Here is a 72,089-nt window from a genome sequence, read left to right as displayed (position 1 = left end):
TTTGCTCCAATAATTGCCATTAACAGTGTGAACTCATCATCTTTTTGTCTTGCAATATTCTTCAACTTCTTATGGATCGTTCTTGTTGGCACGACATTCACGAGCAAAATGTCTAAGCTTTTGGAAGTTATAACATTGGACGTTGCTCTTGTCATGTCCCCATCTTCCCCCTCTTCCTCTACTATTGCCATTTTTATAATTGTTTGATCCACCACCTTTATGTTTGTTGATTTCACCCATTTTGAATGTTGAGTTGTTGGAATTTTGAGAGTCCCCCATTGTTGTGGTACCTCCACTCGTGGACCACTTTCCGTTCACTTTTTTTTCCTTTCTAATTAATCGAGCTTGCAAAGCAACTTCATCCTTTGCTTCGTCAACATTCCTCTCCTTCATTCTCCGCTCACGAGCCTCAGGAAAACTTTACAACTCTTCTTTGCTTATAGTTAAAAGATCCTTGGACTCATCAATGGGAACCACAACGTTATCGAATCTTGACATCAACGCTCTCAAGATTTTGCCAACCACATACTGCTTGGTGATTGTCTCTCCGCAAGCTTTCACTTCATCCACCAATCTTTTGATTATTGTAATAAACTCACTAATAGTTTCCTTCTTTTCCATTTAAATTAACTCCACCTACCTCTTCTCAGTTTGTAACCTCACAACCTTTGCCTTATCAGCTCCTGCATAAATTCTCTCCAAGATTTCACAAGTTTCCTTTGAGGATGTGCAATCACCAACCTTCTCTAAATTATCAACATCAACACATTGTTGAATGAGATACAAAGCTTTGAAATCTTTCATTTTCTTTTCCTCGGGCGTAGTCTTCAGTGCAATTGTTGCACCTTCTACAAGTGGATTAAGCCCATTCTTAATCACTTCAAGAACATTTTGTGAACCGGACAACACCTTCTTTTGTTTTCACCACTTATCATAATTCTTCGCATCCTGAATTGAAAGAGTGACAAGGGTACGCTCATTGGAGATGGAAAACATTTTCGCACACTAAATGTTCGATTAAAAAACCAGACTTTTAATATCAAATGTTAGATCAAAACTCAATCACAAGATGAAAGATAAACAATAGAATAATGGGGTGAGTGAGAGAATTAGAGAGTAATTATTAAGGGTGAAAAATAATTAATTTTTTTGATATTAAGAGAGAAGAGTTTTATTTACAAAGTTTGTAACTAGTCTTACAAACTTTATAACTAACCTTACAAAATTTATAATTAATCTTATCATTTTTATAACCACAAAATTTATAGCTAATCTTACAAACTAACTACTTAAATTACATTTCTTCAACAATTTTTTCTTATTTTTGATCTTTTCAGTTAAAAAATCTTGCTATTTATTTTTTCAGCCTTAAAACTTTTCACCGAACATCATTTAAAATAGTGGTTGAATGTGGTTTGAAGTGGTGATGTGGTAGCATGTTAAATATTAAAAAGAATTGCATTTTATTAGTCTTAAAAGTTAATTGAATTTTTTAAACATTTACGTAATTAAAAAATTATAATTATATTTTGATCAGAATACAATTATTTTTACATCTTAAAACCAACACGATTTTAGTATCATTAAAAAAAAGGTGACAAAAACTTCATTGATAAGATATGAACTTCAATTATATTATTGGACTAACGAGATCAAATTTTGTCTTGGAAATTGGGTGCATAGGTTAGTTAATAGTTATATATTTTAATTTCAATCAAATCTAAGAAAAAAAAAGTAAGTGGTGTACTTAGTAAAACAACCGGTATGAAAACTAACTTTTCTTATATATTGAGGTTCAAACGGATTGATCTTGTATCGAAGCAACAGGTCTACCTCGTATCCCTACTATTATCCCTCTACCCCTACATCTTTTAAAATATTTCAATTCTATCCTTTAAATTTAAAAAATAATTTTATTATTTAATATTTATCATTTCACACCCCTACCAAAATGCATCAGATAACTTGCAGTCAAGTTATCCGGTTTGTAATTTTTTTTCACCGGATAACTTGCAGTCAAGTTATCTGGTTTGTAATTTTTCTTCACCGAATAACTTGCAGTCAAGTTATCCGGTTTGTAATTTTTCTTCACCGGATAACTTGCAGTCAAGTTATCCGGTTTGTAATATTATAGATAGCAATTTTATTTACTTTTGACCACGGTTTTTCCTTGTTGCCAAAACTTTTTTATTTTTTATTTTATTTACTTTTGGCCACGGTTGTTCCTTGTTGCCTAAATTTTTTATTTATTTTTTAATTTTCGAGTTAGTTAAAAACTATGCACCATCATCATTTTTAAATGGTTTTAGATTTTTTTTCCTAACAACCCTTTCATGTTTCCATCATATTTTGACTTCATCAAGATTAAATGTAGTGTCTGCAACGCCCCAAACTACTTTCAGGATTACCGACTAACCCCACAAACCAACACAAGTCTTTTCATCATACGTTTTCGTCACTCACACGTTGTGGGATCAGTCAGTAATCTTGAAAGTAGTTTGGGACGTTACAGACACTACATTTAATCTTGATGGAGTCAAAATATGATGGAAACATGAAATAGTTGTTAGGAAAAAATTTAAAACCATTTAAAAATGATGATGGCGCATAGTTTTTAACTAATCCGAAAATAAAAAAAAAAGTTTAGGAAACAAGGAACAACCGTGGCCAACATTAAATAAAAAAAAAAAAGATTAGGCAACAAGGAAAAACCGTGGTAAAAAATAAATAAAATCGTTATCTACAATATTACAAACCGGATAACTTGACTGCAAGTTATCCGGTGAAGAAAAATTACAAATCGGATAACTTGACTTTTTTAAATTAAAAGGATAGAATTGGAATATTTTAAAAAATGTAGGGGTAGAGGGGATAATGGTAAGGGTACGAGGTATAATTTTCCTCTTTTAGTTGTTTTAATTGCATGGGCTAAACTTTTTCTAGGGCCTGTACTTTTTGAGAATTTCTTACTGCACCCGCTTATTTTTTATTTTAATTTGGCATCCAGTTTTTCTTAATACCAAAAATATTGGTGTATTTTACTATTATTTTTTTAATAAGCAGTGTATTTTATTCATTAATAATTTTGTGTAAAAAAATTTGATAGTAATAACAAATTTGATATGAATCGAGAATGAATTTTTAAAAAAAAATTGGTGCATGGCAAAATTTACTAGTTTTATTGAGATAAAGCATGTTAATGGCAAAATTTACTAGTTTTTTGGTAGAGTTAATTTATTCTTTTTTTTCTTTCAAAAATTAGATAAAGCATGTTAATTTCTAAAATTTAAAAATTACCATAGTTTATATCTGATAGACTAATAAAAAAATGCAATTAATACTATCGGATATATCAATCTTTTTCCAATAATTCCACAAATTTATACCAATTTTTTGTATATTTTTTAAAAATCAAATATAAAGACATAGAGTGTCAACTATTAATTGTTTTTAAATACGATATAAAAATATATATTTTATAATTTTTTTAAAATACGATATAAAACATGTTAATTTTTTTAAAATAAAATATTAATTATAAAAAACAGTTATTTAAGAATATTATGACAAAAATGTAATTAATAGAGTGTCAGCTAAAATAAAGAGGAAGCAAAAAAAATTGTAGTTTTGTAGAAATAGAGATGTACTCTAATAGATTATTGAAGAACTTACTTCATAACCCTATATTTATTTCTACTTCTACAATTTGTAAAAATATCAATTCTAATTTTTTGTTGTAATTTTACTATTTAGTTTTATTATAAATAATTTGAAATAATCAAATAATTCCCAAAGTAGTTTTCCAATACATAAAAGTTTCTAGGCGTGGTTAATAATTTCGGTATATTTGAGCAAAGTTTACCATAATAAATTGTTTAATAGGTAAACTCGACGTAAGTTTTTCAGAATATTTTTTATGTAATGACACGTTATTATTGCTAGGCCAATTACTTCAACTTATTAATAAATTCATACAATATTTTGAATGATCAACAAATCAAAAATTTATATTAGAGTTAATTTGGATTATTTGAGTTTTTTTTTTTTTTTTTTAATTTTCATCCTCAACTTCCTTTTATTTTCATGGTGTAAGAGGAATAATACCAATTAGATTCCTCCTAAGGTTCATTGCATGAGGAAGACTATGGATAACATTAACTCTAATAGAGATCCTTGATTTGTTAATCATTCAATACCTTTTTTTTTCTTTCAATCTTTTATTTGGATTTGGGTTTTTTTATTTTCATCTTTAACCTCCTTTTATTTTCATGGTGAAAGTTTTTATTTCCATTGCATTAATGTTTGGTGATGGACTCTACAATTTTATAAAAATTACTCTCTCCGTCCCAAAATAAGTGTCACATTTAAAAAAATTATTTGTTCTAAGATATTTGTCACTTTAGGTTACCAATGCAATTTCAATTTTCATCTTTCAATTGTATCCTCTAATTAATACTCTTAGTTTTTTTTCACTTTGCTAATTCGAAAGCACCAATAATTAAAAAGGATAATTTGGTAAAATTATTATTCATTCTCTTTTATTTATTACATTTTTTTAATCTAAAGTGTCAAATATGACATATATTTTGGGACAGAGAGAGTATATATTTTAGTGCCTTAAATTTTATAGTCTGTTTGAAAAGGAGGAATCACATAACAGTTTCAATTACAGATGATAACTAGAACGGGATTCCAGACAATCTTACCTGCGATGAATTCTTTATAAAGAAAAGTGTTCCAGTATGGTAAGCATGTGCAACAATGTAGTACTCACCATAATCTCCATCAATGTTATTCCTTTGTGGTAGGCTATGAAGTTGTACTTTGTGGTAGTAGCTTATCTATTACCACTAATTCTTGGGTTATGCAATGCTTATGATATTGGCTTATTTATTATGGGTTTTTTTTTTTTGCATTTGTTGTGTTGATTAACTTTACTGGAGAATGAACCCTAAAAGTATTGGGAAATGGGTCCCCTTCCTATGGTAATGGTTATGCCTTTTGTTGTGATTATTTTGCAGTTGACATGTATGTGGGGAGTTTAGTAGTGTTTATTTAGAGTAAGATGAAAACAAAGGAAGCAAATTTGATGGGTCTAATTGTTGCTTCTGGTTTGATATGTGAAGATGAGACATGGGTTCTTCCTTCTACTGGTCTTGCTTTGTTTCGGCCGTTGCTTATAGTAAAAGGAGGTTAAGGATGAAAATAAAAAACTCAAATCCGAATTAACTTTAATATAGAGTTATTAATAAGTTGAAGTAGTTGGTCTAGTGGTAAGGTGTCATTGTATGAGGAAGACTATAGTCCTGGATTAAAAAACTATTAGTACCATTTTTCATGTTTTTTCAATGTTTTATATCCAAAATAAGAAAAGTATTTTACCCCTGCAATGTTAGCGAATTTCTATTTTCCCCCTCATAATAAAAAGATATTATTTTTTAAAAATTCCAGGTAAATTTTAAAAAATAAATAAAATTAAAAGAAAAGCCACGTGGACATGCCACGTTAGCAAAAATAAAAATTTCATGTCATTTGGTCAACTGAGGATGAAAGACACAAAATCTTAACATTACAAGGGGGAATTCAAAATAATAATATTATAAGGGGATAAATCAAATCTTGCTAAGATTGTTGGAGGTATTGTATATTTAACCCATAATGTTTTGACAAAAACAAAATATTAAAAATGAAGATAAGATAAAGAAGAACATTTAAGCAGGAGGTAGAAGCTATTATGAACTTAAAAATAAAATAAGAGTTTGACTCAAACTTTTGTAATTTTATAGTAAGTGCATGTTTGGTTTGGCTTTTAGAAGGGCCAAAAGCACTTCTACAAATGTAGAATTGATTTTGAGTGATTTTAAGATGTTTATTTAGATCAAAGTAGAATTGATTCTGTCTCCAGAATTGATTCTACTTGAAGCTATAATTTATAGCTTCTGCCTCTAGAATTGATTCTGGATGTTTTTTACACTGAAATTTATTATTCAACTCACTTTTACATAAACATATCCAAATATAAATCAATTCTGCTAAACTCAATTCTGATAGAATCAATTATACCAAACTCAATTCTACTAAAATCAATTCTGTCCACCATCAATTCAAACACACTAAGCTATGTTTCTTCCAATGCAATAATGAAACTATTTTAATGACATATTTATATACTTATAATGTGCATTATATGCATTGATTATATACACTTTGAATGAATATCGATGGAATGATGGTTTATATCAGGTATATAAAATATTTTAAACACAAACTATTTTTATGAGTTGTGTTTGATTGAATATTGATAATTATTTATGAAAATATTTATTTATTTAAAACTGTTACTACTTTTATCGCAATCTGTTAATAATAAAAATATCTTTTTATTTTTGAATTAAGTGGATACAATAAAATTTAATAAATAATATTCATGCATATGTGTATTGAAAGAATTAGTATAAGACTAAAATATCATTTGATATTAAATTTATTTAGAATTTTTTGATTAATTAAACTTAAATGATAAAATATTTTTTTTATTTGAAATTATTAATAAAATTATAAAATCAAGATAAAATAGAGTTAATAAATGTTGTGGTTAGTTAATTTTTTTATAAAAATATATTGAAATTTCAATCTCTATAAGTCTAAATTATTTTATATCATTTTATAAATTTTACAATTATATTTATGTTACATTTATTTTGTATGCCTATTTACAAATTTTAGAAAATTTAATAAATAGATAACAAAATAAAAACGTAAATATAATTTTCTAGGCAACTTAGAAATAAATAGACATTAAAAATGGTAATAATTGAAATTTATAAAAAAGTTTAAAAAAAACGTTTAATGATTTAATTGTTTAAAAATATAATTATATTTTATTACATTGACTTTTAAATTTTTTCCTAATTGTAAATTTATTTGTGATAATCTTTTCATATTATTTTACTACTGTTATTAATTCAAAGTAAATTTAAATAATTAAAATTGTTTGTTATTGATATGACGGTTTAAGAATACTCCGATTTTTTATTTTATATTTATAAAAACTTCAATTTACCTTTCCAAAAAAAAACATAAATTTAAGTTTTAAAGCAAGCATAAAAAGGTAAATTTAAATTTTACAACAAAATAAAAACGTAAATTTGACTCTTTTAGTCAACTTACAATTAATTAGATATTTTAATAATAATAATAATAATAATAGTAATAATAATAATAATAATAATAATAATAATAATAATAATAATAATAATAAACATTTATAAACACTAAACAAAAAATTAAAATAGTACTGTAGTTGTTAATGATTTATTATTTATGTTTTAAACTAAGATAAAATTATATAAGAAATAATATTGGTAGAAAATACCTTTAAAAATGTAAATTTTAGTATAAAAATTTAATATTTTAGTATATTTTTATTAAAAAATTCTTAAAATCCTCCTATTTTAAAAACCACTATTTTGGTCCTTTTTTAAGTTTTGTGATGAATTTTGGTCCTCCTTCAAGATATTTTTTAATGAGTTGGCGCTATTTTTGCTTATGTGTCATTTTCTCTTTCACAAAATTAATTCCTTGTCATTTTTTATTTATTTAATATAAAATTATTTCTAATGAGTTGGCGCTATTTTTGCTTTGGGTTAATACTACTTTACCCCCTGCCATATAAGCGAGATTCGGTTTACCCCCTCTAAAAAAAAACTTATTGGACAAACCTTGCAAAATAAAGATTCCATCAATATTGACCCTGATTAGTTTTTTTGGCCAAGATTCTTAGAATCTTGCCTACGTGGCATTTTTGGTAGTGCTGACTGTACAACACATAAGCAATGTGACACAGTCAGCACTGCCACGTAGAATTTATTTTTTTTTGAATTTTTTTTTTAAAATTAATATTTTTTTTTTAAAATTAATATTTTTTTTTAATTAATATTTTTTTAAAAAAAAATTAATATTTTTTTTAAAAAAAATTTAATATTTTTTTACGTTTTTAAAAAATATTTGACAGTACCTGCGGATTTACGTACGGATTTAAAAATACCTGCGGATTCACCAACGGATTTGACAATACCTGCGGATTTACCTACGAATTTGACAATACCTGGGGATTTACCTGCGAATTTACCTGCGGATTTACCTACGAATTTGACAATACCTGCGGATTTACCTACGGATTTAAAAATACCTGCGGATTTACCTACGGATTTGACAATACCTGCGGATTTAACTACGAATTTAAAATTACCTGCGGATTTACCTTTAAAAATACATGCGGATTTACCTGCGAATTTGACAATACCTGTGGATTTACCTACGGATTTGAAAATACCTGCGAATTTATATATAATAAAAATAAATTTTAAAAATAATAAAAAGAACAGTAAAACAATTTTGGAAAAAAAAATTTAAAAAAAATTAATAAAAACTTAATTTTTTTATAATTTATATAAAATAAAAACGTAAAAAAAATATTAATTTTTTTAAAAAAAAAAATTAAAAAAATCAACAAAATTAATAAAAAAATTTAAAAAAATATTAAATTTTTATTAAAAAAAATTAATAAAAAAATTATTCAAAAAAAAAATTAAAAAAATAAATAAATTCCACGTGGCAGTGCTGACTGTGCCACATAAGCAATGTGCTGTACAGTCAGCACTACCAAAAATGCCACGTAGGCAAGATTCTAAGAATCTTGGCCAAAAAAACTGATCAGGGTCAAATTTGATGGAATCTTTATTTTGCAAGGTTTGTCCAATAAGTTTTTTTTAGAGGGGGTAAACCGAATCTCGCTTATATGACAGGGGGTAAAATAGTATTAACCCTTTTGCTTATATGTCATTTTCTCTTTCACAAATCACAAAATTAATTCCATGTCATTTTTTATGTATTTAATATTTAATTATAAATCAATTATTATGTTATTTATTGAATATTTTTTATAAATGTTTGTTTTGAGATTACTTAATTCAATACAATTTTTAAAGAAATATTTTAGATTCTAGGCCCAAATTCTCTCAATACCCTTCGGCCCATAAATATTCAGGTTACATAGTGTTTTTAAAGTTATATAAAGACTAAAATAATTTATAGAGAAAACAATGCGGAACTTTAATAGTCTCTTTTGTTCCTCATGTTCAAATATTCTGCTTTAGGCCTACAAACAAAAAGAAATTGTATGGTCTCACTAAATCAATCACTAAATAATTTAGTGCATCATCACCACATACTAAATCAATCACTAAATGATTTAGTGCATCATCACCACATATTAAATCTCAGTCATAAGAACTAAAAGAAAACATACCCAAAAAATAATTGTAGAAACAACATCAAGGAATCCTAGAGATGCTTAGCTACCTAATTCAAAATTAAAGCAATGTCAGTAAATCAAAACAGAGACAAACTAGCCGGTCCACAGCGAACGGGCACATAACACGCACAAGTTTTCTTCAAGCTCTAATTCAACAACTTCTTATTACATAAAATCGTGAATATTTTCTAAACCAAATTCTAAGAAATCCTAGTATTAAAGATGCCAAATAATACAAACTATTTTACTGTATTAAATTTCACATGGCACTCATTGATTAATCAATGGTTATTATCATGATAAAATTCACACACACAAACATGACAATAAAAAGTTTTCATTCAGTTTTCTCCAAAATACACCTCATGCTACAGAGTATTCAAATTCAAATTAATAACCAGTTGTAATTAACTCATATTTTTTTACAATTACCAATGCAACTAAACAAAAACAATTCAATTTTCATAGAACACATTGAATTTTCTAAAAGTATTATCAAACAGTTTGATTGATAATACATTGTGAAAGCCAAGCGTAGTTGCAGCTCGGAATGGAAAGCATAGAGGTCATGAGCGCAGAAGTAGTGACCGTGTGGTAAGGCATCATGGATTCCACGCAAAAACTCAATTGAAGAGGGGACCTAATCACACACCCGAAACTATTGTCATTAATAGATAGTGAAATTGGAAAGTAATTGGAAAATGATGGGGAAGAAAGAAGACCATTAAAGTCCCACATTGGTTTCTCTATAAATAATTTAGTCTTAATATAGTTTTAAAAAACATTGTAATTTATGTATATACTAGTACTTTACCCCGTGCGATGCACGTGTTTAGGCGGGATTTTGGTCTAAAGTTGGCGCCTAAACATGTATTCTGTTTTAATATATTAAAGATGGGGTGAAGAGTGTTGAAAGAATTTGTGCCTAGAGTTCAAAGTATTTCTTTTAAAATTATTTTATATTAAATTAAATAATTTCAAAATAAAAATTTATAAAAAATATTTAATAAATAACTTAATAATTGATTTATTATTAAACTTAATGAAATAATTTAATATTAAATAAATAAAAAATGACATGGAAATAATATTGTGAAAGAAAAAATGACACATACTCAAAAAGAGTGCCAACTCATTAAAAATACCTTCAAATTTAAAGGGGACGAAAATTCATCACAAAACTTAAAAAAAAGACTAAAATAGTAATTTTTAAAATCGGAGGATCAAAATCAAGAAAATGATTAAATAGAAGGACCAAAGTTGCAATTAAACCTTAAATTTAATTCAACCCCTCCAACAATAATTTTTACTATTCTAAAATAAAACCAAACATGCATTTAATAATGTTGCTAAAATAAGGAATTACATATAAAGAAACCAAAAAGTTTCATAAACCATACTATTATTTACAAAATAACATCAGAAGCTACACCCATCAACCTCGTCTCTTTCTCTCCATTCATTCATAAATAAATTCCCCACTCATAAATTAATATTTTTTCAAGAAACTCTCCATCCATATTTAGTTCAACACTCACTAGTCACCATAACACCAAACATCTATATATACCAAAAACGTTTTCAACCAACAAGGTCAAAGTCACATATAGAACCCAGCCATTAATTCTTCAATGACATTGATGTGAATCATAGACAAGACTTCAATCGAGGTACATATATACATACACACTACACATCCATCAATTTTTATATTATCCTCAACAAGTAGCAACTCATACATACTCATAAGTCATAACAAATTTATACAATCAACCTTGAGACTTTCTCATTTATCTTTTTTGTCAAACATAAATAAGGTAACAAAAAAATATTATTTTTATAGCTACATAATACTATAGTATAACCTAGTACTTATGATACAAAAAATGCATGCTACGGCACGTCCATATAATAATAGAAACAACTGCAACATCGACTATATAACCTAAGAAAGTAGAATCTATGTTTGGAATTTGATTCAAGAATTTTATTGGCTTTTGAGTCTTTTAATGAATCATGGTTAAATTTAGAAGGATCTTTTGGCTATCTAGCCTTTACTGAACAAACTTACCGTTAACTAGATTTGAGACAAGGACTAGGAAGGAACCATGTTGTCAAAGGTATCTTAACTAGTCTTTCCTTATTTCTTTGTCAGAGTAATGTTACTAGTAGTTCATATAACTATATTCTGTCAATGTATAGTAACAAAAATGGTTTCATAAATGCAAAAGTTGAGAAGTGAATAGTGTTTATTTGTTTAGTATGTCAAAGGTTGTCCAAATTTTGGATATTGATGTTTTGTTGATGTGTCTTTTGTTGGATAAAAGACTGTTGAAATTGAAGTATCAATAGGTTGTACATAATTATTTTACCTTGATTGATAAAATACTCAAATTTTATGGTAAGATGCTATTGAGTCTTTTGTAAAGTTGTGGTTCGCCAATTAAGTTTTGGCATTTTTGTTGTTGAAAGGATAAATAAAATTATAAATAGAAAAAATATAGACATTAGTAAAATGGGGTTCTCTTGGGAAATATTTGAGAAACAATTGCGATTTGAAGCTAAGGCTTGTTGGGAAACTAAAAATGTTCCGCAACCAACTAGAACATAAAATATATTTCAATGAAAAAAATTATAAGCAAAAGATTGTATATAATTGAGTATAAAGGGTACTCAACCCTTATACAAAGGTAAAAGAACTTTTATCCAGTTCTAAAGTGTTGAAAAATAATGATTGTTTATATTACTAAAAATCAGTGTAAACACTAACCCAATCCAATTCAACAATTGAACCCAAATATTTCCTGCTATTGGACACGAAATGAAAAAGTGAAGATGGTTTTCTTTTGGAAAATTTCTTTATCAACCCACATGTCTTCTTGGTCACCTCTGGTGAAAAACCCAAACTACTCCTTACTTTGGAAATGCATTTCCGAAATGCAAAAAAATGCTGTTTTCGGAGATACATCTCCGAAAACGCCTTTTTTTTTCAAAATTTGTCTTATTTCGGAAATGCATTTCCGAAAACAGCATTTCGAAAGTGCATTTCCGAAATACTGCGCGTTTTGCAGATTAAGCAAAACAGCCGCCCTCCCCCATTTATTTTACCCTAAATCATCTTCAAACTTTCTCTCTTCAAGATTTTTGCAAAAAGCAAGTGTGTAGTCTACAGTTAAGCATTCCAAAAGCTACTCAATCTCAACCTAAATCATCTCAATCTCTTCAATTGGTAAGTTTTTCAATTTTTAGATCTATGATTCAAATCTCTATTAGGGTGTTTAAAAATTGCAAAAATGATATAGGGGTAGGTTGTTACTGCTATTTAGGTTGTTTAGAATGATTAAAAGTAGTTTTGATGTTGGATTTTGGGGTCTGCCATGGAAGGTGCAGAAGTTGCTTTGCAGGGGTGTTTCGGAAGTTCATTTCCGAAAACACCTCCATTCACAGTTTCGGAAATGAACTTCCGAAGTGGTCCAAAATTGATTTTTTTTTCAATTGTTTCGCATTCTTATTGATTTCAATTGTTTTCAGGAACATGACAGGCAACCCATCACGCATCAGACAGGGGAGAGAGACCCAGACAGCGTCGGCTAGACGCGAGCGGGCGGCGCTGCTAGCGTCGATGCAGAGACGGGGTCATCGTGTGCGAGTACCCGTGCAGATGGACGAGGGTACATCCTCATCTGGATCCAGGAGTCGTCTGCCTCGGGTCTCTTCTTCCCGCCAGCAGGAGGAGGAGGAGGAGGCAGTTACATACCACGAGGCGGAGGAGGTACCAGATGTTGACCCTCCACACGGGGAGGAGGAGCAGGAGGAGGGCTACCCGGGAGGGCCCAGTGACACGACGTTGCTGATTACCTACCACGAGCACGTCGCTCGGCGTATATGGGGGGAGAGGTATTTTTTATAATTTACCCGACTTTATTATTTAACCATTTTTAATTTAGCTGTTTATTCAACATTTTCTTAACGGTCTAATTAACAATGTTTTAATTTGTTTTTTTTGTAACTGGAGAGACAGACTTTGAAACAGGTGAACCACACCCGGAAGATTTTCAATCTCTTTAAACCAGAGGCGCAGTGGTTTAACGACGCGGTGACAACTTCAGGGCTAGGTGGACTGTGCATGACGGGGTATACCACCATCAGCCACGACATGTAGGGGGCCTTTGTGGAGAGGTGGCACAGAGAGACGTCTTCTTTCCACTTACCGGTTGGGGAGATGACGATCACCTTGCACGATGTGCAGTGTCTTCTCCACTTGCCGATTAGAGGGAGGCTGCTGGACCATTCCCGGATCCAGAGGATCGAAGCCATTGAGTGAATGACGCCCTATCTGGGTATGGAGCCAGATATGGCTGACTATGAGTGCCAGACGACAAATGGGCCTCATATCCAGTTCACCACACTGAGCGCTTATTTCGAGAACCACCTGGTGGCGGCGGCCAAATCCGAGGAGGCGGAGAACGCCATATTTGTGGAGTATCACCGTGCCTGCGCTCTCCGGTGCTGGTTCATGTTTGTGGTAGGCGCTGCAATCTTGGTGGACAAGAGTGCAAGATATTTCGACGTGACCTACCTCCGCTACTTCATGGACTTGACTACCGTTCACCAGTGTAGCTGGGGGTCAGCTATTCTGGTATACATATACCAGAAGCTGAATGAGGCCTCCAACTGGAGGACCAGGCAATTGACCGGATCCTGCACACTACTGACGGTACGTTTCATTTTAATTGTTTCACATTTATTTATGTTTCGTATTTATTTTTAATACATTATCGTGTTTGTGTTTCAGAGCTGGATCATCTCCTACTTCCCCCCGCATCCACGGCTTCCGCGTTGATCCTGAGTACGAGGACGTCATGCCCAGGGCCGCCCGATACGTTCTCCAGAGGGGGGAACAATGCAGTGGGACCATACCGTGGGTACCTCGACTGCACGATGCACGATGCACGATGACATCAGTTGGAGGCCATTCAGCGACTACACTGATGTTGTTGCCTTTGACAGCATCTCATTATATTCTGGCTGGTTGGCATGCGGGACCAACACCATGGTGCGGTATCTCCCTGAGCGGTGCATGCGACAATTTGGATTTGTGCAGATGATACCCAGGTCACCTTTTGAGGCTGCTCCCGACACAGTGACCCAAGTGCAGCTCACTGGCATATTTGAGGATTGGGAGCGTCATGTGGTCCCAGAGGAGTATCTTCGCATGCAAGTCACCCAGGACTGGCACAGTGTGGAGGGGTATGTCACATGGTTCTATCGGGTGTCACATCCTCTGATGACATCCGACTTTCCGAGCGCTCCTAGGCCAGCATACGAAGAGATCCTGGAGAACCAGCAGGCCGAGGATGACCATGCCATTGATCTCCTGCCGATCTGCCAGCGGATAGAGATGCTTGGGCGGGACGCGTTGAATCGCGGTATCGTTGATCAGGGCGGTCCAGAGGCAGTCGCCGTGATGGAGAGGATCGTCGGTGATGCGGGCCGTGCGGCGGCATATAGGCGGCAGAGGAGGTCCCAAGGAGAGAGGGTTAGGCATACCTAGTAGGGGTTCGGGTTTATTTTTTTTGTATTCGGATTATATATTTCGCACACTATGACTTCGTCTGTATATATTATTTGAATTTTATTTATTATATTAGTATTTTACGTTGATATGTCGTTTGTTTTGTTCGGCTTTTTCGTTTTGTATATATTATACGTTTTGTATATATTTCGTACGAGACTATTAGAAAAAGCATAAAAAAAAGAGACTTCTGCATAATTCGAAAGTGCACTTCCGAAACACCCTAAAATCTGAAAAAAGGTGTTTTCAGAAGTGCATCTCCGAAAACACCCCCATTTTGGTGTTTTCGGAGATGCACTTCCGAAGTCTGGGAAAATTTAGAAAAAAAATACTTCGGAAATGCATTTCCGAAGCAGGGGTAAAGTGAGGTTTTCGCTGGGGGTGACCCCCATAGGGAGGTGGATAAAGAAAAAAACCTTCTTTTGGACCTAAGCACATAAGGAATACAAGATTATGCTATCCACTTAGAATCTCTCTCTTTGCTAATTGATCGCACATTTGCAGCATGTTGAGCAGGAGCCTCCGGCGAAAACTTTAATGTTGCTAGGTACATTTGATTTCCATAATAGCTTAAGAAATGGTTCCAACAAAATGTCAATATGAGAACCTGACGAAGCTAAAGATTGTAATTTGAACGAAGCGGTTTTGACAAAAAAACTCCCTGCATCACGCCATAAAATGAAGGAATTGAACAATATTATAAATATCAATATTATAAACTCTATAAGATCTAAATGATGCTTTTAGAATAATATAAATTTTTTCTCAAAAAGCATTTAAGTATGGAAATTTGTAATGAAAATTAGGTAAAGAGTTTTGTAGAATTTGGATTGAAAGAGGTGTTATGAAAACTAATGTGTTTTGCCTTAAATATATCCTAAGAAACCTCTATCAATTAATGCAAAAGTTTGAGACATTTTCATGAAGATTTGCAATAATTTAGAATGACAATGTTTCATGAAAAAACATGATTTTGAATTTTGTACAGGATTTCTTATGTCGGTTTAAACGGTCACCTGATTTAACAAGTTTGCAACGTTTTTCAAATTTCAATTACTGTTTCAGACCGGTGCGAATCGTGGTGGTTTTTAGGTGATATTACGACAATTTAAAATGCAACAATTTACCAAAAATAGAATGTTTGAAAAAAATTGAAAAATTGTCTAAGTATTTGAACCAACCTTATGCAACATTTATTGATTTATCCAAGTCAATAAATTATATTTGAAAGTGATTTAACATGGTTCAAACATAAAAAAATAAATTTTCTAATGCATGATAAAAAATATTTTAAGCACTAAGGTATATGATATGGAATTCATATACCTAACATGATGAACAAAATCTTGTGAACCATGTCATATCTTCATATAGATATTTTTCTTCTTCTTTGATAAGGTAGTATTGAGTTTGTCTTCGTCAAAACATGTTGGAAACTTGTCTTCTCAACGGTTTCAGTGAAGTTCTTAAGTCAAATATAGTATGGTAAGGATCCAAAAGCTTCAAAGTTGTAAAAGAGAGAAAGTGTAAAAGGTATAACACTAACTCTCGTCTATACTAATGATAAACAACACGAACTTTCAACCTTTTGAAAATCCTCACTTCTTTTTATTAAAATCACCAAAAAAATGTTTTATTGCCTAACCAATTGGCTAAAAACTCACAAAGTTATTTATGAAGGTGTTAGCTGGAGATTTCGATTGTTAAAAATGCCTTTTCGAAGACGTAATGTTCAAAAATAAAATGGCTTTCGATGGCCATTTCTAAAGATGCTATTTATGATGAAGATTCCTAAAGAAAAACGAAGCTGAATCGAGATAGGCTATCTTCAAAACTTAAATGGTTTTTTTAAATACAAGAGTACTGAAACTCGAAGTATTTTGCTGCATTCTCACGTTGCCACGTATCGAAATAAGATTCAGGCGGGAGGTTTTGAATTTCGAATAGTCTGATTAAACCAACGAGGACAGATGGCGCTCCAGGGATTCGAAACATATGCATGTGAGCAACGTGGCATTTCGTTAGCGTAGGACCGTTAGGGTCGAATTAGTATAAATAGGGGTCTTAGTATCAGGATCCAGTGTATTCATTTTGTACAAATCACTCACAAATTACTCAAGTATCAAGTGTTAAGAGAAAGAGTTCGCTGAGAAATGTACGTATGACACCAACACTTTAAATGTATTTTTGTTTCTATTTCAGAATCGAAATGTCTTTTAATTTCCTTTACTTTATTGCATAGTCTTTCTTTTTTTATTCAAAGTATCTTTATTTCTTTCGTCAAGTTGTTACATTCTTGCACTTTACATTTCTGAAATTTACATTCTTTTACATCTTCGTCAAAGTTCTATTTACGTTTATAACAAGTTTATTTTCAGTTGTGTACTTTGTTAGTTTATTTCGCAAGTTATTTATACGTTCATACCATAACCAAGTTTTCGAAGCGAAACAAAGGATCAAAGAATATGAACCAAATTATCTCGAAAGACAACTCTTTGACTATGTCCTAGGATCAATCTAGTCGATCCTGCGAGTAACCAAAGTATATTTATAGTTTGGAGGACTAGCGGTTGTTTATCGGAAATCACCGTAAACAGAAGGCTCTTTACATTGTATAATCAATTATCCCTTATGCATAATTGATTATTTCTTTTTTAACTCTTCATTATCAACTATTATGTTTAATAGTTGATTAGTAATAACTCTATTGAAAATTTTCCATTTTTGCTCTTCATAAGTGATTATCATTGATCTAACAATTTTAATTGATCATTTAATCTAATTATTTTGGAAAATATTTTTCTACATAAAAATTTAATTAAAGCCGTTAGATTAATGATAATCAATTGTTAAGATTTGGAGTAAGTCTTCTACACATACTCTTGGAGTAAATATATTCCTCCTATATATATATATATATATATATATATATATATATATATATATATATATATATATATATATATATATATATATCACACACAAACACACACACACACACTCTCTCTCTCTCTCTCTATTTTTCTCACATTTGCCTAAGTGCTTTTAAGAGTGAAATCTTTATATCGGTGAGGTAGTTTCTGGGTTGGTGTAAGGGCAAAATTATAAAATCTTATTCGGAGAAATTTTGTTTTGGTTTAAAGCTAAACCAAGTGAAAAGCTCTTTTTTTGTTGTTGAGGTAAACCAAGTAAAAACATCTATTTGCTTAGGGAGGTATGTGTAGTTAAAACTCTCAGTCAATTTCTGAGCTTAACATGTTGTTAAAAGCTCCCAGTTTTATGTGGAGGTCTCAATAGTTATATACTTATTGTTGGTTGGGAAGTTAGCCATTGTAAAACTTCAATCCTTGTATAAGGAGGTTCGTGGGAAAAGACAATCAAAAGCTCTCATCATAGTTGAAACTCTTAATAAGAAACTCATGGGGAGAGAAGTAGGCCACTTCATTAGACTGAACCTCTATAAATCGCTGGCACTTTTCTCTCTTCTTTTAACTCTTTACTTTCCAATTATTTATTTTCGCTGCATTTGCATTTTCTTTTTATGCGAATTTGACTCTGTTTGTTTTGAAAAATCTTTATAAACTATGATTTTGAAATTTTTATTTGAAAATTGTTTTTAAAACCCACACAATTTACCCCCCCCCCCCCCTCCCCTCTTGTATTTAGAGTCACTTGACCAACAATTGTGAATGTTTGTTCAAAGGTGAGGTTTATGAGGATGAAATGGTGTATTGGTTGGAAGAGAGGTCGAGATATAATACTTATTATAAGCATTTTTGTCTTTGAATAAAGCAAAAATATGGGAAAGAATGCGCCCTGACTTACGCTAGAACTACCTCATGATGTTGATTAATGTCCCTGGGTGGATGAAGAAGTCTTGGGAATCCATTCTTTTTATACTAGTGAAGATAAATGTAGTATGTTCATCTGGATATGGGATTGCTTTCATACTGGCAAGTGACATTCCGGATGACCGCTTCACACTTATCAAGGTTTGCTTCTATACCTTTCTCCGTAAAATAAAAACTCAAAAATTTGTTAGTTCTAACCCTAAAGTTACACTTCTCTGGACTAAGCCTCATATTGTATTATCGGACTCTTTGGAACACACGGGTGAGATATTTTTTTGTAAAGCTCCTCTTTACTAGATTCAAAAATCATGTCATTCATGTATACCTCAAGTGTTTTGCCTATTTTTTTCTTGAAGACCTTGTTCATCATTCTTTGGTATGTCGCTTCTGCATTCTTCAGGCCAAAAGGCATCAGCCTGTATTGGTATTCGACTTGCTCAGTAATGAAAATTATTTTTTTTCTTATTCGGCTCATACACAGGTATCTGGTTGTAGCCGAAATATGTGTCCATAAATTAAAAAAATTTGTACCCATTCAAATTGCCTACAACTTATCTATATTCAGAAGCGAATACAAATCTTTAAGGGCACGCATGGTTGAAGTCCGTGTAATTAACACCCATCCTCCTTTCCCCAAAGGCAGCTTAACTAACACGAAATTAGAGATTCATTATGTATATCTCTCTTCAGAGATAAAGTTAGCATTGAGCAAGCTCTTGACCATTATCATGGTCGATTTTGGCTTTTTCAAGGGAATACTGCCTCTTCACTAGGATACATATCAAGCAGAAGGATCAATGTTTAATTGGCGACATTTATTACTCAGGTCTATGTCTGGCATTGAGTTGAACAACTTCAAACTCCCCATTTGGAATCGGCCTTATGGTCTCCGTCTTGACCTTGGTCGATGTGCTTAGTTCACTGTCTTATAGGACTTTATCCTTCCGTACGTCGAGATCAACTATGTTGTTTACTTCATAGTACTTATTCCTTATTTTCTCATAGGAGACAATAATTTTTTGGTGATTAATCAATATTGTCTCATGTATAAGGCGAGCTCAACATAGGCCATCGATAACAAAGACCTATTTACCTAAATCATTGTGGTATTTCATCTTCAAATGGATCGTAAAGGCCACTGCGTCTAACGTCTCCAAAAATGATCTTTCAAAAATACCAATGTAAATGCTTTCAAAAGGAACTATGAGGAAATACACGTTCATGGACCTTCTATTATTCCCAAGGAAACTGGTAGATCTACAGCTCCACGTGGCTAAGTTGAAGAATCATTGAATGCTAAAAGGCTTCTGCCTTTGCACGACTTTAAATCTTGCCTGCATAACCCTAACATCATGAAGACTCTGATGTACATCATGTCGCATGAGCTTCCGTCACTAGTGAAGATACTTGATACTAAATGATTTGCTATAATGGGGGTTATGACCAGCGGGTGTCTTGCGTTAGGAATTTTGTTCACCTTTTCATGGTCTCGAAACCCTATAACGACCTATCATTCCCCCACTATTTGATTTGCATTTGTTGATTTGAGAGAGCTCTATGGTGGAGGCTTTCTCTCGCTAGGAATTTTCCACCGATCGAATCGACGACGAAGATCAAAGATGATCTGGAGTTGAAAGAATCTAAGGTGCTCTCGAAAATAATATCGAGATTTGCTTTCTTTATCTTAGTGTAACTACTACAACGATTGTGACTTGAATCAGACAAATCTGATTATAGAAATTCAGAGAAATCAGAAGTCGATTCCCATAAACAACACCGTTGTTCCGCTTGGGGCCGGATTTGGTGCGACAGAGAGGGGGCTGATCTTCAAGGCTGGCCTTCTTATGCCAAGTCAATGAGAGAATAAGAAGTAGTGTGAGAATAAAAACAAATTTGATTCATATTTTTTCTTCCCATGAGGCACCTTATATATGAAAGTTGGTTAAGGTGTCTCTTTCTTCACGACTTAGAATGTAGGAGACCGTTTAATGATATCCAATAGTGATTAGTGGTCCATGGCTTGTATCAGATGTGAGACTCCGTGGCATAGTTGGATTATTCATCCCACGTATTGGCATAATGATCTTGAATTAATAATTGAATTTTTCTCTTTTGGGGACCTTTGTCCGATCCATAACATATATTCTCATCTTTGAATCTAAGAGAGTTATGTCAATGATATCAGCATTAAAATTTACTGATTTCATTTGAAATTGTATAACCCAATGAGATTTAATGGTGAAATCATTAACATAACCTCTTCATATCATACTTAATTATGAGAGGATCCAAATCCCTAAATTACATAATTGTTTTACCTTGTTCTTAATAAAATAATAAAACTTGTTCTTTACATTTTACAAAAAGCAAAAGCAAAATTTGATAGCTTATGCTCATTAGCTTATGGAATGCACTTATTATTTCTCTATCAAAAGAATCTCAACTGTTAGAGTAATCTAACAAGATCTTGTTAATTCCCTTAGCTTATTGAGTTTTGAGTGGAAGGGATAGAGAAAAATCAAGTCCTAGTACAACAAAACTACATACTTTAAAACTTGAACAAAAACTATAATGTTAGTTCAATTTCTCACCTAACTCAATGCAGGTCCAAAAACATATACTGATATACATAAACATACTCATTCAACTTGATAATTGATTAAGAAGAAAAAAAAGCACACACAAAAGTAGAAAAGAAAAGCCATACCCTGGACCCCGGTTATAGCTAAGCTAACCTATGAGTTCTTGCTTATACCACTGACTATTGACTAGAAAGTCCTCATGTCTATTTATGATCTAATACTCATAATTATCTCTTCCCTCTTTTACTTCTACTACCTGTGATGTATTGAGAGAGAAAGAGAAAGAGTTAATGGTTGAATCTTTACCGAGAAGAAAAATGAATATGTCATGTTAACTTGACCAGTGACAGAAATATGGCATAAAGTTTTGTAACCCTGGCAGTTCCAAATTTAGTAAGTAATGACCAAACTCTCACCACTATCTCTCCAATAGGATTCCTTTTCTTAACTTTACAAAATTTATGCATTCTCTCTTTCTATATACTCACTCAAATATCCCTATATACTATTAGTATTACTACTCTCTCATCATCATCATCACTCACCATTTTTCTTCTCAAGTCATTCTTCTTCTCTCTCTCTAAAATAGGTCATTTCTTTATATATATGATTGTTTCTTTTTGAGAGCATGATGAAGAGGAACAATATGAACACAAACTTGAAAGGCTATCATCAAACTTATTATAATAGTCCTATTATCACCAACAAGAGTCCTTCATCGTCGTCGGAGGATTATATGATGAATGGTTTTCATCCATGGCCACCAAGATCATACACATGTAGCTTTTGTAGAAAGGAATTCAAATCGGCTCAAGCACTTGGTGGTCACATGAATGTTCATAGAAGAGATAGAGCAAGGCTTAGACAATCATCACCACCAACAACTCATCATGAACTTCAAACTCAAACTCAAACTCAAGGTTCTTCTATGCTTAACCTTAATAATAACCCTACTAACCCTAATAACTTTTTCTCAAACTCGTCATTGTTGCAACCATGTTCTTCATCTTCTTCTTCCTCTTTGGCAACAACTCTTAAGCCTATTACTTGCACATTACCTTTGTTTGTTGTGGATGGCATTTTGTTGAACCCTAGTTTGAGCGCGATGACGTCGGAGAAATCGAAGATGGAAGAATGTGATGTTTTTGCATGTGAAGATAATCATGAGTGTAGAATGTTGAAGAAAGGTGAGAATATTATAAGGATGGATTTGGAGATTGGTTTGCCTGGTGATTATGATAACTTGGATCTCGAGCTTCGTTTGGGGACTACTGCTTATTCTAATTAGGTCACAATGTTTCATCATATTATTGTATTAACTAGTTTTTTTTAATTAAGGTTTAATTAGAGAAGAATGGATTGTTATTTGAAATGAGTTTATGGTTACTATCTTTAATTAGCATTTTAATTAGTTGTTTTCTATGTGTTTATGAATGTTTTTCACTTCCATCACTTGGTTTTTAGGGGTGAAAAACTGGTTTAATTTGCAACTTATCATTTTCTTTATAAATGTGAAATTTATTTACTCGTTTTTAGTTTAATATATGTTGTTGTTTCTTAATTTTTTATTGGATTACTATAGTATCTATAGCTGGTGTGAAAATAATATTAAGTATAAATTATTTTTATGTTGTCTCTGTGATTATATTATTGATATGGTTTGGTAGTAAATATATGTTACGTAGAATCTTGAATTGATTACTATATTTTTTTTCCTTTCAATAAATATTTATTTAAGTATGTGTTCCAATAGATCCATAAAAAAATTGTTTTCATACTAAAAGAGAAATGATTTCATATATTTTATGGAATTTTTTTTTTATAAATTATAACAACTTTTAAACATATATGAATACATACAAAAATTTACACAAATACTTATATTAAAAAATCAATTCAGATTATCTATAAATAGTTATTTCCAAATGCATTCATATACACAATTAATTCCTTGTCATATATAAGCACTTAACATAATCTAGTTTACCAGGATCAATTTGTTATTCTCGGCAAGTATTCCAAAGGCAGTGAAAATGTATTAAAGAAATATAATGTCCATTATCCAGTAATGGCTATTACAAGTAAACTTCAATTTTCAAGGGATATAAGTCATAATATTATTAATAAATTGGTGAATAGTCTTCACATTACAATGTAAGAATGAATTAGAGCGAATCCAAATTCTTCTAATATCATATCAACACCATCAAATCAATGGAATTGCACTCCAGATGTCAAATTTTAAACATATATGAAAGGTGTGAGTTAAGAGTGTGATATTTTACAAAATAAGACGAAAACGTGTGTTTAAATGGTGGATATAGTCTTTATTCTATTAGTGGTAAGATTGAGTTTGATTTAACTAAAATTTATAAGATATAATAGTTGTTAACTCACTTACTTTCTAATTTTGATTGATAATTAAAAATAAATTATCATCAAAATATAAAAAGAATAAAGCGCATAACATTTCTCTTTTCTTCTTTTTGGGCACTAAATTTTCCTGACCATTTAGATCAATCTAATGGATGACTGTGATACAGGTCTCATTTCTTATTTTCAGTTATTAACTGCTTCTCTTATTTAATTTCTAGTTGTTAACTGCTTCTCTTATTTAAAAGGGAAAATGCGTCACTTCTCAAGATCCAAATTCATTTTCATTCTCACTTCATTCAGAGAGTTAACTTTGTTACTTAATCCCCTCTTTATCAAATTGAAAACTCAAATTTATGACAACAGATTTTACTCCTCTATTCACCGACCGATGCTAGTTCCTCTAACGGACCAAAGATCATTAGATAAGTTCCGAAACTCAATTGCTAAGACCTAAAATCTGACAATGTGAGACTTGAATAGATAATACATGCAAACATAAATGTCAATTGAACATTACTAATTGAAATCAAACATAAAGTGTTTCCCTTATACAAAAACCATGAATGGATGTTTTGAAAATAACAAACATAAACATAAACTCACACTTTATATATAGTACTAGTACTAAATTATTTATGTGAAACGTTTATTCTGTCAATAGGGCATTATTGTTACAAGTTCCAACACAAACCTCATTATGGTGACTGTACAAATAAAAATGTCGTATTGGGGCCACTAGATTTAAAAGTTAAGATGATCAAATCGCAATGCAATGAGTTTGTATTACATAGTTTTGTCATTTGTTTGACTAGCCTCTTCACCATATTAGGTACTTGGAAAACGATGTGAGAAATTTAGAACAATCACGAAACATACCAATCATATCGTCTCTTTACTATTTGCTGATTTAACCTCCCAAACGACACTTTGCACGGAGGCACATATACATACATCTATAATTACACTTCATTATACTTAGTCCGTCTCATAATAAGTGTCTTATTTGCACTTTTTATTTTTATGTCTCAAAATAAATGTCTCTTTAAAAAATCAATGCAACATTTATTAATTTTTTCCACTACTATACCCTTATTTATTACTCACTTTCACGTTTTCCAACTACTCTACTACCTATAAGAAATAAGGGCACTTTAGTAAATGATATTAACTTTATCATTAAAACCAACACATTCAATCATTTTCTTAAGAACCGCGCAAAACTCAAATAAGACATTTATTATGAGACGGAGGGAGTATATTTTTGTCCATTTTATTTTTGACTGGTGAGTTCGAGAAAGAGTAAGAAGAAATAACAAATAAATATTAAGAATTTTTTATATAATTATTCTTTCATTAAAACTAATTTTTTCAAAACAATTTTCTTAATTAAAGGATTAATTTAGCAGAATTTTCTTTATAAATAATCTCTAGTTGAGAGTTAATCTTCAAACACAATATCAAAACCTTATTTTTAAGAAGGTATCCGAGCTCAATTATAAGTGAGTGGTCTATCATTAGTCACAAAACCTAATTATAAACACAGAAGGATGTCCCATTAACAACTCAATTGGAAATTCTCATTTCATCCTTAGTGTATCTGCCACACACTTGAAAACCTCAAAATGTTCTTAATATTTAGAGATACATTTTCAAATGCACCTTATTTTACAATGTAAATTAATTTGTCCGAAAATGCATCATCAGACACTAAAGACATTTAGACATTTGTAAAATTTTACAGTGGTGTGAAAAAACACACAATAGAATAAGCATTTTCCTTCTATGTGTCGGAGTGCCTCTAATCGTCAAACTGATTAGTCTTTAAACCTCCTTGACCCTCAATCATCACACGCGTATAACTTGTCGAAGCATGAAAGTAATTGAGCTAATACTTATGATTTGTGGAACCCAATTATTTTGAACAATTTAAAATTTGTATTACATTTAAAATATATTACAATACAATAATAATAATAATAATAATAATAATAATAATAATAATAATAATAATAATAATAATAATAATAATAATAATAATTTATTTTATTTAGAATAATATATTTCATATATTATATCTATAATAAATTTTATGAAACTTTTATTTAAGATTTTTTATAACAGAAAATGATTCATTAAGGTCAACTAACCTGCCATTCATAAGTCTCATCCTACATATAAACCTTCAGTTATTGAATCTGTATTTTAAGCTTAGTAGAGACAAAAGTTTTAAATTATAATTTTATAAAAATTGTTTTTTAAATCAAAATCATCTAAGTAAAATCGAAACACATAAAAATAATGTTTAGATTTTATCCAAAAATATGACTTAGACTTAAAAAATAATTATTATAAAATCATAATTTTGAGTTTTTGTCTCTACAACAAGATTAAAATATACATTAAAATATATTTAGAAAACATCAAAAGAACACAGCCAATTTTTAGAAAGGAAAAAAAAAACAATGTGTAAAAAATGAATAAAAATATACTATAAAAAAAAAGGAAGAAAAAAACAAAAAGCTGCACGTTATGATGATGATATCTAGCTCCAGAAGAATATCTCAGAGGAAGCCAAACAGAGATTTGATTTCATTAAAAGCGTTGCATGATTTTGGTACTCCAGTTTGATGGCATCCAGTACTCTTTGTATACAATCACAAACATGGCCATGTGAAGTTGTGAACTGTGCCAACCTTCACTTCTCATTGGATATGGCCCCAATTCATGAGTAGTACTTTACATTATTTCTTTTTATTTTCAACACTGTTGGCAAGCTAAATAATTAACAATAATGTGACAAAAAACAGATGTGGGTATGATGAGAGTTAGTTAGATGGGTTGATTATTAACAAAATCGTTTTTCAGAATGTGCAAGGTAAAAAAATGCACTAATAAACCGTAGTATTAAACCATATATTTAAATAGTCTTTTTATTTTCAAAGTTTTAACAATCATATTATTTTCAACATTGTAGGCAAACCTTGAAAATAGTTTAGATCTTACTCATAGTTCTCTGGAATGCTTTGAACTGATGAAAACATATCATTCTATTTAAGGAATGTCATCATGCACATTTGACGCTCAGATATTGTCGGGAACATATAAGCTTATCAGATTTGGGGAAAAGACATCTCTCTCAAGTCCCCACTTTGTAACATACTTATAGAAATTAAATTGAAATCTAAAACCATGTTAATTCACACATGAATTCATTGCTTACGTTCTATCATTTCCATCCATGACTCTATCTCATCCCATGTCACTTCATTTTCTTCTTTATTCAACTATTTTGTCTTTTTCCAATCATGCCAAAAAAATTGGTAGATTTTTGAATTTAGTTCTTTAGATTATATACATTCAACAAATAAAGCTTAATTTAATATATATTTTAAATTAAATCCATGAATAATTATCCCTTTTGCATATGTTTTTAGTACGTTTCATAACATCACTTCTTTCACTGATATCCTGTGAAAGTCATGTAGTTGATGTCAACTATTTTCGTGTCTATTTGTACATTGTTTGGCTTTCCAAGATGAATGTTGAAAGCAGCAGCCTGCATGTGCAGGTGGTACTTGCTCATCATGAAAATGTAGAACAAACATATAATCTGTTTCTATTTTATTTTATGAATAAAATTAGACTCGTCAGTTAAGAATACATGTTACTTCCCCACTAGGGACAAAAGAGTTGAGATTATATTAATATAGATTATCTTCTATATTATACCCTTCTAATTTATCAAAAAAAAAATGTAAATTTAAAGTGAAGGAATAGTGTCCCATTACAAAACCAGGAAGCACTTGCAAGCTGTTCAAAAAAAGGAAGCACTTGCAAAGAAAATAACATCTACCTCACGCCAAATGGACTAGTAGAGGTTCTTCCATGAAGTGTCTATTACAAAAACTATTATGCTCCAGTAGGCCAACTCTTAGGAGATTATTATACCCTTTTAGCCAGACATCCTGGTAAATATCCTGATAATATGTGGACACAATTTAGATAGTAAATGCTAATGTGTTGTCTGTTGTTTAGTTAAAAAAAAAGAAGAAAAAACAACAAAACATAATTCGTTTGAGGGAATAAAAAAGATACAAGATGTATCAGCAAAAACAAACACTTTTGCAACGAAACTAAATGCCAGCCAGCAAAAGCAAAAAACCAACACCATGAGTAACAGTACAAATTCTTCCCCACACCTGAGAAAAACCAACCACCCACTGACAACACAACAAGACAGTAAAAATGAATCTCAATTCAAAAGGCCCGGCCCTTTCCACCAGTTTTTTTATAAGTTAAAATTTTAAATTATTAATGAATTTATAGGACTATATAAGTATATATGTCATGCATACAAGTCGATACTACCTACGCAAAACAACGAGTTCACGTAAAAACTCAAATTTGACAGCTTTGAGCTCAATTCTCATGAGAATGGAGTGTAAAACACCCTTTTCTGTACTGAACAATTCGTGGGATGTAGGCAACTTATATGTCTACCTAATTGTTCTTCCATAAAGTCTTTGTATATCTATCTGACTAGAGGATCATATAGTAGTGCTAAAATACATATTTCCAACCTGTATCTTAGGAATACCCAATACCATGAAATCAACTAATTTAAAGATAGCAAATCGTGAAGGCTCAATTTGGCAAGACAATTTTCGCACAGCTCACAATGATCCTCTTGTATAGATCCCTCTTTCATGATCCTGATTTCTTAAGCTTTGTTTACTAATTTAGAGGGAAAGGGAAGCGTGCATAGTCCCCACTTCCCACACTTTAGGGTAGTAAAATTGTAAAACGTGAAATAGTAACATGAAATGTAAGATTCTATAAAAATTCATACAACTCATAATATGTATATAAACTAGCACTCGTGCATAAATTTGTATTAGTAAGGGAGAGTTAACCTTTGGATACAAATACTTAATTAAACTTAGAGTCATAACTATAAGGAAGTTAGTTAATAATGTCTAAAATAACCAGTACCTCATAATTTCATAAGTCATGAAGAAAACAACTTTAGCTAGGCTTGCTTAAATCACCAATTACAGCAGCAAAACTAGGCATTCTAGTGAAACAAAGTGAAGAACTCGACAACAAAAACAGTACACAAAGCAGCAGAACTCAATAACAATAACCATGGTAGTCAGGATTGCGCTATAACTTCTTAGATGATACGATCTCGCACGCCAGCAACCGTCCACCGAGTAAGGTGGTGCAAAGATCAAGGCAGAAGCAGGAGCGGTTGACGCGCAGAGGAAAAGAGGTGAATCGTGGGATATTGAGATCCACGCGATCCACTTTATGGCCTCATCCTCTTTCGACTCGGTCATTAAACACTAGGATTCTACCCATTCTTTTGGAATTTTACCCTATTTCTTTGGAAGCTGCACACGTAAAGGTTAGGGCGTTGGGACTTGCTGCATTTTAAATGAACATTTGAGAATTAGAAAGGTGAATGCTGCGCAACCGCATTGGAAATTTCTAATCATTTACTATTCATTCAATATGAATATGTTCTCATTCAATAAGAATCAATTCTTCTCCTTTTATTCCTTCAATAAATTCAGATGAGTTTCTTCAACTATTCTCATCTCTAATATTGCAATTCATATCTTCTCCCTTCGGCCCAGCAATTCATCTTTCGTTCTCCCGAATTTTATTTTCATTATGTTTGAGTTGAGATGATGATTGAAACAATTACGTTTTCAGCTTATGTTTGCGATTTTGAGAAAATTATGTTTTTTAGATGAATGTTTGCTACTTATGATTAAATTAATGAGAATTTTAAGTTAAGGTTTTTTTTTCCTAGTTATTTATGCAATCTTGTCTATTTTCTGAGATCGTTGGACCCTTGTTATTATCCTACGATTTACGCTTTTTCCAGATCCAAACGATCTTTAGTGGGATCCCAATACTGACAACCGTGGCAATAACATTCCACAAAAAATAATAATAATAAATAAAGAGGACTTTGGTTGCGACAACAGAGTACGAGAGAGGATGAGTTCTGGTCACATAAACAGTTCACAGCAACGGAGAGGTTTTGGTTAAATAAAACAGCGCACATGAAGGCTAAGTTTTGGTCGCAAAAAACAGAGCACAAGAAGGCAGAGTTTTGGTCGCAAAAACAGAGCACAAGAGAGGGTGAGTTATGCTCACAAAAACAGATCATCACAAACTCAGTCATGAGACAATGGGAATAGGGTTTTTTAGTAAGTGAAATGAAACAATGGATCCCAATAAATAAAGCAGAAACGGTTCACATTGCTAAACAAGGTCAGAATACACATACAAAGGCTTCAAAAAAACTAGGCCTGGTTCTGACTTAAATAAATAAAAATGTGGGATCGCAGTTCTGCATACACTATACACAATCACTCAAAACTCCTAAAAACAGAGCACATGCATACCATCTCTATGCAAACACAATGTTAATATTGAGGAGAGACTTAATTTGGGTAGAGTAGGTTTTGTTTTTTTTAATAATAATGTGAGATTGGGTAGCCTTGCATTTGGCAAGTTGAAAATCATAGAAAATGGAATCCAGTCCAATGAGAACTGTTCCTGCATATTTAAAGCTAGTTTTACATGGATACTAACCCAACTGGGTAATGTTGGGTTTGGTTAGGCTAGGTCGAGCAGGTCAGCCCAATCAACGAAAATCCCTAACTAGGGGTTGGTAATTCGGGATTGTAGGCATTGTCATACATCAATAAATGAAGTTGATATTTATATACAAGGAAAGCTCCTGACTTTGCATCAAAACTTTAGCTGAACCCAAACTTGTCAAATTCCCAAGAGATTCTCAGCAAGATATTTATTTTGACAACTTAAAGTCATAAAGCCCAGAAAATAAACTCACTCCAGCAAGGTTGTAGTTGTACCAAGTAGATCTTCTTATACTCATTAAGCAAGAAAATGGATGAACGGGGAATTAGTTCTGCTAAATTGAGCGTGATAAAAAAAAAATCTAGATTACAGCTTTATCTTTTGTTGCTTACTACATCTAACCTGATGCAACCATTCTTATCAGATTATCTTCATGTTATTGAACGTTCCTATAACACAGATCAACAGAACGTTCCAATAACACAGATCAACAGACTATAGATCTGTGTCTAAGCAACAACTTCTCAACCCTCATTCAGATATCAAACAACAAAATAGTAATCGACATAAGTAAACATCGACATCTAATCAATGCTGGTCTATTTCTGCAGGTTTAGAATGAACATGGTGGGATTGTATATTTGAATCAGTTAACATAGGGAAGAGATAAAGCTTTAAACATCAGTTGACTAACCAGCATAAAGAAATACAGAAATTTAATCAACCACCGACCTAATCAAATGTAAATTTTTTCTGTAGTGTTTTAGGGGAAGGGTTCAGTGGAAATGATGTGCGAAGCCAGACAGTTATATAGCAAAACACAACTCAGTAGAGAGAATAACAGAAACCTTTGTTTCACAGTATATAGAAAAAGAAGCAAGTCAAGGAGAATCGGTAGTTTAATTTACTGCATATTGGATGATCAAAAGGATCGCTGACCAACGTAACTCTTAACTTGCAGTTTGAGGTTAAAGTAACATTACACAGGCAAATTTTAAGCAATAATAAGTGCAAGGAAAATATCTGTTCGAGACATTCAGCACTATACAAATAATTTTACTTGAGTTGCACAAGAGCTTGTAGTTTTTGGCTTCCAAAAATTTAGTAAACACGATCCCAAATTCCTTTTGATATTTGAAATTTTGAAGTGAACCTCAAAGTAACCCTCCCCTTTCCAACCGATGGCCATAAGTAAATCTCTGAAGTCGCAACCTAGAGAAAACCATAAATATTTGACGCATCAAGCTGATACTTTGGAGAAACATTACCTACCCAACCTAAGTTCTGTTATTAATTTCATATGGCATATTGATATTTGAACATTTAAACACAAACTACAATAATTTCTAAATAACTACCTTTAGTCAATCACAAAAAACAATAAAACCATCTCACATTCCACTCATGTACTGTAATCAAACACCGGTGTCCCTTTGAGCATGATAATGTACTGTGTATATAATCTAAAGTAGTTTTGAAGTCCAACATTACATCTGATTGTTTATATCAGATAACTAAAGTGAGATTTAGCAAACAATTCTGAATATTATACTCAAGTAATAAAGTCTAGTTAAGCTTTTATTTAATTTTATCAAAATAATAATAATAAGCAATTACAATTTATTAACAAATTGTAAGTCTTCTTCTACCACACTATGCTACGCTTTCTGCAGTGGTTTTATAAAAAGGTCCATATCACAACTGCAAACTGCGGGACAGTGATTATAAACCTTTCTTTCAATACAATCCCAAAAAATTCCCAAGCTCTATAACACAGACACCTCTAAAAAAATATGTGTTTGTGTCAGTATTTGTGTCCGACACCAACATTTATGGTTATGTTTAATTTATTCATTTTTTTTCAAATTATTATCATTGCCAATGTGTCAGTTTCTCGTGTTTCTGGTTTCCGTGCTTCATATCTTGCAAGTCTTACATAACATAACTATCCATTTCCAATCAAACAAAATAACAAATCACAAGCATCCAGAACTTGATCTAACCAATGTCTCATATTCAAATTCAAAGTTAAGAGGACAAATCACAACTACCCAACACACTTAATTTGATTCAAAATCATCTTCTTACAAGTTACAACTTACAACCACCAATCAAGTCAAAACATCGATCATATATGAATATAAGCATTCCAAATACAATAGCCAAAAACAATAACAACAAGGAAACTACAAAACCCTAACCTTATTTGAGAGCTTTATGAACACCAACAGAATCCGACGAATTACTGATCTCCGCGACTACCTTGACTCCTGGCTGCTTCTCCTGTTGTTCGATGATTGACTTACTTTCGAACTCGCGCCATTTGTTGATTGCAACGGTGCAAGCCACTGAAACCGTTTGTAATAGCGATGAAATTCGATACAAGTTGCGAACGAGTAAGAAAGAGATCGGAAATTGGATTACCTGCGGCGCCGACGAAGTAGACGAGACGCGTGAGTTTTGGTCCGGGAGGACCAGAGAATTCTTCGCCTGTCATGTATTCCGCCGGTGAGTAGTTCCTTTTCACTTCTCCGGTTAGTCAGTATCTTCGCTGTTCGGGTTCAACTTCAACCCTGGTTGAAGCAACTCAACGTTTCTATGTGGAATTTCGTAAAAAAATATATATATATATATATATTTTTTGAGAAAAAAAAGTATGCAAGTATTTTTTATTACATCATATTTTCTTTTTCTTTTTTTTAGTAATGCAATATAAAAAGATATGTATAAGCATGACAACAAAACTCGTATCTGCGGATACTGACATAAACTCGTCTCGAAGTTGACGGAAAGAAATTTGTTTTGATTGAATTTGAGTTTGAGTTTTAATTTTTTTCGATTACAAAATATGATGATTGGCCGGATAACGAGGACATTAGTATCTATCCCAAACTCGTCTCATTTACTTTATTATGTACTCCCTCCGGCCTGAATTATGAGCAAATATTTTCTTTTTAGGTTCATTGAGTAATAAATCTCACTTTACATTTATGATAATGCATGTGTAACCAATAACAATTAAGGACGATTTTGTAAAAATGTTACTCCCTCCGTCCTAAAATAAGTGTCATAGTTGACACTTTCACACAGATTAAGAAAATGTAATAAATGAAAGAGAGAATGACAATTTTACCAAATTATCGTTATTTGTTATTGAGAACTAAAAGTGACACTTATTTTGAGACAAATAATTTTTACAAATGTGACATTTATTTTGGGACAGAGGGAGTACATTTATTTCTTTTACTCAATACTTTTTTTAGGGTTGTACACTGGATTGGACCGGGTTTGGCCTAACCCATTATCCAACCCGTTCAAACTTCAATGGGTTGGATTCGTCGTCCAACCCGCAATTTCATTATCAAAACCAACCCGAACCGACCCGTTCATTTATGAGTTGGGTTGGGTTGGGTTCGTGGGTTGTGTTTCAAATTAAAAAAAATATTTTTTTTCAATTTAAAAATATTGTAACACAATTCAATACATTTATACTCATTTCTAACACACAAAATGGACGAAGCACATCATATAATATCTAATAATATTCATCAATATGAAGATAATAGTATATAATTCCACAAGACTTGTTATTGTTATAAAATACGTAAGTTCGAAATGATACAAAAGAAAATAAGAAAGAACATTTAGTCTTAGAATTACGTAAACTCATTGATTTAGTAGTATTATTGGTGGAGAATAAAGTCTTTTTGGAAAAATTATGGTTAGTACTGAGCTAATAATTTTATATTTCTATTTAAAATAATAATAAAAATTAAGAAATTACTAATGTAACATCAATGGGTTGGGTCAACGGGTTTGCGGGTTGCAAAACTCAAACCCGATACCCGAACCAAAACTATATGGGTTATTGCGGGTTGAGTTGAGTATACCCATAAATGAATGGGTTCGGGTAATTTATGAGTTGGTTTGGTTTGGTTTAGCGGGTTCGTGGGTTGACCAGCACCCAAGAACACCCCTACTTTTTTTAATCAGTGTGCTACAGCCTTACAATATTTTTATTTTGAGAAAGATGAAGTATTTAATATATTTGAAATGTAAGTATGAAATTTTTTGAAATTGTTTCATTTTATTATTTATAATTTATTTTAATTTTGGAAAACCAAGTATTTATATTAAAAATTTGATTTCATTAAATGGATGGAGGCAGGATGAAGATACTTGAACCCAATCCGAATCCATTTGAGTCGGTTTGTGTTTTAATTCTCCATCATTGTTCGGGGTTTAGGGCGGGGAACATGAATTATTTAGGGATTCAGGTTTGGATTTAGGAGGGGTAATAATCGTCCCCGACCTATCCCATTGTTAGGCTTAGATATGTGTGTCAAGTGATTTTGTACTAAGCATGGCAAAAGGGAAGATTTAAATATTACCAACTGTTAAGTGCCAAAATGTAGTTATTTTGTGTTTGTAAATAGTGGCACTTATCGATACTTTTTGTTAATACCGTTTGAATAATTCCCCGTTTTTGTGTATATTTGTATCGTTTGTGTTTTGTTACATTTTTATGTAAATATATATCGTTTGATAGTTTTGTTGTCTTTTTGTAGGTATTTATGTGTGTTCGAAGCTTTGAGGAATAAAGTGTCGAAGACACGGCGGCGAACACACGATTTTACCAATTCATCGGCGGACAAGGCTCAAAATAAGGATGATCAAATTCATCAATTTGGTTGCAATTTGTTCATTGTTAGATAGAGCATGGAATAAGCTTTCCAACGCTTCGAACCGGGCGCAAATCGGAGTTACGGTTCTCAAGATACGACCAAAACAAGATTTGCTGTTCTGTTGAGCGCGCTAAGCGGGCTTGACCGCGCTAAGCGGGCTCTGGGAGCATTTTTGACCCATTTGGCAGAAAGTTGGGCGCTTAGCGCGGGTTTTTGGCGCTAAGCGCGGTCTGGCGGTCTAAGAAAAATAAAAAGCAGCCCGCTTAGCGCGCTGGGCGCGCTTAGCGCGGTCTGCGACTTTCAGACTTGTATATATGTTGTAAAAACACTTTTTTAGGGTTTTTTTATCATCCATTTCCCCCATGGAGTGGCTCTGGTCCAATTTTGATAGTTTAGAGGCTTAGGAAACACCATTGGGTGCGACGTCATGTGGATTGATCATGGATCTGTCTCGATTTCATTGTACCGGTGAGATCTTTCCGGTTCATCTTCTCTCTTCCCTTTGTTTCATTCCAATGGTGGGTGTTGTATGTATGTTTCTACTCTTATTGTATGTATATTTGTGGATATTGGGATCGTTTATATATTCGCTTTACAAATCATCATTGTTGTTGTTCTTGATCTTTTTGCTTAAATGCTCTGGATTTGTGGTGTTGCAGACATGGGCATCATAGATCTTGATTAGGAATGATAGCTGTTAGTTTCTGGGTTGCAGACATGGATTTAGGACTAACAATCGTAGTGGGTATCGAGTCTAATGCCTCCGTGTTGTTTGTGTCGGTGGAGAAATCGCTGATGTGAATAGTACGGTTGAGCTTTCGTCGGTGTTGCAGACATGGACACCGATGTGGCATCTCGAGTGATGCCAGGTGATGTTGATGCGTATTGTGAGTGTCGAGCGACAGATCTTCAGATTTAAGTATTCGACGGGTAGAACGAAATGCAATTCCGTAACTATTTCTCTTAGACTATTGAGATTGTTTATCTGCTTTTATTTACTTTTCCCGCATTTACTTTCCGCACCCAATCATGAAACTTAGAACGCGAGATAGTCGAACGGCAGTTCTTCTCAACCAATCTCTGTGGACTACGATACGATATAACCTATATCACCCGGTAATAAATAATACCTATTACTTTTTGCTTGCCGCTTTACCGCTTCAACAAAATGGCGCCGTTGCCGGGGATTGGTTTTGAGATTAATCGCATTGCGATGGTTTCGTGTTTTAAGTTTCGTAAATATGTGTATATCGTATATTTTGTGCATAGACGCATACTTGTATAGTTATACTTGTTTCGTTTTGTTTGGTGAACTTACTAAACAAGTTGAACTCGGATTAGCTCTTAAATTACATATCTTCAATTTTCAACTTGTTTAGTCAATTTCACCATTCCTTGTATATTGGTGTTTTTACACATACTTGTATATACTTTTGCTTTTGATTCGTTTGTTAAGTGTTTGGGCAGGACGTTTCCTTTAGGTTGCGTTTGAGGCGAAAGCATTGGCGTACCGCGAGGAAGTTTCTTACCATTCGCGAAACAATAAAAGGCGTCGAGCTAACGACGTAAAACGAGCGCTTTTTGGGAGGCACCCCAACGGTTTTATTTTTCTGTTTTTCTGTAAATGAGATGTATAGTTGTTAAGTGGAGGCACACTAGAATTTTTGTTTTGTTGCACTGGTTTTTGTCTTTCTGGTGTAGCGCGCTTAGCGCGCTAGACCGCGCTTAGCGCGGTCTGTAGCTTTTAGCCAATGAATTCTTTTTAATGATTCATTTGACTCGCCTTTTTCCCACTTACACCAAGGCCTTATAGTGCAGTAATTATTAGTAATATGTGTTAATTCTTTTGTTGTTGTTTAGACTCAAATTTTGGCTCGATTACTTGAAGTCGCATTTGGTAATTCTTCAATTTTGATTGATTCAACATGCCGGTTGTGCGGTAATGATTGTTCGAATTTGTACATAGCAAGGTACTCGTTTATCGCTTTCTATAGCATAGCATGATTAGGAGACTTTTCATTTGTACAATTTTCATATTACTCATTCTTTTTTGCATAACTTGCTCATTACTTGAATCACAATTAGTTTACCCTTTTTACCATAAATGTGAGGTGGCTTTCCATTGTGTATATATGTGAGTGACCGACATTTCTTGTTTTAACTGGATATTATTATGTTTAATCTTTCGTCTGTATTGATTTTGTGAATGCACGAAAGTGATCAAGGCACTTGTTTGATTTTGAGCGCAAATACCATAAGCCAAATGTCATTTACCTTGTGAGTGTGTGACCATTAGTACCCCCTTTGAGCCTTTTTGTCATTGTCCATTTTGTTTTTGAACTTGAGACATAGTTCACCCTTTTTGATGGATTTTGATTATCTTTGTTTTCTTGACCTATAATTATGATGTTTAGATGGATTTTTACCTTGCCTTAGAAAGTAGGGAGTATTCACTTTATGTTATGGTTGAATTCAAGTTGGGGAGAAGGTGTTTGCCTCTTTATGATGTGATTGATATGAGGTAGTGGAAAGAAAAGAAAAAGAAAAAGAAAAAAAAAAGTGAGAAAGAAAGAAAAGAAAAAGAAAGAAAAAAGATAAAAGTTTGAAAAAGAAAAGAACAAAAAGAGTTTGGAATAAGAGTGTGCTAATAAGTATTATGTTTTGGTTTGACAATTTGTGATAAAGAAGAAGTTTGATTGAAATTATATTGTTTGAAACTTTGTGGAAGTAATTACTCCCTTAGGTTTAGGCAAGTTTTTTTGTTTCGATTAGCTTTAGGACTTATCACTTGTTTGTTAACCGAGCCACATTACAACCTTGAAAGCCCTTGTGATTCGTGTCGTTGCATTTTCGATACTATTTTTGGATGAATGCATAATTTTGTCTATTGTTTGCAAGATTGTCGGGTGTGTGTCAAAGTCCTCACCTTTCGGTGTTTTTCATCTACCGATGAGTTTTTGCTAGGCGTGATTCATTATTGAGCTTGTTTTGTTTAGAATGTTTTGTATGATTATTGTACTTACGATTGGTTTCATTTTCATGCGTCGTTGTAGGATTGTGGTAAGTTTTTACTTTGTTTGTACGTTTTTGGTTTGAACTGTGCAATTGTTTCGTTTTCTAAACTGTGTTGATTCTTGATTCTTTGGTTTTTTACTTTTGATTCTTTGAGTGTTTGGCCTTGTTTGAGGACAAACAAATTCAAGTTGGGGAGAGTTGTTAAGTGCCAAAATGTAGTTATTTTGTGTTTGTAAATAGTGGCACTTATCGATACTTTTTGTTAATACCGTTTGAATAATTCCCCGTTTTTGTGTATATTTGTATCGTTTGTGTTTTGTTACATTTTTATGTAAATATATATCGTTTGATAGTTTTGTTGTCTTTTTGTAGGTATTTATGTGTGTTCGAAGCTTTGAGGAATAAAGTGTCGAAGACACGGCGGCGAACACGCGATTTTACCAATTCATCGGCGGACAAGGCTCAAAATAAGGATGATCAAATTCATCAATTTGGTTGCAATTTGTTCATTGTTAGATAGAGCATGGAATAAGCTTTCCAACGCTTCGAACCGGGCGCAAATCGGAGTTACGGTTCTCAAGATACGACCAAAACAAGATTTGCTGTTCTGTTGAGCGCGCTAAGCGGGCTTGACCGCGCTAAGCGGGCTCTGGGAGCATTTTTGACCCATTTGGCAGAAAGTTGGGCGCTTAGCGCGGGTTTTTGGCGCTAAGCGCGGTCTGGCGGTCTAAGAAAAATAAAAAGCAGCCCGCTTAGCGCGCTGGGCGCGCTTAGCGCGGTCTGCGACTTTCAGACTTGTATATATGTTGTAAAAACACTTTTTTAGGGTTTTTTATCATCCATTTCCCCCATGGAGTGGCTCTGGTCCAATTTTGATAGTTTAGAGGCTTAGGAAACACCATTGGGTGCGACGTCATGTGGATTGATCATGGATCTGTCTCGATTTCATTGTACCGGTGAGATCTTTCCGGTTCATCTTCTCTCTTCCCTTTGTTTCATTCCAATGGTGGGTGTTGTATGTATGTTTCTACTCTTATTGTATGTATATTTGTGGATATTGGGATCGTTTATATATTCGCTTTACAAATCATCATTGTTGTTGTTCTTGATCTTTTTGCTTAAATGCTCTGGATTTGTGGTGTTGCAGACATGGGCATCATAGATCTTGATTAGGAATGATAGCTGTTAGTTTCTGGGTTGCAGACATGGATTTAGGACTAACAATCGTAGTGGGTATCGAGTCTAATGCCTCCGTGTTGTTTGTGTCGGTGGAGAAATCGCTGATGTGAATAGTACGGTTGAGCTTTCGTCGGTGTTGCAGACATGGACACCGATGTGGCATCTCGAGTGATGCCAGGTGATGTTGATGCGTATTGTGAGTGTCGAGCGACAGATCTTCAGATTTAAGTATTCGACGGGTAGAACGAAATGCAATTCCGTAACTATTTCTCTTAGACTATTGAGATTGTTTATCTGCTTTTATTTACTTTTCCCGCATTTACTTTCCGCACCCAATCATGAAACTTAGAACGCGAGATAGTCGAACGGCAGTTCTTCTCAACCAATCTCTGTGGACTACGATACGATATAACCTATATCACCCGGTAATAAATAATACCTATTACTTTTTGCTTGCCGCTTTACCGCTTCAACACCAACTCCACCCCGCCTCTTTATACCAATCCCATCTCAACTCTCTCAGTCTTCTACTGTTTCTCCGTCCAGTCTCATTCTCATCCACCAAATTAGTTTTTAAAATTCAGATTTTTTTATAATAACAAAAAATCAATAATTAAATTAAATAGTTAACTATTTTAATAATAATAATACTTGTCATTTTTTAATTTTATTTTCAAAAAAAAGAATAATAATTATAATAAATTTTCTATTTTAAATTTCAAAAAAGTAAATGAATGATAAAATTATTAAAAATAAAGATAAGAAAATAAATTTAATAGGTCAAGGCTGGGGTGGATGCGGGGCAGTATTAACATCCCCCGCCCTCGTTTTAAAAATTGGATTTTACCCGTACTCGCCTCAAATTAAATCGATTTCTCCTTGCTAAATTCAAGGTTGGGCGATAGGGTTCGGGAGGTGCCAATTTTTTTTGCCATACCTACTTTGCATGTTATTGTTCTTTTTTAGTTGATATATCAAAATTAAAATTATTTTAGGTTGTTCACAAGGTTCATAAAATGAATGTCCAATTACAAAATGACAAAGTTGCTAAATGTGGAGCAAGTATACCCTTTTTCCTTCGTGTTGCAGGTAACCTCTCATGAGGAACGTCACGCTAACAATCTTGATTAATCTAACGGCTAATTGCATTGAATGTCGTTCCACACGTGCACAATTATCATTCATCTCCTCTATTTGAAAAGTAAGGTATGCCACTTCTCAAGTATCAAATCTTTTTCCATTCAAACATCACTTCTCTTTCTCTCGATGACTAGAGCATTGGAGTGTAAACCTTGCGGGTTAGCCCTTCTCCATTGCATCGGAAGTTGCGAACCACCCTAGCAGACTATAATCTCACTATTTTTAATCATTTTCTAGTACAAAACATTAACGCCATCTAGGGGAATCAAAATTCCTAAAATTCTCCACGATCTAACTTATCTCAATTCTACCAAATCTCCTTCGATAGAAATCCATATCTCCTTCAATTGAATCGTAAATATTTGTTTCCTGATCAGATATCTCGAGAATGGCGGGTTACAAGGCTACTCGTTCTACCATCCAACGGTGGGTCACCGCTGCCGTTGAAGTTGCTAGGAATCCTCTATTTCCTCCTCAATGGACGCGTGATAAAGTCCTGGAAACTATTTCATATTTTCATCCTGCGCAAAAATTTATAGAGCCAAGGGCAGATAAATCAATGTTTCAACCTCTTCTATTTCTTAGATCTGCTCCATAGTTTCACCTAGGCGAACCTTCATTCAGACATTAGTCACCGCTTATAGTGTTTAGACGAGAAACACTCTCCGAATTTTAAATCTTAGATGCCAATCTTGGCTTGCAAGGATCCCATGAACTATTGAATAATGTCTTCCAAATGGTTCATGAGCAAAACTCTCAAGCTTTGATGGAAAAGCTAGCTCGAATTGAAAATGTCTATAAAACACCAACATGAGAAACAAAATTGTATAAGGGATTCAAAAACGATTAAGAAGTCCCTAAGACGCCGGTGACACAAGTGTCATGCTCATTCCCTAGATCCCAAAGGACTGAAAGGTAGTCATACTCCTCGCGAGGTTCGCCGCCCTAGAAGGATTGAAAGGTATGAAAAATGCTCTTGTCTAACCGCGGAATGAAAATTATAGTAACTCACGCTTGATGTCTTACTGGATGTTATGACATCCACAATTATACAACACAAAACGTTAAAAAAGAAATGCATAAAAACAATAAAGAATACACATAATTGTTTACCCAGTTCGGTTCAAACAACCTACTCTGGGGGCTACCAAGCTAGGGTAGGAATCCAATATAAGCAAAATTAATTCGGGGTTAAACTTCCCCGTTTACAACTCCTCACTTAAAACCTACCCAATGTAATTCCAATCTATTCCTAGACCTGAGTATCTCCACTCACTCCCCCTCAATCACAACAGTGATTACAAATAAACATTAAACAAATTCAGAGAGAAGACACACTTCAAAAACACTCCTTGATCTGCTTAAAAGCTTCAATCAAGAGACACACACTCGTTCTTAAAAGCTTAGAGTGACACAATACACAAACAACCTATTCCAATAAAATCATCAAAAGACAATTGCTTGGAGTACAAGAGACAGTTACAGAACTATGGTTCTTCACAATTAACAATTTACTCCCTCTGCGTTCCAAATTAGGATTGGAGACTTCTTATATGCAGCTCTTGGGCCTTGGGCTTTTTTAGAAACAAAATAGTGTTAACCAAGTTAACCTAATTTACACGCCATCTGGTTGTTACAAAATGTGCTGTCAGCAGAATCTTCTGGTCGAAATATTCAGCACACAATAAAAGGTTCCTAAACTGTAGATTGAGAGAAATCAGGAAACACAATTAATAAAATATAACAGCCTCTACTGTCACACAAGGATATCATGACATTCACTAATAGAACCTGTATTAGCTTAACACATATGCAACCTGCATAACACAATATAAAACATGTCGGGACATCAGTCAAGACATTAAACACCTAGGTATGTTTTACCATAAATGTAGCCAACATAAAAAACATCTACACAGAACAAGAACCCCTTCTCCGCTCGCATCTTGAACAGTAGAATCTCAAAGTTGTTGGAGAATCCTTTGAACCTTTAGAGTTATAATGGGACTAGAAATCCATTTTAACACGCCAAGCATGTAAATGACTTACTGGACAATTATCATGTCGACAGAGAAGTGAAGTGGAAGCTCTTTGCAGTAACCCTAGTTGAATCATCCCTAGCCTGGTACAAGTCACTTCTAGACGGAAGCATAGATTCTTGGTCTGACCTATGCGAGGCTTTCATTCCCGTTTCACCGGCAAGAAGAGGCAAATGATCAACATGGTCGTGCTTAATGGAGTCACGTAGCATAAGAAGGAAACCGTGTGTAGGTATATTAACCTCTTCACTAAGGTGGATGTAGTTGTTGGAGGCTCAGATGAAAGCCCAAAGTGGTAGATCTTGGACAAGGGCCTCAGACAAGACTGTGCATTCTGGAAAAATTAAGGGCGCAAAGAAGCCCACAATTTTAAGGATCTGTCGAGTAAGGTGCAACCTTACATCAACTAGGAAGAAAATTTTCTGACCATCATAGGTAGTTGGGTGTCGAAGAATGCGGAATCTAGCCAATCTTATCAGAAATATTATGAGTGGTCCAAAGAAGAAAGTGAGCACAAACCCCACTAGAGGTTTGCCGCATATACTACCTTGAACACTTCACACGAGAGGATCTTAAAGCAATGTGCCAACACAAATTTTAAAAATATCAGGATAAGGAACCCATATCTGGTCAAGGAGTTTGCTCAGATTGATAAGTCCAAGTATTGTGATTTCCGCGAGAGTCGCGGTCACAACACTAAGGATTGCATCAAACTTAAAGATACAATTAAAGGGCTAATCAAGAAAGGGTAATTTTCTGAGTATACCAAAGACACAAAAAGGAGCTCAACAAACTCTACGGAACCTTATTTTTTCAGGTTATACGTTTTTAACAAGGACATCAACTTTTGATGATAACAACTAATGTCGACTAGTAAGTCAAGTACAAACACCTAAGTGGATAAAGATGCAACTCTAAGTATTAGGGTTTGATAGACTTGACTTTCTGATGATGGCAATCAAGTGGAATATGACAGAAGCCTCATCTCAAGCTACTTAAGCAAGTGTTTACTAAAGAGAAGCATCTGACAAAGTCTTGAAGTGCTAAGAAGCCCTCCTAACTTAGTAATGACTGAACACTTTGTAAATCATAAGAGATATATCGTAAAAGTGCATGGATAAAGCACACACACTAAAATGTATTTTCAAACTGATTTCTTTCAAGAAAACATATTTTAAAATATCTTGAAATTATTCTCTTCTCAATTGATATTTTCTAGGAAGACGGTTTAGAAATACTCTCCAGCCAAAAGTTTTAATTTTTGCAGGAACTTGAGTTCTCCAGATGCCCTGAATGCATATGCCAATTATTCTTCAATGTATTCCAAATTCCTGTCGAGTTCTAAAGATTTGTAGCAGGAATTTACCATAAACACTTTTTACTATCAACCTTCCATTCGAAAATATCCTCTTCTCCATCTTTTGGGACCTGCTCAGCCAAAGAATAAAGTAAGTCAAGCTAGTTGGATTTGCATTCTCCCAATCAAGCTTCTTATAAACCTAGGTCATTACATATCCAAGCATCATTGTTCCATATGCCCATTTGATCAACTGTGCCTTCTTGTTTACTGCTAATGGTGAATAAACCCAGTAGTAGTTATTCTTCAAAGAATGATCTTCAACACCATATTGATGTTCATAAAGGAATGCAATTTCCTTTTCCCATCCTGAATTGAACATTACCTGTTAAACCTACAACTTTATCATCAATAGTGCTATATATTCTGACCAAATCCAGCCACCAAGTTGACTCGAATCTTCTGCCTTTTTTCATGACCACTTAAACATTTGTTGTCAATGTTACCATACATAGTCTATAATAATTCTTCCCAAATTGCATCTTTTTCCACCAATACACCACTTCCATTTACATAAAAGAGTTTTTTTCGAAATCTTCAATGTTCTTCACTCCTAAGCTCCATTGATTTTTAGACCTACAAATTTGTTTGCAGCTAACCCAATAGACCTTCCTTTTAGAATCATAACTTCCCCACGAAAAGTTTGTTGGATTTTCTTTATTTCTTTCCAAATCTTCGCAAGAGCCTTGTAAAAAGGTAGTAAGAAGATTGATTAGCTATTTAAGGCAAAGTTAATCAAAGTGACTCTTCATCATAGTGTAAAACAATCTACCCTTCCAATTAGCCAACTTTGCTCTCAATTTGTCCAAGATAGGGTTTCACATATGAATTCTCCTAGGATTTGATCTTATTGGAATTCCTAAAAAAATTGAAAGGCATATCTTCTACATTGCAAGAGAGAAAGGTAGAAGTTGATAGCATGAAATGCTGGCTAAGATTAATACCATACAATTTACTTTTGCAAAAGTTCACTACTAATCTAAACATCAATTCAAAACCCCTCAAAATATCCTTTATGCTCCTAACATTCCTCCAACTACCTTCTCCTATCAACAAGGTGTCGTCTGCAAATTGAAGAATCTCAAAGAGACCTTATCCTTAATTTTGAATCCTTGGAACTCTTCATCTTCTATAGCTTTTTTGACCAAACCTGATAAACCTTCCACTATCAAAAAAGAAAATAAATGGTGATAGTGGATCACCTTGTCTCAAACCTCTTCTTATTTCAAAGTCCAAAATAGGGCTCCCATTTACTAGGACTGGCATATGACTTGTAAACACACAAGCTTCAATCCACTTCATCCAATGAGGCCCAAATCCCATCCTTTTCAACATGAACCTAAGATATTTATACTAACTCTATCATATGTTTTTTCAAAGTTGGCTTTAAAAAGAATACAATCCTTCTAACTTCTAGATGCTAGATCAACAATCTCGTTAGCCACTAACACTCCATCTAGCAACTGTCTTTCTTGAACAAAGGTTGACTGACTATAAGATATTAAATTTTCCAGAATTATTTTCAACCTTGATGCTAATAATTTAGCTAGAATCTTATAAAGACATCCCACCAAACAGATAGGCCTATACTCATCGAATCCTTGAGAGTTATTACATTTAGGGATAAGGGTTAAAAAAGATGAAGTTATAGCCTTAGACAATCTATATTTACCATGAAAGTTATTCACAAACGTAAAGACATATTCCTTTAAAATATTCCAGCAATTTTTTATGAATACAAAATTGTATCCATCTGGCCCAGGACTTTTAGATCTTTCACAACCCCAAACTACTTATTTGATTTCCAAATTAGAAAAAAGTTCTTCCAAAAATTCTCTATCTTCCATATATAAAGTTCAAAACTCAAGCCCTTCCAACTTAGGTACGAGGATGTCAAGTTCTTGAAACTTCTAAAAAAAATGCACTTGACTTTTTTACCCCCCCCCCCACTAGTTCTCAAAGAACATATGAACTTCTTTCTATTTCTACTCTTCATGGCATTATGAAAAAATTTACTATCTAAGTCACCCTCTCTAACCCACTTCAATCTAGACTTTTGTTGAAGCAAACTATCTTTGAGATAAAGATTCTTCCACGTTGAGCTAGAAGCATTACCTCTTCTTGATATTAACTCCTTGATTTGATTCTGACAAACTACCAACTTTATTCACCTCTTCAATTCATCTTCGATCTTCAAATCAAGCCAACCAAAAACCTCCTTATTCCACTTCCTAAGACTACCTCTTAAAAGCTTTAATTTTTCTTTGGCTTGAATGCACTTTTGATCTTCTTATTTTGATTATTTTTTAATCTTTTAATTCCTATTTAAGAAAAATCAATTTTATGTCATCCTATTTAATATTTCTTGGGTTTTCTTAGTCCCCCTTCCAATTTACAGACGTGGTAGTAATGTGGCAATGCCACTTGGCGCCACATCACACGAATTTTGTCATGTCACATTTTTTAACTAAAATCTAACCTTTTCATATTATCTAATATAATAATATAAATTATTATATTATATAATAAAAAAATTAAAAAAAGTATATTAAAATTTTAAATTATTTATTTTGTTGATAGAATTAATATATTTTCTTAACTATTTAATTTTTTTTAGAAATTTTGAAGAAGAAATTGATTATAATTTGAGGAAATAATGAATATATAAGTTACAAAACATATTTGACAAAATTGGATTCAAACCCATACGCATAGGGTGCCAATTGTGTCACCGTTCAATTTGTTAAAGAGAAATATTATTCATACACTAAAAAGTGACACTGACACTAACCAAAGATGATTCATCACTTATCTTGACAGTAGGATCGAATAATTGACCGGTTTGAGTCGCTATCGGGCTAAAAATTTAAATCTGACGTAAACCGTAGTTTCCTTTTAAAAACTTAATTTCGACCGATAAAATTTTAATTTTTAGCGAATTCGATTAAATCGGTTTATCGGATAAATTGAATGGATTTAATCGGTTTAATATTTATTAAACTAAATCCATTAAAATTATTTTTTACAAACTTCAGTAATATTTATTTTTTAATTTTAAAAAAATTATCAAAATTTTAGAATAGCATTATATTTTTATTATTGAAAAAAATTATTATTATGTAATAATATTTTCAATATCATTTAACATTAATTTGATCATTGTCATATTTTAAACCACAAAATAAATAACAATCAAAATTTTATATTGTTTTTTCTTGTATTTTTGTGAATAAGCAATATCATCGTTAGATTACAAAAATATAATATTATATCAACATTATTTGACTCTATTTTTAAAATGAATCCATATACAAAAATAAAAATAAAAAAATTAAATATTAATTGAGTTCGGTCGGGTTTGATTTTCGACAGATCCAAAATAATCATTTGAATTCGACTGAATCAACCTTATACTATCCAAATTAAACAACTGAATCAATCCGACCTTCGATTCAATTTAAACCGTTTGCACAAAAATTATAATAAATCGGTTGGTTTGAATCAGTTGGCCGAAATTTGTCCACCCTAAATGGTAAATTTATTTCTTATGCACGTTATGTTATGTTATGTTCACGTGAACTTAATAATTCCTTATTATTTTCTCAACTATTATAAGTTAAAATCACTTGTTGCATATGATGGTACATTGTAAGCATTAAATATAAACACTCTTGGATCCATAAACATCGTACAAGAAAATTAGAATATGGATTCTCGGCGATAGTTTCGGCAGCGAGATTTGCAGCCATGGAAGTGCAGGTGGATTGAATAACCTTTTAATTATATCATTTCTGATATTTATTAATATGATTTTATCTTATAAAACTTAACATTTTCTATTAAAAAAAAAGAATTTCATTGATATACATTGAGAATTAACTATAACCGTAAATTTTAAAGCTTTTTTGTTTTTACTTCAATTACATCTAAAATATTATCAATTATTGTCATGCATTAACTATGTAAAATTATTTGCGCCTATAAATTAATTTTTTAAAAAATGTTTAATTTTTCAAAATAATTGTGATTCATTAACTATGTAAAAATGTTACATCTATAATACCTATTAATTTTTAAACATAATAAAATGTTTAATTAAAATATTTTTAAAATGTTTCAAAAAATAACTTTTTGAGTCATATAAGTTCAAAGTGTTTAGATGTGTTTTCCAAATTCCTTAAGATATTTTTAAAAGCTTCTCATATTTCGAAAATTCCAAAAAATTTCAACCATTGTCTTTCTAAGTATACCGATGATTCTTAACCCTTCTCAATCTTCATGTAATAAAGTTATGAAAATTGTGAAGAAAAAAATAATAGAGGTACGTAGTTATAACCGCTGAAACTCAATAGATATTTAAAGGGCCTAAAACATAACCGATTAATTGTTAGAAAAATATAACATCTTATAATATCTTTTATATTAATTTAAAATATTATAATATATTTTATATTAATTTAAAGTATTTTAGAGTATTTCTAAATTAATATAAAATATACTAATATTAATGAACGAATCCACAATCAAACTTACTAAACCCAATATCTGTGAACATCTTAAATTGGACGGCTTTTCGGCTTTCTGATTTTAACAATCTCGAAGCATATTTTCTTTATCCTCATCACTCAAATATTTTAAGACACACTTTTACAATCTCCATCTTGAATTGAAAACATGATGATGTCAATTTACTCATGAACCACCTTGTTGCTCTTTACCATGTTTAATCAATATTTAACAACTTGATTAAGTTCAAGCCACACTTGAACCTTGATCTTGCCACTTGCATCCATTTATTTTCAACTACCTTTTTTTGCTTAGATAATCTAACAAGCCCATAAGCATGATTCTCCAACTATTTTGGACTCCAAAAGTTTCTATTTATGAGTTTTGCAACCTTTCAGCCACATTCAAAGCATAAGTACACAATAATTGTCTCCTTGAGATGGTATAATCTCTCTCATTACCTTATCACGAGTCAAATGATAAATAAATGCATTTTTAATCATTCTCTCACTACTACTTGTATTCATAGTAGGAAACTCCACCTCAAATTGAGTCGCTCCTATGCTAGTTTCTAAAAGCTTCATCCATAGTATTTACTCTTATTTCTCTGACGGGACTCACTAAACTGTAATACATTTGTGATTGATGAACTTTGATCCTCTAGGTTTCACTCCCAACAACTCATAAACCTTTCTTCCTCATCGAAGTCACAGTTCACAACTTTACCATCAGGTTGGTTGGACTTGATTTGATAAATAAGCAAAGTTTTGGCGCGACCTTCAAATAAGAATAGTTTTCAGATTTTCTACTAAAAATCACCATAAGAGTTAGAAAATTTATTTCTATAAATGAACATCTGCCGACCAGGTAAGTTGCTTTAACACCAGACTATCCCGGAAACACAATGATAACCCAGTGATCAACTATGTATTTATCCCGCGTCTGAGTTATAGAATATACCTCACATTTTGAAAAAAAAACTCACGATTATCGAACATTTTAAGTTCGGGTCAATGCCATAAACCTTCTAAAGGTTTCCCAAATTCGAATAACTCAAAGGAATTTCAATCATTACTTCTCTAAGTTTACCAAGGATTCCTAACTATTATCTCTATTTTAAATTAATAAAGTTCTAAAAGTTATGACGACAAAAATAATAGAAATACATATTTATAATGCTGAAACCTAATGGATCCTTAATGGATTCAAAACATTACCATTATAATAAAAATATTATAACTATCTTATATATTTATTTAAGATATCTTAGAGTATTTATAAATTAATAAAAAATATTCCACGAATCAAACCTATAAATCCAATATCTGTGAACCGCTCAGACCAAACTACTTTTTTAATTTTTTGCTTTTCGACAATCTCAAAACATATTTTTTTTCTCTTCATCACTTGAAAATTTTAAAACATATTTATATAAAATTATTTTAATTAAAAATATGTTTATATTGTTAGAGAAATAATATTACTAATCAAATCAAACAGATTAATTACGTTTTTCTAAAGATTAAATTATATCCGCAAATAGAAAATTATATTAGCATTTATTTGGCTGCAAAACTAGATGCTGAAATGATTGCTGCCAAGGATATGAGATTCGGATCATTAGTACTTAGAGTTAGTGAGATTCAAACATAATACTACTTTGAAGCAAACACACTATTAGATTTCAAGTTTTTACATTAAACCATTCTTTCTCTATTTTATGAATCTAATTGGTAGCACATTTTTAACACAAATTAAAAGAATAATCATACTAAAAAAATTGAGTATTTGAATAATTTATATGTTTTTTTTAAGTTAATTCATATTCGAATTCTTTTACAATCTTTGTAATAGAGAATTATCTATTGTTTCTTAAAAGATCTGAGTTGATAAGACGGATAAATCTTTAAAAACTTTTTTTTTTGTAATGTCTCACATTATTTTAAGAGAGATGTTTTGCATATTAATTTGTGATTATTGACGAAATTCTAGTTTTCCAACACATTTTATAATTAAAAAAAAAAATTTTAAAAAATAAATGGCGAGGTGATTGCTCACACCACAAAACGTGGTTTGCGTCCAATTCTATATTTCATTTATTGAAAATATGTTTATCTTTCTTGAATAAAATGAAAATCTTATCATGTGACTCAAGATATAGGACATGTGTCTTGATAAAAAAAACTAGGACATATGATCATAACCATCTTCCTTTACACCTATATATACACATCAATTTATCTAGTTTATACCTAACCTCTTCATCAACATTTAACATGTCAAACATAGTTCTAAAAGACAAGTACAGATCTATTTTGCATGATGAAGATGAAAACATCCAGTGGAGACATGGTGGCCCTCCCACTTATGGTCTTGTCAACCAGCTTTTTGAACAAGGAAGAACCAAAGTGAACCACCACATCACACCTTCTTAATCTTATCATTCTAATATCCATTTCTAGATTTCTCAATTTTGTTATAATTTTTTCAGGAATGGCCAGAGGGATCATTAGAGGAGATTGTTCAAAATGGTATTAAGTCATGGGAGATGGAACTCTCTCACAAGATCCGGTTGAAGGACTTCAAGACCATTGTGCCTGAAAAATTTAAGCTCTTTGTTAATGGTAATTAATTAATTAATTAAATTAATTAATCATATATGTGTCAATTTTTGTTTGGTATACATCTTTTTCCATGAGAGAATTTAACAGATATTTTGCTTCTATGCATTTATTTGTGGTGTGTATTTTTTTTACTTTACCACATTAATTAATTAGTTTGATAATTTGTTTATAAGATACTACTTGATGAAGAATTGTTCACTTAATTATGTATGTGAATCAATCAAATTTTCTTATATATGTTTTTTTTTTTTTTTTTTTTGTATACCTTGAACTTTATTTGATCTTGGTGAAAATTGTTAGATCTAAAATTTTAGAGGTTATATTTAATACATTTTAATTGTGAAATATCTGATGTATTAGTAACCTAAAAAATCAAAGATAAATTCATTTTTTTCCGATTAATTTTCGTTGGTATATACAGGCAGAGAGGGACTAACTGGAGAGGAAACTCTAAGATTAGGAAGTTATAATGCATTGTTGAAAAGTTCTCTGCCAGAAAATTTGAAGCCATATAATTCAAATGAAGAGACTTTTGAATCATCTCATGAAGTGTTCAAATCAGCTTTTCCAAGAGGATTTGCATGGGAAGTGATTAAAGTTTACACAGGACCACCTGAAATTGCTTTCAAGTTTAGGCATTGGGGGTTCTTTGAAGGTCCATTCAAGGGACATGCACCTACTGGGAAAATGGTCCAATTTTTTGGCTTAGGAACTCTCAAGGTATTTTCTTTTATTCTAGGGTCTGAATACAATAATAAATTTTTATACCTTTTCTCGCTGAACTTTTTTCTATAAATGGATATCACGAGTTCGAATCCGCAATTCTGTAGTTTGATACATTTATGTAGTTATCAACTGAGTTGGATAAACACCACTTTTTTTTCCATAATTTTAACTATTTGATTATGTGTGTTTGTCTCACATAGAAGCAATTTTTATTACCTTCTAAATTTGGAATTTTATACATCACTATCATGACTAATGAGCAATAATTTTTTTTATGATAGGTGGATGATGCTTTGAAGGTTGAAGAGGTGGAGATTTACTATGACCCAGCAGAGTTACTTGGAGGCCTTCTATCAAATGGAGATAGTACCAAAACTTCAGCTTGTCCTTTTTCCAATTAATAAATTATTTACTATAAAGTTGCAAGTGAATAATAATAATAAAAATCTTTGATGCTGTATTTCAAGAATAAATCAATGGGGGCAGAGGGATTAAAAAAAATATTTCCATTTTGAGATTAAAAGTTGTGAGAAGAGTAATTACTCTATTATATATAAAAGTGAGTTTCTTTCTTTTTAATAATAATAAGATGATTTTTTATAGCTTTTTGGCAATTCCAAATACATGCTGTCATGTGCTATGTTTTGCTTTTGCCTTGTGTATTGGGTCAATTAAATTCTCTTTTTAGAGGGAAAAATGAATGCAAAATAAAATTCACCTTATTGTTTGGTTTGGTATTGATCCGAACATGAAAAATAAAATTAATTTAATTAGTTTAAATTAATGGTCGGGTTCATCCAACCAATGGTTTGTTTATTATATCCATGTATGTATCAATATTCTCTATTTAATATACTTGAGCAAGTGTTTGTTTGGATACGTTGTAACCAGAGTCATTCCCCTACAATATTAATTGTGAAGAATCGAAAGTTTTAGAGAGACCATAAATTTATAATTTTATGTGTAGTTAGAGTTTTGAAAATATGATAATGAATAACTATCACTTTATAGTGGCGGAGCCAAGTGACAGAGCCAGAGTAAAAAATTTGAGGTGGCCGTCATAATAAATTATAACTATTAGATAAAATATTTAAATTATAGATAATGCTAACATATACGTTAAGAATATATGATAAGAATTAAAGAAAGAAATATTATCTGAAAAATTATATATTGAATTTATTATAAATATATAATTATTTACCTTTATTATTTTTTTGTAAGACAAACTTTCCATTTGAAGTTTTCTTAACATATGTTCTTAAAGCACATGTTAGCATTATCCTTAAATTATAATGTATATAAAATATGTAAGTGGTAATAAACACATGAAATGATAAAAGACCATAATGTTTTAAGGTCTATCAGTAAAAAGAAACAAATCTAATTATTCCTTCATATTCACACTAATTTTTCATTGTTAATGTCAAAATTTCCAACCTTATGCTAAGAGTGAGATTATTGACAGTGGAATTATGAACTTGGAAAAGTTGAAAGGCATACATGTAAGCGGTGGTACAGGGAGATAATAATGGTAAATGACGGTGGTCTTAGTGACCGGAGGGAGATAACAATGGTGTGTGTTAGGTCTTAGTCAGCGGCAATAGTGGTACGATGGCGATTGACTTGGAGACAGTGCTGTGGTGAGAGAAAATGCAATTATTTATAAGGGTTAAATAATTGCATAAAACAATGCCACGTCCCTTTTAAATAATTTCATTTTCTCTCACCACAGCACTGTCTCCAAGCCAATCGCCATCGTACCACTATTGCCGCTGACTAAGACCTGCCACACACCATTGTTATCTCCCTCCGGTCACTAAGACCACCGCCATTTACCATTATTATATCCCTGTACCACCGTCTACATGTATGCCTTTCAACTTTTCCAAGTTCATAATTCCACTGTCAATAATCTCACTCTTAACATAAGGTTGGAAAATTTGACATTAACAATGAAAAATTAGCGTGAATATGAAGGAATAATTAGATTTGTTTCTTTTTAAACTGTGTTGAGTATGAAATTATGTAACAGTTTTTAGGAAAATACAAAATCTCCATGCTTCTTCAACTAGTAAAAATGCAAAACCCTTACTTTTATATGAGAGTATGATTTGGATTAGTAACACATGACAACAAAACTTAATAAATTAGAGTTTTTTTAAGTAATCATCTACTTTGAATATTTGAGCTATGGTCAGAGCAGTGGAGAAATGGCGACGAAAGGTGAGACATTGGCTGTCTATAGATGATCTTCATGTGTGCTGGCTGCTTATGTAATTTTTTTTAAAACAAGAAAAGTGAAAGAGAAGGTAACGTGGCAAACTGAATACCTTCCAATTAATCCAATGGACCAAAAATTCTCAAAGTCAGTCTAACTTTCTCGCGTGAAAGTTAGACAATCTGTTTCCAAAAAATTGTAAGGTACTACTAGTATATATTAATTATGTATTTTTTCCTATGCATGCAGGTATTATTACTTTTGTTCATAGCAAGTAGAAGCATAACAGACGACTAATATTTTTCACAAGCAAGTGAGACTAAATAAATCAACCTAAATACAGAATGCAAAAATCATTTAGTAATAATACTCAACCTAAAATCCCAATACTCAGTTCCTTAATTCATAAAACAATCCCTATTCCCTAAATTGCAATTAAAAAACTAAAACTGAACATGAAATTAAGACAAACTCTAAGTTAGTAATACAAAACTGACCGTAAAATGTACAAAACAATCTAAAAATGAAAGAATAATAACTTACACAACAACAAAGCAATGTCAATCAAAGGTGAGTGAAGAACAATGGCAGCCGAAATCCGCAACGACAGTGGACGACGAGCCTTAGTCGTTCTTGTTCTATCTTAGTTCGTGAATCGTGCATGATGGTAGACGACATTGATGAAAACACTTAGCAAGAGTTGTAGTTTAAAGGGTGTGAATGGAAGTAGTAGTTTAGATGGAAAAAAAAAAGAAGTCGCAACAACACGGAGAGAGAGAAGTTGTTGGCATCATAGAGAAAATAGAAGAATGAAATTTTGGAATCAATGGCAAAATTATAATTCATAAAGTTAAGGTGGAAATTTAAGTAATTTCACCAATATGACAAATTAGGTGAAATTATTAAATAAATCAACCTAAATACAAAATGCAAAAATCATTGAACAATAATACGTTCCTAAATTCATAAAACAATCTCTAAATTGAAATTAACAAATTGAAATTGAACATAAAATTAAGACAAATCTTAAATTAGAAATACAAAACAGACCGTAAAATGTACAAAATAATCTAAAAATGAAAGAATAATAACTTACACAACAACAAAGCAATGTCAATCGGAGGTGAGTGAAGAACAATGGCAGCCGGAATCCGTAGAGACGGTGGACGACAAGCCTTTTTCGTTCTTGTTCTATCGTAGTTCGTGAATCGTGCATGGTGGTGGACGACATTGATGAAAACACTGAGCAAGAGTTGTAGTTCAAAGGGTGTGAATGGAAGTAGCAGTTTAGATGAAAAAAAGAAGTAGTCGCAACAATGCAATGCGAGGAGAGAGAGAGAGAGAGAGAGAGAGAGAGAGAGAGAGAGAGAGAGAGAGAGAGAGAGAGAGAGAGAGAGAGAGAGAGAGAGAGAGAGAGAGAGAGAGAGAGAGAGAGAGAGAGAGAGAGAGAGAGGGGGGGGGGGGGGGGGGTTGGCATCATAGAGAAAATAGAAGAATGAAATTTTGTAATTAATGCAAAATTGTAATTAATGGAAAAATTGTAATTAATGACATTTTTATATTTAATGGCGTCTCACCTTTAAGTCCCTCTTAATATTCTATTAAAAAAATTATTTACTCTAGAAACTTTATTGCTTTGAAAACAAACATAATAAAGAAAGTATTTTCTATAAATAATAAATATGATGCAAGTTTTAAGTTCAATCATGAAACCATTGACCTCTAGGACTTACACCAACAATATTCCACTAGACCTAGAGTCAATTAGGAAAATACCTAATACCTACAGACCTAGTATGGCCAACATTCTTCCACCAATTAAGAGGCTTTATGAGTGAGTTTGCAACATTGTTAAGTATTGATACTCTACATATTGAGTTTGCAACATTGTTAAGTATTGATACTCTACATATCTTCACATGTCATACATATAGAACACCAGAAAAAAATTATGCTCCCAATAACCATATTGTAAACGTAATATTCACCTTTTTTAGAATGTTTTGGATCGCCAAAGACTTCAGGATGTGTCATGTTCACATCCTCAAGGAGATTCCAATTAAGGAAAGAAATATTTAAATCCATTTCCATATTTTATAATCATGATATGAAATGATGACAAGTAAAGTCGAAATATAAAACATTGCAACTGGTGAAAATGTTTCATCTTAGCCTACACCATAAATTTGATCAATTTTTTTTTTGGATAAATCAATCACAAAAGGCCTTACTTAGTGAATTTAGCTATTTGTACTTGCTAACAAAGTACAGATGCGTGACACCCCTAGGCTGATATGGGTGGCCAGAGGCTTTAGTATTTCAAGTTGTTTGGGCATGCTCACGAGGGGGAGAAACTATGTTACTAGGGAATTTTCAGGGAATATGAGAATGTCTTCTCAACCTTAGGGTAAAGGTATTTAAAGAGCCTTTTAGACTTGGATTGAGGGAAGTTATTTCCGCTCCACTACCATGAGGAATATGGAGTTTTTCCTCCTTAGATCATGGGGAAAATAGTCATAATATTTGACCCCTTCTTCTATTCCATTGTAATGAGACACATTATCTCTAAAGTCTACTGGATAAGTTGGCAAGAGCCCGGATGGACAAAGCCTATCCAAGCGGGCTGTTGCTAAGATTCGGGCGACTTCGTGGCCAATTTTAGGCGGTCAGGGGCTTCACAGGGTAACTTGCCCCTCTTCCATGTGTTGGACTTGTTCACTTTTACGTAGTTATCCCTTCTCAAGGACCAATAAAAATATATAATTACACAAACTCTTAAGTATAATGGCTAGGTAAAGAGCAATACGCTTAAACAAACTTGTCTTCCAAGAATCTTAGTCGAGTCCCTTAGGAAAGGCTCTTAGATGAGTCTGTCTGATGAGACTATTAGTCTTTGAAGCAAGGAATTTAGATGAGTCTGTCTGATGAGACTATTAGTCTATCAAGCAAGGAATTTAAATGAATGTGTCTGATGAGACTCTTAGTCCCTTAATTGAGGCATTTAGATGATCCTGTTTGATTAGACTCTTAGACCTTTAGGAGAGACGCTTAGATGAGTCTGTCTGATGAGACTCGTAGTCGAGTACCTCAGGCGAGACACTTGGATGAGTCTATTTGAATAAACTCACAGTTCCTCAGGTGAGGCGCATAGATGAGCTTGTCTGATGAGGCTCTTAGTCGAGTCCCTTTGATGAAGAGTTTATATTAAATATGTTTGATGAGACTCTTAGTTGAGTCCCTTAGTCGAGGAATTAAGATGAGTCTGTGATCAGTGCATTTTGATGCACATTCCTCTACGGTTGTACTTATACATTTCCATGGTTTTCTTGTCTTATTTTTGTATTTTATAATGTTTTTATATTTTAATTTATTTTTATTGTTATTTGATTTTCGTATTTAATTTTCAGCTTTAACAGTCTGCACGGAAACGATCATATCTAGAGTTCCAGGAGTCCGATTGAGGCGTTCTAAAAATTTCCGGAAAGCTAAGAGAAAGAGCTACAATTCTTATGTTGGAGCCGAAGTCAGAATCGGACTGTAGAAGGGCCAGAAAATTCGTTGAAGTTGCAACACTAATTTTAGTTAAGTTTCAGGTCATTTAGTTTTGGGCCTGGGTCGTATGTTTGACCCAGTTAGATTGTAAAACGGGTTGCACTCTTTCCCCTTAGGGTAGCAGCCGTGGTACTGTTCACGGGGGATCACCATTTCACATTTTTGGAAGAGCTTGTACGTTTGATCATGAAGAACTAATTCCTAGAGGTTAATCTGCTGTAAACGGTTTCCGTCGATACTTTGAGGTTCTTATATTTTCCAATTAATCTATTTCCTTTCAATTATAATCTTTGATATGTTGTTTGCTTAATTCGATATTATCCAAGGTTAGATTGATTTATTTCGATGGTTGCATGTTCCTATACTTTAATCGCGTTTGCTTAATCCGCGTATGTTTGTCGTGTTTGCTTAATTCACGATTGCTATATATAATCCGTTTGCTTAATTCGGGAATTAGGAACATACATCACATAATTTCAATTGCGCTTGTATAATTTTTTTTATAATCGAAAAGGGAATAGAATCCGCTTGTGAGTTGGAAATTATTTGGATCGATGATAAGTTAGGAAGCCAAAACAGTAGATTAATCATTTCAGCTTATTTTGATAATCACTTATTTGCCCTATTGTTCATAAATCGATCTAAAACCATAAACCCCAATTTTATTTATATTAGTTAATAACAAAACAAGAATCCTTGTGAGAACGATATTCGAGTTGTCGTTACCGCTAAACTACCGTTTTTCAAAATAACTCGTTTTTGATCCGCGTGCGACAGCGGATCAAATTGGCGCCGTTGCCGGGGATTCTTGTGAATATTAACTGATATTAGAGTCTTAGTTGTAGTGTTTGTGTGTTTTGGCCATAGTTTCCTTACGGTTTTGGCCAATCCGCGTTAAGAGTCGAAAAAATCAATTTTTGCAAAAATTGTATTCGATTGTAAAACGTTTTTGCCTACTGGAAGTAGAAAAATCGTGCGATCAATACTCCCTTACTCTAGAAGAGTAAGGGAATTCGACCCCAAATCGCCAAATTCATTGTTTTTCTATTTTTAATGAATTTTTTTACTGTTTTCATAGAGTTAAAAAAATCCAAAAAATATCCCAAAATTCTTATTTGTCTTAATTAGATTAAATTTCGTGTTTTTATATTTTTCTGAATTTAGTTTAATCGTTTTTATTCTTTCTATTCGTTTCTGCATGTATGGGACTTTATGGTATTTCGGTGTTTGTTGAACTCATAGCTGAACAAAGAACACTAACGCAGTTGGCTGTCCCTAATGTGAACTATAATGGTTTATGTATTGACTATCCTGCGGGTGATGCACCTTTTGAATTGGAATATGGTTTAACACATTTGTTGCCTAGGTTTAATGGTTTTGCAGGTGAGGATCCGCATAAGCATCTGAAGGAATTTCAGGTTGTGTGCTCTGCCCCTTCCGAACCTTCACTAGAGGATATTGTCAAACAAATGGCTGCAAATAATCTTCAGTATCAACAGCAAGTAGATTCTACTCTCCAGACTTTGCAAACACAGATTGGACAGCTTGCCACTTTGATGAATGCCATGCAGCAAGCTCAAGGATCAAACCAACAACGCTTGGAAGAGCATTCTGTTTTTCAAATAGAGTTGCTTTCTGAAAATGTTGATGATACTTGTACTGATTTGTTTGTAGATGATTTTTCATCATTGTCTGGTTTTAATGATGTTTACTCTTGTGATGTTTGTACTGACACTAAAATTTGCTCTGTTTGTGCTGAAATTGAGGTTGCCTTGCAAGTTGATATTCTTACTACAGATGAGGTTGCAGATGAAGTTGTTCATGTAGATGAAGCTCTCGACACCCCGGCTGCCCGGATCAAACCATCCATTGAACAACCACCTTCCCGGGAGCTGAAACCAATTCCTCAAAATCTTAAATATACTTATTTAGAGATGAATGAAAAACTTCCGGTTATAATTTCTTCTAAACTTTATTTTGATCAAGAAAGTAAGTTTTTGCAGGTTTTGAAGAAGCATAACAAAGGAATTGGATGGACCTTGGATGACATTTATGATATTAGTTCGTCCATGTGTGTGCATAGGATCTCACTTGAAGATGCAGCAAAAGTAGCGAGGCAGCCCCATAACCTTTGGTTCCTTGATATTGTGAAAGATGAGAGCACCTTCACGTGCCCATTTGACACGTTTACTTTTAGAAGAACATTCTTTGATCCTGGAATAAAAGGCGAAGGAGCTAAACCACTTTTTAAGGACGATGAGAATTATCGAAAGCTACTCCATGAGAGCCCCACTTTGGAAGAAGAGAATATAGAAGATCTCTCTTTGGGAAAGACAGCTTATGTGATCACTTATCCTCCTTGACTACTCGGGTGTGTTCTTTCCTTTCTCTCACTCTTATTTTATATTAATGTTCTTTCATTGAGGACAATGTATGTCTTAAGTGTGGGGGAGAGAATCATTTATTTGTTTTGTTTTCTTTCAATTTTTTTTGTTTTTGTTTTAATTTCAACCAATAAAAAATGCATCTTCTTGAAAGTTTTAGGCTATAGACTGATTTGAGTCGAGTTTGCGGAGACGTGGGAAAAATTCACAAGATCGGTATCGTTCTAACACCGTACGTCTCCTGCATATGGAAATCGATTTGAATTTTTTATTATGTTTTAGCCTTAAATTCTCATTCTCTGACAGCTCTTGAGTAGTTTATTTCAGCAGTCGGCACCATCTCTCACACACTTTACGCAGGGAAGCCGATGAATATAAGTGAATGTTCCGAAAATAAAAAAAATAAAATAAAAAGGTAATACACCTTCTAAGTTTGGTGATCCTCACCCGGTCACTTAACCCAACGGTTGTGTAATCTTAAAAAAAAAAAGTTTTCAAAACTCTTTGTTAGTTGGTTCAGCGGTTTCTGGTGCTGAACTTGGTAGGGAGGATTACAGTCCGATCCCCCGCAACTACATCTGAGTAAGCAAAGGGTTATGCCACGCAAGTACCGGAACCCCGTGCAAAAGGATCAGAGTCACTAACCGGTCGTCCTACTATAAGTGTGTGGAGATAACGGGCTTAATGTGATTGCGCCTGAATGAAAAAGAGCAAAAAGGATGAGTAAGTTAGGCTATGGTATAATAATATGATTTGAATTGGTTTGTGTATTTATGAGGCTTATGTCTGCATATCTGTGGTTAGTGTTCTTACGATGTCCTTAGTGTGCAAGATTAGTACCTGTCGATGCAAACTTACCCGAAGAAGATTTGTAGCCTAGGATGAATAACTGTTGATGTATTTGTGCTTTCTTTGTTTTGTTTTTCATTTTGCTCGGAGTGCAAAAGTTCAAGTGTGGGGGAATTTGATCAGTGCATTTTGATGCACATTCCTCTACGGTTGTACTTATACATTTCCATGGTTTTCTTGTCTTATTTTTGTATTTTATAATGTTTTTATATTTTAATTTATTTTTATTGTTATTTGATTTTCGTATTTAATTTTCAGCTTTAACAGTCTGCACGGAAACGATCATATCTAGAGTTCCAGGAGTCCGATTGAGGCGTTCTAAAAATTTCCGGAAAGCTAAGAGAAAGAGCTACAATTCTTATGTTGGAGCCGAAGTCAGAATCGGACTGTAGAAGGGCCAGAAAATTCGTTGAAGTTGCAGCACTAGTTTTAGTTAAGTTTCAGGTCATTTAGTTTTGGGCCTGGGTCGTATGTTTGACCCAGTTAGATTGTAAAACGGGTTGCACTCTTTCCCCTTAGGGTAGCAGCCGTGGTACTGTTCACGGGGGATCACCATTTCACATTTTTGGAAGAGCTTGTACGTTTGATCATGAAGAACTAATTCCTAGAGGTTAATCTGCTGTAAACGGTTTCCGTCGATACTTTGAGGTTCTTATATTTTCCAATTAATCTATTTCCTTTCAATTATAATCTTTGATATGTTGTTTGCTTAATTCGATATTATCCAAGGTTAGATTGATTTATTTCGATGGTTGCATGTTCCTATACTTTAATCGCGTTTGCTTAAACCGCGTATGTTTGTCGTGTTTGCTTAATTCACGATTGCTATATATAATCCGTTTGCTTAATTCGGGAATTAGGAACATACATCACATAATTTCAATTGCGCTTGTATAATTTTTTTTATAATCGAAAAGGGAATAGAATCCGCTTGTGAGTTGGAAATTATTTGGATCGATGATAAGTTAGGAAGCCAAAACAGTAGATTAATCATTTCAGCTTATTTTAATAATCACTTATTTGCCCTATTGTTCATAAATCGATCTAAAACCATAAACCCCTATTTTATTTATATTAGTTAATAACAAAACAAGAATCCTTGTGAGAACGATATTCGAGTTGTCGTTACCGCTAAACTACCGTTTTTCAAAATAACTCGTTTTTGATCCGCGTGCGACAGCGGATCAGTCTGTCTAATGATACACTTAGTCTCTCAAGCAAGGCATTTAGATTTGCATGTATGATGAGACTCTTAGTCCCTCAGGTGAGGCACTTAGTTGAGCATGTCTGATGAGAACATAAGTCCTTAATGTGAGGCGTTTAAATGAGCCTTTTGATGTGACTCATAGTCCATAAAGCAAGGCGTTTATATGAGTCTGTTTGATGAGAATCTTAGTCACTCAAGTGATGTGTTTATATGAGTGTGCCTTATGAGACTCCAGTCCCTCAAGTGAGGCGTTTAGATGATCATGTCTTATGAGCCTCTTAGTACCTTAGGCGATGCGATTAGATGAGCATGTCTGATGAGACTCTTAGCCCCTCAAGCAAGACGTTTAAATGATCTTCTTTCTGATGATACTCTTGGCCGTGTCCCTCAACTGAGGAATTTAGATGAGATGATCCCCCACGTATAATCCATTTGTATTATCCATGAGAGACAAAGATCTTCTAATAGAAGTTCAACATTCATGCATTGCCTTAAGAGGCAACAAAGATCTTCTTGTGGAAGTCCAACATACTTATACGAAGGTTTGATTGGCTTATTAGCCTATTTAAAAGCCTATTTCATTTTATAACATTCGTAAATAAGCAATTCAACTAATATTTAAATAGACTAATAAATTAAAAGATCAATGAAACTAAATGTTTGTTTTCATGACTTATTCAAGTTAACCTAGTAGCATAACTTTTGTAATACTATTTATTTGAGAGAACTTATGAAAACAAGTTATGACATTGTTCATAAGATTTTTTTTAGCTTATTTTCATAAGTTCTTTACGATAATTAAGTTTTATTTATTTTAATTCAAAGTAAAAAATACAATATTATAATGATAATAATAATAAGATTATTCATATTTGTCAAAATATGGCGGCCTGATAGATTTAAAAGACTTTTTATGACCTTAGACCTAACATTTTGAATTAAATATGTTTATAAAAAAATTTATGCCTTTTATATTTAAAAAAAAAATCTATTTTAGGCATGTGTAAGCTAGGCGTAGATCCTTATTAGTTGATCTGACATATTCTCCGCCCTACTCTCCACCTTATTTTGCTTTCACTTATTTTAATATATCGCATAGCAATTATTGCAAATTTTTAAAAAAAATATCTTTGGTAGTAAAACTACTATTTTACCTTTGGACCTTCAACCTTCATTACAATGGTAAATATTCTGAAACGGAATATTACAAATAGAGTGGTGCTTATTCCAAAGTATGTTTGAGGGTACTAGTTGTTTTGTTAGAGGTGAGGTTCTTTCAAGACATCAACTTATGGATTTGAATCATCAAGAGTGTTTTTAATAATGTTTACCTTTTGTACGAAAAACTTGGTTGTTGATCATGAGGTTAGTACGATTATGAACCATCGGTCTCATATTTCAAAATTTGGGTGTTTATTTGTTGCTCAAATGATAATTTAGACCCGTTTGTTAACGTTTTTATCCTGAATTTATAGTTTATTTTGTTAGCTTATAATTTATTTTTCGGACGCTATTTTAAATAGCATTAAAATTTATAACTTATAACTTATCATTTTTCTTTCTTTTTTATCCTTATTATTTTAACAAAAACTCACTTTTATCCTTTATAATTTATTTTAATTAAAAATGAAATTATTATGTATTAAATATTTTTTGTGTCATTTTACAATTATAAGTTAGATGAACCGCTAATTTTACCAAACAATTCAATTAGCTTATCAGCTATCAATCTCAACCATCAACTATATACTATAAGCATATGCGAAGCTAAGACCTAACTAGGCTGGGCCATTGCCCAGGCTATGTTTCCAAAAAATTATATAGCAAAAAATATAGCAATTGATGTTTGCCAGCTATTGTATTTCAACAGATGATAGTTTATTAGTTTTATAATATAGTCCTACTACTAATTTTATCATATTTTATTAATTTTAAAAATCATTAGTATAGGACTGAAATTTATGGATACAATAAAACGCCTTCAAAAATCAAAACCACCACCCACTATTAATTCAATAAATAATTATAATTTTTAATATATACACTTTGATTTTATTTTTATTTATTTTTACATAAGTGATTATGAGAATTTTTGAAATTTAACTATGATTCATTGTATAACTATTTGAATTTAAATGATTTAATTAGGCAATCTTTTTGAAACTATGGTAATTTACAATAATTAATTTATTATATTATTAATTTATTAGTAAAAAATTGGACACTAATTCGGACAATTTTATATAATAAAAAGATTCAAAAATAATTAAATAGGATAAGGATTGCAAAATTCTCACTACCGATTTTATTTTTAATTAAAAAAATCTACACTTAATGAAATTTATGTGTCTTCAAAACCATCTTCTACTTTTAAGTTAAAAAATAATTAAACGTTTGTCCGTGCGATGCACGAATGAATTTTACTAAATTATTTTTGATAATTATTGATAAGTATTATAATTTAAATAAATAATTTAAAATATATATGATGCTAACTTTTCTGATAATGACCGTGGAATAATAAGGGATCAACTTGAAACTTATGTTCTTCAAGTAAAAGAAATGTTTCATTTTCCACTTGTGAAGGTGTTCAAAAATATATTGAGTTAGCTTTGATATTGTCAGTATCGACAACATCCGTTGAAAGAGCTTTTTCAACAATGACGAATATTAAGTCTAATTTGCGCAATAAAATCAACGATGTGTGGTTCAATGGCTCAATGATGTGTTACACCGAGCGGGAGATATTCAAGTCACTTGATGATATTGATATTATTCGAACATTCACTAAAAAGAAGTCTCGAAAAGAACATTTGTCTCGTGATTTTATATAACACGCTATTATAAGGTTGTGTCTCATTTCTTTTATTTTAAACTATACTTTTGTTGACAAAATGAAAAAAATTTATTTTGCCTTTGCCATTGACTATTAAGCTATAATCTAGCGTATCAGTCCACCGCTATTTTTTCTTTTTAGCAAACATACCCTTATTTCCCTTATTTCATAAATGATTTGGTAAGAAATAAAAAAAATGATATAACAAAAATATTTAAAACAAAACTAAATGTAATTATTTCGATGAATATGTCATATTAAAGACCTCGTATACATTTTTTTAAAACGATAATACAGTTATCCATCACAAAATGTATTTATTTGGATGCATATGTCATATTAAAGACATTTAAAAAAAAAAAAACAACACAATTTATCCATCGCAACAACATTGACTTGCAATACACTTGCCACCTTTAGGAAACTTATTTGTTAAACAATAATTGTTACAATCTTGATCCTTGTTTGGACATGGACCTTGAGCAATGCAATAAATCCATGGAGTTGATGAATCACTTGCTTCTCCTGCAAAAAATAAGGTAAGAGATAAACAACATCAATCTAATTGTTAAAAACGTTTCAAACACATTTTTAAATATTTTTGAGAAGAAGTATTTTAAAACTCTTTTCTATTGATTTCAATTATATTAAGAATTGAAAATTGTTATCAAGTAAATATGATACCTTGAGTCAAAACAGATGCAATGCATAGCAATGCAATGAAAAAATACACACGGTTGATGCAAATAGCCATCTTTTCTTCTTTTGCAATATGGAGAAGGAATACCTCCTAGTGCTATTTATAGTGATCAATAGAATTTCTTCAATAAATTATTTTAATTTTAAAAGGGCACAAATTTTTTATTTGTTTTTCCCTTTTTAAAATCCTAATCAAAAATACATTAACCCAGTCAAAAAATTGCTTTTATAAAATATTACTAAAAATAATTTTTATAAAAGTTATAAAATAACTATTTCTTAATTCCTTTCTCTTTTTTAAATCCTAACCAAAAATATATTAACACAGTAAAAAAATTGCTTTTATAAAATATAACTTTTCTAAAATTATTTAAAATAACCTTGAATTTAAGTAAAATTTTAATATCCAAATAAAATATAAGAAAATGTTATATATAAGGAATCTATTATATATACAATTTTAGGAAAAATGTTATAATTGACTAGCAATACACTTGCCACCTTTAGGAAAAATTTATTTAGTAAAGAGGTTAAACTCAAGCTTTTCTAATTGTCTATTTTATTAAATAGGTCAAATTTAGGCTAATAAAAAAGTTTATATATATATATATATATATATATATATATATATATATATATATATATATATATATATATATATATATATATACTCATGTATGCACATATTACTTAATTAAATATTAAAGTGTCAAATTTAATAACAAAACAGTTTCGATATTTCTTTAGCGCATATTCGTATGATAAAATTTATCATTGAAATTGAAATTTATTATCTTATATATAACTTCTATAAGAATTAACATCAATTAAAAATGATTTAATATATCAAAGAAGATGATCAAAATTAATTATTTTGTAGAAGTTTTTGTAAGATGTTAACAAATCTTAATTCAGTCAAAAACATTGGTTTTATAAAAAATTTTAAAAATAACTTTTAATTAAGTTATTTAAAATCGCACTAAATTTAAATAAAATTTTAATATTCAAAAAAATTATACAAGTTATATATATATATATATATATATATATATATATATATATATATAAGATTATTAACCATTTCTTCAAATGATTTCTTATGAAATGGGGATCAAATATTTTATTTTTTTAATACATATAGTATTTAGTGGACATAGCCCATAGGGATGGCAACGGGTCGGATCAGGTGCGGGTTTCACACAACTCAAATCCGCACCCGAAATCGCACTCGAACTTAAATCTAAACCCAAAAGTTGTTTGGGTGACAAAATGACACCCATGCCCAAATCCACTGAGTTCAGGTTTTTTCACTCAAACCCAAATCCGCAACAACATACATAAAATATATTTTTCCTACAATTTTCCTACAACTTTCCACAAAATATATATATATATATATATATATATATATATATATATATATATATAAAATATATATATATATAAATATATTATATATATATTTATATATATATATATATAAATATATTATATATTATATTATATTATATATATATATATATATATATATATATATATATATATATATATATATATATATATATATATATATATATAAACGGGTGTGATTTCGGGTTTCGGGTACGAGTTTCACATTACCCAAACCCGCACCCGAAATTTCGGATGGCACCGAAATCTAAATCCACACCCAGTCAACTCGGATTTTCTCCCGTTGACTCGGGTGCGGGTGGACACCGCGTATTTTGGTTTGCTTCCCATCCCTAAGTGGACATGCACTAACAATATAAAATAATAAATTAATAATCTATTATGGTATTTAAATAACTTTAAAGTATAAAAATGGTTTGACATATTACACGATATATATTTTAAATTTTAATGTTTCAAGTTTATTTTTATGTTCTTACATAAAAATAAAAACGACATTCTCATATAATTTGTTATTTAGTTCCTAAAAAATTTAATGAATGATCTTTGTAAAATTTTTGTGTAGGGTGTCTTCGTCTGGTTATTTTTAAAATTTTTAAAAACTATTTAATTATTCTTTAACTTTTCAACTTTTAAATAATTTTATATACATGTTTTGATTACTGTAAAATATTTATTTACCAAACTTTAAAATATTTTAAAACGAGAAAAATTAAATATGAAATTTTCAAATTTTATAAAATAATTATAAAAGTAATGAAAATATCGACGTAAAAATCAAATTTTGAGCTTTTTTTTTCAAGAAACTGTTTAAAACGTTTTAAACATGTCTGCAAAATAATCATTAAAAAAATAACATTGGTTTAACAGTAGAGACTAAAACTAAGTGCATAATAATTTTATAGGAATTATAAAATGTCATTCTCTTTTATAGGAACCAACAAAAATATAATTTTGGTATTTTATAGGACTAAAAACATATAAAACTAAAAACATACTTAATAAATGACACAATGATATATCCTAGTTTCCCTCACAATCCGAGAATACTTCAATCCCATTACATAGTAAGAGATTTCACTAGTTTTTAGATATTTGTACAAGCATAAACCCAAGACTTATCTTATAATCTTCTAACACCCAAACCACCAAGAACAATCCTATTGTATTTATCAAGTTGAAATGAGAACAATCTTCTCACTTTTAACTTCTTGTTTCCAACAATCCTGAAATTAACATACGTGTAACAGAAAATTATAAACTTGTCATAACTTTATTGGAAAATAGTAAGAACCACACATAAAGAATTGTATCTAAATTTTGTCCTTTCTTAATTCGTTTCTTTTTTTTTTTTAAAATCCCAACCAAAAATATATTAGCCCAGTAAAAAAATTGCTTTTATAAACTATCATGAGAAATGAGCACTAACAATAATAATCTTCTAATTCAATTAGTGCTTCATATTTAGTTATTCTTATAAAGAGCATCTTATTGAATTTTTTCCAATATACTTAATACTTAAAAATTCCATAAAAAAAGAATTATATCATAAATAATTTTCTTATAATACTAATATTTGGTATAAATAAAGACTAATATATTTCGATTCATTTTATTTTCAAAAAATTAAATAAATAATAATATTTAAACTTTTAATTTTTCAATATCCTATTGGCGCCACAATTATTATAATATTGTCAGTATAGTAAAATTTGTTTTATATGGTAATAATTGAACAAATTTCAGAAATTGCAAATAAATAAATAAAAAGAAACTAAAATATAGTAATAATTCATATTCCTAATATTTTTAATCAAATTAAATATTTGTAATAAATCAATAATGTATTTTATTTAAAATAGTCACAATGGTAGAACTTGCAAAAATAAAAAACTGCCAGACGTGTTTTCAACGATCTAAAATTTCTTTCTCCTTCTAAACAAGTCTTGTTTTGGTTTGCTCTCTCCAACTTGAAATCCAGAAGAAACTTTCATAGAATTCTGTCTTCTAGGGATCATTTTCTCATTCATCGTCTTGAAAAAGGAAGCCCTGTGAACCTCCCTGCCATTATCTTCAGTCATCTGAGGGAATCTCTCTTGGCCTTCGGGTGCGGTCAGAACTTCCACATTCCTTATGGACGAATCTTATATGCTTTGTGTGAATTTGTTGGAGTAGTCGATATTTCTACGCAATGCGGAATTTCCGAATCATGATGAAGTTCTCCTTGTTGAGTATTGCAAAGCTTTTTCTTTTTAGTTGTACTTTTCTGTTTCTGCTCCTTTTGTTTTGGCTCTATTCTTCTTGTAATTCCATTAAATGAAGTCTTTTTTTTTTCTGATTGCATTTTTTGGTTATTGACAAAAAGGGAGAGAACGTAGAATATTTTGAATTCATAACAGTTTACCTAGACTAATGCCTCAAACATTTTTATTTAATATATTTGTAAAATCATTTATTAAGAACAAAAAACTTCTGGATAAGTACTTCTATAAGCTTCTAATTCAAGGACATAATCAGGAGATAATCATGGAAGTATTCTAATTTAAATCTTCTGATTATTAAACTCAAGGGGAGTTTCTAACTCAAGGGGAGTTTCTAACTCAGGGGGAGTTTCTGTTATCTCTTATATTAATTATTTATTCAAAACATATGAGTTTTTGTCATCATCAAAAAGGGAGAGATTGTTAGAACAAAGTTTGGTTCTACATATTTTAAATAGTTTTGATGATAACAAACACGTAATAAGAACATATTTGCTCCCTAATCGTTTATTTGTGTTTCCTAAGTTTTGAAGCAGAATTCAAAGCAAAAGGCTGCATTGAGGGAAGCTTATAACAAAAAGATAGTCTGAACATTAGTCTCTTAGTATCAGAAAGCTTCATCAAGAGAGAGGTTTACAAGAATAAGAAGTTCTGATGATTTTGAAGGAAGTCCACAAGAACAAAAAGTATTTGCCACTTGATCTCTGTTCTAAGAAGATCATGTTCTGAAAGTCACTACAACAAACTCTCCAAGATCAAAGTAGTAAGGCTGTCGATTTCTCAGGTTTTGACTGTGATTTCCCAGAAGCAGAAGTTCTGATAAAACTCTGATACAGAAACGCTTCTTGCACCAATTTTGGCGTAATGCTCTGATACTCATTTCTGTTACAAAGTATTTAACTTAGGGTTAATTAACTTTTTGGTCCCTTTAAATATTGTAGATTTCGTTTTTAGTCCCTCCAAAATTTTCCTTTAAGAAATCGTCCCTTCAAAATTTTTCGTCTAAATTTTTGGTCCCTAACGTCAAATTTGCTAGAGATTAGCTACGACTTTAGCCACTGATTAGCTACGAAATTTGACGTTAAGGACCAATAGTTCGGAAGAAAAATTTTGAAGGGACGATTGCTTGAAGGAAAATTTTAGAGGGACTAAAAACGAAATTTGAAATATTTAAAGGGACGAAAAAGTTCATTAACCCTTTAACTTAATATCTTATTAACGGTCAGATCATCAATTCTACTGACATAATCTATATCTTTGGAAAGGTCTTAAATCATAGATTTTTTCTTTACCCACCTCCCTATGGGGGTCACCCCCTGCGAAAACCCCACTTTACCCCTGCTTCGAAAATGCATTTCCGAATTTTTTTTTTCTAAATTTTTCCAGACTTCGGAAGTGCATCTCCGAAAAAATCCCAAAAATTGGGATTTTGATTAATTCGGAGATGCATCTCCGAAAAAACAAAAAAAAAAATCCCAAAAAATTAATTTTAGGATATTAATTAATTCACATATCATAAATTTGATATAATTTATAGGTAATGAATGATAATAATTATATATTTTGATATAATTTATGAGTTATGAATAATAATTATTATATATTTCTATTTTGATTCATATTTTAAATTTTAAAATAGTTTTAATTAAAAAAATTAAAGTAATTTCACTTACAAAATGAATTATAATTTTTTATTTATATATTTATATTAATTATTATATATTTAAAAAAAATTAAAAAAATGAGTGTTTTAATTTATATATTTATATAATAAGTATAATAATTATTATATATTTATAAAAATTATTATATATTTATATATATATATATATTTATATATTTATATAATAATTATTATATATTAATTATAAATATATTTATATATTTATATAATAATTATAAAAATTAAAAAAATGAGTGTTTTAATTTATAATAATTATTATATATTTATATATTATATATTTATATATTTCACTTATAAAATTAATAATTATTATTATATATTTATATATTTTTATTCTGATTCATAATTAAAAATGAGTTATAATTGTTTATTTAGTTTAAAAAAATTAAAAAAAGATTTTGTTTTAATTTTATTTAATGAAGAAATTTTATATTTAATTCTATATAAGTTAGTATAATTCAAAATTTACTTAATGTTTTGATTTATATAAGTTAGTAAAATAACTTCTTATTTTAAAATTGTTTAGGAAATTTTGATTCACTTGATTTTATTGATTCACCTTTATTTTATTGATTCACCTTGATTTTATACCTATTAATTGTATTGATTCACCTTGATTTTAATTTTTTAATAATTATTCAATTCTTTCGTAAGTGTATATCCGAAACATTCCAAGACCAATTTGGTCTTGGAATATTTCGGATATGCATCTCCGAAGACACCCCTCCCTTGGAATGTTTCGGATATGCATCTCCGAAGATGCCCCTCCCATATTTTCGGAAATGCATCTCCGAAAACTCAAAAAAATGGGGTGTTTTCGGAAATGCATCTCCGAAGACACCCCCTCCCATATTTTCGGAAATGCATCTCTGAAAACTCAAAAAATGGGGTGTTTTCGGAAATGCATCTCCGAAAACACCTTTTTTTTTTCAATAAAAGTACGTTTTCGGAAATGAACTTCCGAAAAAAAGGGTATTTTGGTAAATTCGCCAGAGGTGACCAAGAAGATTAAGAGGTGGGTAAAGAAATTTCCAAATCATATTATTTCAACATTCCAAAAGTTAAAAGTGTGTCTTTCAAACGGTTCAAAAGCTCCACTACATATTAAAGACCTCGTATACATTTTTTTAAAACGATAATACAGTTATCCATCACAAAATGTATTTATTTGGATGCATATGTCATATTAAAGACATTTAACAAAAAAAAAAAAAATACAATTTATCCATCGCAACAACATTGACTTGCAATACACTTGCCACCTTTAGGAAACTTATTTGTTAAACAATAATTGTTACAATCTTGATCCTTGTTTGGACATGGACCTTGAGCAATGCAATAAATCCATGGAGTTGATGAATCACTTGCTTCTCCTGCAAAAAATAAGGTAAGAGATA

General features: G+C 31.8%; 3 protein-coding genes across 6 annotated transcripts; 2 read left to right on the top strand and 1 right to left on the bottom strand.

The window, feature by feature from the left end:
* Window positions 1-21,886: 21,886 nt before the first annotated feature.
* LOC131641242 (transcriptional regulator SUPERMAN-like) lies at window positions 21,887-22,612 on the top strand. The gene has a single exon (XM_058911545.1). The coding sequence runs from the start codon at window positions 21,953-21,955 to the stop codon at window positions 22,610-22,612; it is 660 nt and encodes a 219-aa protein (XP_058767528.1). The 5' UTR covers window positions 21,887-21,952.
* A 4,679-nt stretch (window positions 22,613-27,291) lies between these two features.
* On the bottom strand, window positions 27,292-32,909 carry LOC131641235 (uncharacterized). 4 transcript variants are annotated; one of them, XM_058911534.1, is made up of 3 exons: window positions 32,743-32,909; window positions 32,520-32,666; window positions 27,292-27,677 (listed from the first exon to the last, which is right to left on the bottom strand). In XM_058911534.1, exons 1-2 carry the CDS (start codon window positions 32,813-32,815, stop codon window positions 32,521-32,523), a joined length of 219 nt encoding a protein of 72 aa, XP_058767517.1. In that variant the 5' UTR covers window positions 32,816-32,909; the 3' UTR covers window positions 27,292-27,677; window position 32,520. The 4 variants fall into 4 exon arrangements, with proteins under 4 accessions (XP_058767517.1, XP_058767521.1, XP_058767519.1 ...); XM_058911538.1 differs by having other exon boundaries at window positions 27,292-27,665; XM_058911536.1 differs by lacking the exon at window positions 27,292-27,677 and adding an exon at window positions 27,684-31,530.
* A 17,437-nt stretch (window positions 32,910-50,346) lies between these two features.
* On the top strand, window positions 50,347-52,210 carry LOC131641234 (pathogen-related protein-like). The gene is made up of 4 exons (XM_058911533.1): window positions 50,347-50,647; window positions 50,731-50,863; window positions 51,285-51,583; window positions 51,871-52,210. The coding sequence occupies exons 1-4, from the start codon at window positions 50,369-50,371 to the stop codon at window positions 51,988-51,990; spliced, it is 831 nt and encodes a 276-aa protein (XP_058767516.1). The 5' UTR covers window positions 50,347-50,368; the 3' UTR covers window positions 51,991-52,210.
* The last annotated feature ends 19,879 nt before the right edge of the window (window positions 52,211-72,089 follow it).

This window comes from Vicia villosa, unplaced genomic scaffold, assembly GCF_029867415.1.
Source record: "Vicia villosa cultivar HV-30 ecotype Madison, WI unplaced genomic scaffold, Vvil1.0 ctg.003591F_1_1, whole genome shotgun sequence".
Lineage (NCBI taxonomy): Eukaryota > Viridiplantae > Streptophyta > Magnoliopsida > Fabales > Fabaceae > Vicia > Vicia villosa.
This window is presented reverse-complemented; position numbering and strand designations above follow the sequence as displayed.

What these genes read in the sequence shown, in the direction of transcription:
- LOC131641235 (XM_058911534.1), bottom strand. Translation starts at nt 32,815, where the DNA reads ATGACAGGCGAAGAATTCTCTGGTCCTCCCGGACCAAAACTCACGCGT. An exon ending in CTACTTCGTCGGCGCCGCAG is followed by an intron (nt 32,667 to 32,742) that starts GTAATCCAATTT and finishes AAACGGTTTCAG; the next exon opens with TGGCTTGCACCGTTGCAATC.
- LOC131641234 (XM_058911533.1), top strand. Translation starts at nt 50,369, where the DNA reads ATGAAAATCTTATCATGTGACTCAAGATATAGGACATGTGTCTTGATA. An exon ending in TTGAACAAGGAAGAACCAAA is followed by an intron (nt 50,648 to 50,730) that starts GTGAACCACCAC and finishes TAATTTTTTCAG; the next exon opens with GAATGGCCAGAGGGATCATT. An exon ending in TTGGCTTAGGAACTCTCAAG is followed by an intron (nt 51,584 to 51,870) that starts GTATTTTCTTTT and finishes TTTTTATGATAG; the next exon opens with GTGGATGATGCTTTGAAGGT.
- LOC131641242 (XM_058911545.1), top strand. Translation starts at nt 21,953, where the DNA reads ATGATGAAGAGGAACAATATGAACACAAACTTGAAAGGCTATCATCAA.